The 72089-nt window shown below is 36.1% G+C and overlaps 1 pseudogene; it reads right to left on the bottom strand.

Annotated features, from left to right (window-relative positions):
- Window positions 1-38088: 38088 nt before the first annotated feature.
- Window positions 38089-67549, bottom strand: LOC139355574 (cytochrome c oxidase subunit 1-like; annotated as a pseudogene).
- Window positions 67550-72089: the final 4540 nt, after the last annotated feature.

The following is a 72089-nucleotide window of genomic DNA, read 5'->3' as shown; positions in this document are numbered from 1 at the left end:
TCTACCTCTGTTTCTATGTAAACATATTAAGTATTATTTCTCTGTATAATCGGGATGGCCATACACACTGGTTTTTCCGCATCACTATCAATCTATGAATGTTATACTGCATTATTATTAATAGCAGCATGTCTCTCAAATATTACCATATTTGGCTGATAAACTACACAGAAGTTATTTACAATGAGCATCATTTTGTTTCAGTTATTTTTATATAGGTCATGTATGTTTTACTTTTATGTTTCATTGTTTCAAAATTACTAATAGATGTCTTAATACATATATAATATAATAGATTTCAACCCATTAATCTATAAGAACATAATTGACATAGTCAGCTTCACATCTGTCAAACCACTCTTTTATTCTGTCTGTACCGTTTTGATTCCTGTCAAATCCACCAGCACTGCCTTACATGCTATCTTTATGCTCCAGATTGGAAACTGTTACTCCATCTCTCAGAATTTTCTGCATAGATGGTGATTGATTCCTCCCCTATTATTATAAAGTCTTTTTCACTTAGCTAACAGGTTACTAAAGAAAGCATGGAGAATCTCTACCCATACCAGTTAAAGACAAATGATGAAAGAAGAACAAAGAATTTTCAGGCAAAGTAACTATGTACAAAGGCCTTGAAGCAGAAATAAATCCAGTGTTTGAGAAAAGTCACATAATTAGGGCATGATTTCTCAGAAAGTCAATTTGACCAAATATATGGCCTCTTTTTCTGAAAGTGATAACTACATTATAAAAAAACTAGGGAAAAATGCCACTTTATACCTTTTTTAGCATATGCATTAACACACATTTATATATATGTTTGTATTTTCAATTTTTTATTTGCAGTCCTTGTTTTATCTGTTGGATGATAATTTTCTCCTTCAATTTCTTACATGTTAAAATAGCTATGTGTTATTGTAAGACATTTTGGACAAGGCGGGCCACTACTAAAATTGTATTGTTATGCATCAGTTCTTGTTTTATGCACATAAAAATAAATTTAGAGAAAGTGGGTAAAATTACTGTTAATTTAACTTAACATTCTAGAAAAAAAAAAGAAAAGCTATCCTAGTCAGGAAAGGTATTTATAATGCTCAAAGATAACAGGTTGTTGCTATATGCTGTGCCTCCCAATAAATCAGAGGATGAAAAGATATATATCAACTGGTGTAATGTTAATTACTTTTCAACATAACTGTCAGTGTAAGAGAACAATCAGCTTTTATTTAGTTAGTTAAATTTGCAGAAGAGAAAAGCATCATTTGGTTCCAGGACATTGGTTATATTGTATGAATGAAAGCTACTCATAATGTGCATTTTATACTAAAACATTTGTGAATACAGATTTCCCAGAAACTGAATATCATAATTTAAAATATAACCTAGGGAAAATATCAACATCATTTTCAAATCTATATGGACTGTTTAACAAAATGAAAACTATGGCTGTGCAATACTATTGGCATTACATTATCAGGCTCCTGATCCTCAAGCCTTAAAAATCTTAACATTTAATACATGATCTACCTGTAGAGTCTAGCATCTTAGACATAGCTTAAATACATCAACTGTCTTCTCTTGCTTGATTACTCTGGCTAGGATTTCCAGTACTATGTAAAATACGAGTGGTGAAAGTGGTATAATTTCCTTGTTCCAGTTCTCAGATGGAATGATTTCAACTCTTTCCCATTCAGTATGATGTTGGCTATGGATTTGTAATATATAGCCTTTATTATTTTGAGGTATATTCATTCTATGCCTAGTTTGTTGAGAATTTTTATTATGAAGGGATGCTGAATTTAACAAATGCTTTTTCTGTGTCTATTGAGATGGTCATATGAGTTTCTCCTTAAATCTCTTTATGCGATTGGAAAAGAGGAAGTCAAATGATCCCTGTTTCCTGATGATATGATACCTAGAAAACCCTAAACACTCCACCAAAAAACTCTTAGTTTAATAAATGGATTCAGTAAATTTTCAAAATATCATTTTATATACCTATATTGACCCAGCTAAGAACCCAATCAAGAAGGCAACTCCGCTTACTCTAGCTACAAAAAAATAAAATACCTAGGAACATATTTAACCAAGGAGGTAGAAGATCTCTACAAGGAAAACTACACAACACCGATGGAAGAAATTATAAATGATGCAGACAAATGAAACATTGTCTTACGCTTATGGATCAGAGAATTAATAGCATTAACATGATCATTCTGGCTAGGCATGGTAGCTCACACCTCTAATCCCAGCAGTTTGGGATGCTGAGGAGGGCAGATCACTTGAGCCCAAGAGTTCAAGACTAGCCTGGTCAACATGGCAAAACTGCATCTCTATTTTTTAAATTATAAATTAAAAAAACTCAAAGGAACATTTACCCAAAGCAATCTACAGTTTCAGTGCAATTCCTATCAAACTACCAACATCATTTTTCACAGAATTAGAAAAAAAAAATCCTAAATCTTATGAGGAACCAAAACAGACCACAAATAGCCAGAGAAATTCTAAGCAGAAAGAAAAAAGCTGAAGGCATCACATTATCTTAGTTAAAATTATACTACAAGGTTATAATGACCAAAATACCATGGTACTATTATAAAAATAGACACATGCATGGGTCAGTGGAACAGAATAGTGAACCCAGAAATAAAGCCATCTATCCACTGCCAAAAAATCTCTGACAAAGTTGACAAGAACATGTACTGGGGAAAGGATGCTGTGGACACTGTTTTCTTTTTTTCTTTCTCTTTCTCTCTCTCTTTTTTTTTTTGTTAAAGACCGAATCTCGCTCTGTCATCCAGGCTGGAGTGCAGTGGCGCTCACTGCAAACTCCACTTCCCGGGTTCATGCCGTTCTCCTGCCTCAGCCTCCTGAGTAGCTTGGACTACAGGTGCCCACCACTACTCCCGGTTAATTTTTTTTTTTTTTTTTTTTTTGCATTTTTAGTAGAGACGGGGTTTCACTGTGTTAGCCAGGATGGTCTCGATCTCCTGACCTTGTGATCCGCCAGCCTCAGCCTCCCAAAGTGCTGGGATTACAGCCGTGAGCCAACGCGCCCAGCAGTATACTGTTTTCAATAAATGGTTCTGGAAAAATTGGATTGCTATATGCAGGAAAATGAAACTAGATCAACTCAAAAATCAACTCAAGATGTATTAAAGACTTAAATGTAAGACCTGAACCTATTAAAATACTAGAAGCAAACTTAGGGAAAACTCTTCTGTACATTAGTCTAGGCAAAGAATTAATTATTTAAGAACCTCAAGGCATAAGCAACAAAAACGATAGTAGACAAATGGCACTTAAGTCAACTGAGGAGGTTCTGCACAGAAAAATAAACAATCAACAGAGTGAACAGACAACCTAAAGAATGAACGGCAATGTTTGCAAAATGTGTATTTGATAGGGGATACATCCAAAATTTACAAGGAATTCAACTCAACAACACCAAAGCAAGTAACCCCATTAAAAAGTGAGCACAAAATATGAATAGTCAGTTTTCAAAAGAAGACATACAAATGGCCAGCAAACATATGAAGAAAGCTCAACATTACTAATTTTCAGAGAAATGCACATTAAAAACCACAATGAGATCTCATCTTACACGAGTTACAATGACTTTTATTAAAAAGACAAAAATTAACAGATGTTGGCAAGGACATGGAGAAAAGAAAACACTTACACACTATTAGTAGAAATATAAATTAGCACAACATCTATGGAAAACAGTATAAAGATATCTCAAAGAATTAAAATGGCAGCTATGTTTGTATTACTCCATGTTCATGCTGCTGATGAAGACATACCCGAGACTGGGCAATATACAAAAGAAAGAGATTTAATGGACTTACTGTTTCACGAGGCTGGGGTGGCCTTACAATCATGGCAGAAGGCAAAGAGAGAGAACTCGTGCACGAAAACTCCTCTTTATAAAATGATCAGATGTCCTGAGAATTAGTCATTATCATGAGAAAAGCACCAGAAAAACTTCCACCCATGATTCAGTTATCTCCCACCCAAGGTCCCTCTTATAATGCTTGGGAATTTAAGATGAGAGTTGGTTGGGAACACAGCCAAACCATATCAATATTCAGTCCAGCAATCCCACTACTGAATATCTACCCAAAGGAAAAGAAACAATTACATTTTAAAAATCTGCACTTATACGTTCATTGCAGCACAATTCATAACAAAGATATGGAACTAACCAGTGTCCATCGGTGGATGATTGGATGAAGAATGTGTGGTATGTATACACAATGGACCATTATTCAGCCATAACAAAGAATGAAATCATATTTTTTACAACAACATGGATAGAAATGAGGGCCACTACATAAGTGAAACAATTCAGAAAAATACCACATGCTCTCAATTTTAAGTGAGAGCTAAATAATATATACACAGGGACATAGACTGTGGAATGATAGATACTGGAGACACAGAGGGTGGGGGCATGGGAGTGGAGTAGATGATGAAAAATTACTTAACGGATACAATGTACATTATGTCAGTGATGGAGTCACTAAAAGTGGAGACTTCACTATTATGTGATATATCCATGTAACAAAATTACACTTGTACCCCTGAAGTCTATACCAAAAATTGCGAACTATAAAAGGATAAAGCAAATAATTTTGTTGCTTAAATGTTTGTCTGACTGTACCTGAGAAGGGTACCTGCTGTCCAGGAATCCTATTTGTTAAGAGTTCATTACCAAGGTTATCTGAGCAGACACTACAGGAATCCTAGTCATCTTAAACCAGTCATATTAAAGTATGAGTTCGTTACCTCTTTCCTTTAATTTTAAGTTTATACAAGTATGCTTCCATTTATTCTCTTTGGTTTTGTGGTTGGTATACCCATTTATTATTCAATGAACAAATATTTTAAAGGACCAAAATCAGATTGACATATGTTTATATGTCTTAGTTTGGATTTCATCATAAGGAGACCCTGAGACAAGACTGTGAGTACAAGTACTTTACTGGGGAGGTGAATTCAAGGAATACTGAGTGGTAGTGAAGAAGTAGTGGAGAGAAAGGAAGAGAGCTAATAAAAAGCATGGATTCATAAACATTAAAAATTAAAAAATACAACATTAAAAATAGATATGTTTAGTGACAGATTTGTGTCCATGGGTAATTGGGCTCAATACTTAACTGAGATAATTTGAAAAACTTTGTGAAACCTATGTCAGATTTGTGCCCCTGAGGGGTGACAAAAATAGGGAAATTATTTACCAACACTTTTCTCTCATTGATGAATTCTCAAAATATTAATTTGTTTGCACTCTCAGCCTGCACCCCACTGTGGGCAGAATAGCTTCCATAGCCAGAGGACCCACAGGTGGAGAGATGCAGAAGCCATTTTTTAATATAAGGAAAATGTCTGAAGATGCCTTTCCGAGGGAATGTGGGCAGTCAGTTAACACAATGGATGATAGTATAGAAATTACCTGTCAGTTATCATGGGGGCTTAAAAATTAAAAACCTGGGCACAAATGTTTTAACTTATTATTTTTTAATAACATTTTAAACACTATTCTATTGTAGTAGTTTTGAAAACCTAGAATACCAGTATATGGCTTATAAGAACACCAAAAGCACATAAACACCACCACCCAGGAACATCTAATAATAAAATATATCTACACACACACAAACACACATAAACACACAAACACATACACACATAAAATTCTATTTTACAATAATTTTTACCATTTTACTTTTTTCTAGTCTCCTATTCTGCAAATTCATATGCAACCACTTACAATTATCCTGTTTTGTATTTAAGATAATATTTTAATTAACCTATACCTAATATTTCTAAATATTTGATAACAATATCAGAATATTTACATAAGTTCTATCTACTCTAGTTATCATACATAATGAGAGTTGGTGTATGGTAGATATACCATTTGGCAAAAGAACTTAAAATTATTTAAACAGAAGGTATCTAACTTTTTGGAAAGTTTTACGTGTAATGCATATTCATTGTAGCAACTTAGAAAATATGAAATATATCAAAATCACATAAAACTAAACCACCCAGAAATAATGAATTATACCATAAACATTCAATTCTATAAAGGGTGCAATAATCATTTTTGCCATTTTATTTTACTCTGCTATTACACAAATATTCACATATACGTTCTTATTTTAATTTGTAAGGTGATGTTTTTAAAAACCTCACATGCAATGTTTCAGTTTTTTAGTAATCATTTTTCTCAGAAAAATTGTGTAAGTCCTGTTTATATTAATCACAAGCTTTAGAGTTCATAAATTATATATACTCACACACAGAAATCTACAAACACCATTGTCACCACCAGGAAAAAACACATGGGTTTGTCTTTTTGCTTCCAAGCTCATTTAGAACTTATTTTTGGCACTTTTATACATTTCATTTAATATATTTCCTGTCAAAATGTTGTTATTTTCAGAATATATGACACACACTTGTATATGCTTATATTGTGAATAAATAATTTATTTGCAATAGAAATCTGCTTTCATGGCAATTGATACATATATGTATTTACACACATGTAAAATTTACCTAAAATCAATAGTTAGGTTTTCTTGACACATTAATAAATCACTAATTCAGGGTAGGGAAAGGATCTCTATTCAGCAATGTTGCTTCAAATACAGTAGAATAAACAAAGAATTAGCTGAAAAGATGTCAAATCAAAAACCTATATTCAATCCACACTGAACATCAAATTAACCTAATCTAAGACTTACAATATCATAAACTGCATAGTGAGCATAAACACACACACAGACACATACGCACACACATACAGTCACTGATGTCCAACTTTCCCATTCTACCCCAACTCACTAACCATAGAATTACTCAATTTATTGTTCAAGTGTTGGATTTCGATTAAAAAAAATAGTTCTTGTTTGGGGAGCTAAATTAATTTGAAGAATCGTAGCTTTTAAAAGACTTTCTATGTATTATTACCTCTTTTTAGTTTACAAATGCATAATTTGTGAACTCCATTATTTCATATATGAAGCTCTAACAGAAAATTTCAAAGCCAAAGCAAATATTTTCAAAGTATTTTAAAGAGAACCAAAAATTTTTTAAAAGGATGATTAAAATCACAAAGTATACTTTTTTGTTAATAAAATGGATATATTTTTAGGCCACTGCCAGCTATATTGCTGGCTAAGGGCTATATACCATATTTTCTCACAGTGCAAAGATTTAAGTTAGTGGAGGAGAATGTAAAACCTTCAGGCATAATCACTGTTTACATAATTCTAATAGGTTTATGAATACTATCAGTAATTTCCTACTTTCAATAATCTCTACAGAGAGAAATGGCTTCCAGAATATATACATACCAAGTGCAAATCTGAAAAAAAAAATTCTGTGAAACTTATAAACTTATAGTATACCAAGAATGAAATAAAACTTCAAATGTTATTGAAAATAAACAGAACAAAAACAAACCAACATCACTCCAGATGTAAAAATAAAATAAGTTCCCTAAAAAAACACATGGTTTTGTTCAGAACCCTAGTTTTTGAAAAAAAGTTATTAAAATTATATCAATTATAAATGAAATCCTGTTTCCACAAAAAAACCTGAAATGTCTATACATTTTCTAAATCAGTCAATATTATGAAGCTTTTGAAAATGGAATTTACAGTAAAACTTTAAATAATCAAAACAAGAAAGAACTATGTCCCAAGACTCTTTATTTTTGTTATTTTAGTGCAAAATAAAAAGTAAGAAAATTATAGTACAATAAAAAAATCTGAGCATTTTCCTTGGAGGTAAATTGTTTTAATCAGTGTGGACTGATATAACAAAGATATCACAGACTTGGCCTCTGTAACAAGCATATCTCACATTTCTGGAGGCTGCCGACTATAAGACCGGCACATTGGCAGTTCTGATGTTTGATGAGGGCTCCATTTCCTGGTTCATAGGTGACAATTTCTATCAGTATTTTCACTTAGCCAAACTGGCCAGGGAGCTTTCTGAGATCTCTTTTATAAGGGCACTAATTACCTCCTAAAAGTGACACTTCCAAATACCATCATATTGGGTATTAGGTTTCAAAATATGAATTTTGCAGGAACATAAACATTCAGTTTCTGGCAATATTGAAACTTTTAATGACAAAGGAAAGAGCTCAAGGAGGCCTGAGATTTAGTTCTGCTTAGCCTGACCTATGTTTAATTTAGTCTAGGGGTAAACAGTTAGGAATATATACAAGTTTATCATATCAATGATTTCTGATATATGGTCACAATGATTGATAATTGTTTCCAGAAGAGTTAGGAAGTACCAGAACGGTAAAAAGAACTATTGAGAAAAGAGGACCAAAGCTTCCCCAAAGTCCTGATAATCCTTTATAACCTCTGGCCATATTTTCAGCACTATGGAACAATGTGGAAATTTTAGGGCTAGTAAAGCTGTGTCTCTGCCTAAAAACCACCTTGATTTAATCTCTATTCTTTGAAGCCGCCTTGGAGCAGATAAGCTTCTATGCCCTTTAAATTAAAGAAACTCAAATTATGCCTTATTTGTGTCAACTATCTTTCAACTCATCATCATTATCCTATCACAGTCATGCAGATTCTACAGTAGATATGTAATTTTATCACCCTGCTACTGCATCTTTATTGTTATATATCATCTCATCAAATTCTATTTCATGCTTTTTGAATTTTTGTCTTTTAATACTCTTTTGACTAGCATAAACTAAAATGTTTTGAATATTAGAGCCCTGAACTTAATTTTGTTTTACCATTTCCTTAAAGCTTATAAAATACTTCTTGCTGATTCAGATTTCTCAAACTCTGTAACAGAAAACGAGTTTAATTTTTGTGTTGGATATTTCAATATTTGGCACTTCAAATTACAATCCCTGCTTCATTTATCTATTTTGTTTGTCAACCACTTGTTTTTTCTCTTTCTTTCATTGTTTTGTTTTTCTTTTTTTATACTAATTAGATGTTTTAAAAAGACAAGGATAATGAAATCAATTTTATAATTATCTGCACTGACCATTTTACATTTAATTATGAGGAAAGATCATGTCTTGAATTTGCATCTAAAAGTAAGGTTGTTATGTATGGTTGGAACGAGTTGGTAAGAAGGAAAATATTTAATAGTAATAATTAGTAATAATGTGATTATTACATTGATCAGTGAAATTTTATATAGTATGTTTTATTTGCATTACAAAATAATAAGTTAAAATATATTAGTGTCTTATTTTAAAAAAGAAGAGATACAAAGTCAAAATATGTAAGTATTTTTTCCAAAATCGAAATGGATAGACAATTATGTGGCTAATTCTGGAACCTAAATATAAGTCTTCTGACTTCATGCTAAGACTGTTTCACCCGCATTGTACTCCTTTTCCTAAAGTACAGGCTCTCAGAGGGGTGTAAAAATTGTTTCAATTGGCCGGGTGCTGTGGCTTATGCCCGCAATCCCAACACTTTTGGAGGCCGAGGCGAGCGGATCACGAAGTCAAGAGATCGAGACCGTTCTGGCCAACATGGTGAAACCCCGTCTCTACTACAAATATAAAAATTAGTTGAGCATGGTGGAGCGTGCCTGTAGTCCCAGCTACTCAGGAGGCTGAGGGAAGAGAACAGCTTGAACCCAGGGAGGCAGAAATTGCAGTGAGCCAAGATCACACCATTGCACTCCAACCTGGAGACAGAGCGAGACTTCATCTGAAGAGAAAAAAAAAAAAAAAGGTACCACTTTTTTAAAAATGTGAAACAAAATAAACTTGATTTGAGAGTGATTATATATTTAGTTTAGAGCTTTGATCTTTGTAGGCAATGAGTTAAAGTAGTATTATCTCTTTCTTTGTGTAATTTGGGCATTCAATTAGATCTTGGAACATTTTTCTCAGTTATCTCTAAGATAAGTGAATAAAAAATAGTGGGAAGTGGTATAAGAATATAAAAAGAAATACAAAATACACAAATCTTCATTTTAATGCTTTTGTGGCTAAATATAAACCTTCGTGAAGTTTTTATTGTTTATTCAGTTAGTTAATTACAAATATTTTAAAACTTTAAAAAATATTATTAATTTCTACATGAATAAAGTACATGCATGTAGGTATGTTATCATCACTACTAGATTCGTGTTATAAATAAGAAAGAAATTTAAAATTTTTCAGTGAGCCATTCCTTCTCCATGTTTTTCAGTGGGAATTCAAATCTTGGCCTCAAGTAGATTTACTTTTATATATTTTCCAATAGGGTAAAATTTAATCCATGGACACAACAGGTTCTATTTTAAAACATACCATCTGTGACAATTCTGTTTCGAACATCAGCATTACGCTGACACTGCATTTCTAAAGTGAGTGATTCCTGACACAAGGAGACATCCTAGGCAACTGACCTAGAAAAAGCTGGCTCTTCTTCAGCCAGTTTTGTTTCTCTCAGTTACTGAGAAAAAAACCCCACAAATTCAGATGCTATTAATAGCCAAATTCTAAAATCTACTCTGTCATTGTAATATCTATTTAAGCCTCTCAAGTCTCCCAGATTAATGGAAGCCACTGAGCAGAGATCTACTACTGGGTCCTGTATTGGAAAAGTGTTGGATTTCTTTCTCACACACCAATGGCATGAAAAATCTTGATAATAAAAAGTCACGAATTAGCTTATTAATTTAATTTATATAAATTGTGATGATTGTAATTGCAAGTAGGATAGCATAATTCAGTTATGAATTGTTTGAGAAGCTATATTTATAAATGTAGTTTCTCAAGTTATGAACAGGAAGAAAAGTATGACTTACAGGTAACTTACAATGGTTTAGCACCATGAACTGTACCTTTAAATCATTTGACCCCTTTATAATAAAATTAAAACACTTCTTGATACACAATATTTTTAAAAATCAAGAAACTGAAATTCACTCTGATACTAATTTATGTTTTAATTTTTTGTAATGATATTTTACAATTTAAAATTGTCTTATGGAGAAATTTTATATTTATTCAATTTTGTTTCATTCTGTTCAAGGTTTTATAATAATTAGTATATTTCTCATCTGGAACAAGATGAAATAATTCAATAAACCATATTTGTTATAAAAATAAACTCAGAATTAATCTTAAATGTTCTTTTTAATAATTCAAACTATGAAAAGTTTTACTAGTACTTTGATGTACTTAGTAACATAAAATATTTTGTGTATTAAAACAAATAAATAGAATAAAATAATAGTCACAGAGAAGATTAAAATTATCAAGGGTAGATATTTCAAATAAGGAACTTATAGAAAAGGAAAATACCCACATCTCTTTTGCAACTAGTGGTCCCAAACATAAGACAATGAATTTAAAACATATCTACCTCTGCACATTTAAAACAATGAAATAAACATGCCTTTTCAAATTCTGTTTGTAAATATTGCAAGCATTACATTATTCTAAAGTTTAGGTTGTATGGATTAATATTTAAGTATCATATGCATTTAATCAAGTCAGTATATACCTGTATTTATTAAGAGTCTGTTTTACTTGCAAACACTGGCTAAATAATATAGAGAAACTGAAGCAGTAAAACTAAATCAACTAACAGACGTGTATGTATATAGGTGTGCGTGCACACGTGTGTGTGTTTTACATCTTCAGGAGCCACATAATATTACTGGAAAACAAAATTGAACACATAAAAAGAGAAATTATATGTGAAGTTATAAAACACTTCTGTAGAAGCAACATAAATATTTCAAAATATTGCAGATATGCTAGAATATGTCTTAAGAATTGTCTTGATCAGAAAGAGTTAAAGTCACATTCATATTTAAAATGTTGAGATTACTTCCATTGAATTTAATTTATTATGCTGTGCCCATGACTTCCATTTGATATTGACATTTCCTTCTTTCTTTCCCAATTTGAGCTTTCAGCTGAACCACAAAGAATGAACACACTAGAAGTCCTTGTCAGGAACTAAGTTCAATGATACAGCAGAGAATTCAATTTCCTGTTGTGGCTTAGAGGCCAAGGGCATAATCAGTTTATTTCCAAAGGGTCAACTTTGTATGGGTGTCCTTTGAGTGACATGGCCTGAAAGCAGGAACTTCTTATCTGATTTCTCTGTCTCCCTATACACTTAAAAGAAAATGGAAGCGAAAGTATCTCTCATGCTTACAACCTAGGTTGACTGTTTTCAGAATACTCTGATCTTCTCACATTCAATGTATCTATATTGAATTCTTTAAGAGGCAGCTATAATATTTTAATCATGATCAAATGCCAATTCTTCAGCACTGTTTCTATTTTATTATGCTAACTTCTAAAATCAAGCCCTACTTAGAAAGATTAGTTGTAAACCAAGATAAGTTAGCTGGGTGAGGAGTAGATACACTAGTGCTTCACTGAAGACACCAGTACATATTCACAGAAGGAGAAAAAAATGGTGTCTAAAGCATCAAAAGTTTGGAGAAGGCCAAGTAAACTGGATTATTTTCTTTCTGTCTTTTTTACTTGGAAACTAATATGTTAATAAGAAAACTTTCAATATACATCTTGTAATGAAAGCCAGATTGCACAGAACTGAATAGTGAGTATGATTTGAGAAGCGGTGGCAGTGCATAAATCCACTCTTAAAAATTTTAAATTTGAAGGTGATGATACATAGTAAGCAATTGTTAGATAGAAATTCAGCGTCAAAGGTAGTTATTTTATTTTACTTTTTAAGCTAGCATAGGCTTGAATCTATGTTTATAGTGTTCAATGAGCCCATGGAGAGAAAAACAATGAAGAGGAAAGAATATTATTTATGAAAATAGGTTTCTGAATATATGGAGGTGGTTAAAGTTTGCATTGAGAGAGTGACTTTGAAAAGGCAGAGAAAAATAATGTTTATTAACGATTAAAGTGAGGTAATTTGATCTCTATTGTTAAAAAGTGGGAGAGTAGAAAGAGTTTAGGTAATTAATAGCTAATGCTAATGCACTCTATTTAACAATGAAGATAGCAAGATAATAGCAAGTGTAGTAGTAAGAGTTTGTGGAGATTGATTCATGGCTAAAATGATGCTAAGAAGAAAAGGAAAGTTAGAAAATGCAGAAATTCTAAAGAGTTTTCTGCGGAATTTTTGTATCTTTCTCTACAAATAATTTTTCAGGGCTCAGTATACCTGAGAAAAGAAAGATTTTTGGACTGATCCCAGAGTGGCTATTTGAGGGCAGAAAATGCAATATAACAAGAGTGTAATGGTCCTTAGATAGCTGGAAAGAGGAAGATTATGTGGTTGATCATAAAATACAAATTAAGTAAAAGAGAAAATTCGACCAGTAAGCATCAGATAAAGTGATTCTTACTGGAGAATAAATGTACAAAACTCTTTGATAAGAAAGCAAAGTGATACATAAAAGACAGATACGAATATGGAGCTCTGACTGAAGATACAGATATTAAGATTTATTATTTCTGAGGGTGATTACAAGGCTCCCTTCTGGCAAAGGAATTGAGAAGTTGAATTTGAGAGCAGGTGAGGTCATTTAATTTGAAGAGACAAAAATTTATTTTATGGTGTTTATTATTCTATTTATGTGGATACTGAGACCTCACATGATGCTAGGGAATGAAAGGTAGAGAAGAATATGAGCCTAGTGCCAAAGTCTTCAATAAATGTGGAAGGGGACCAAGAATTACATATATACTTGGACAAGGAGTAGAGATTTTCCAACCTACACTTCCCAGTGGAGCCAATATATTATAATTATTTTGCTTTAAGCATGTATTTCATTATGCAACTAATAACTTTTTGAAAACAAGAGACTTATGTGACTTCTGCTTCTGTCATTTAACTGAAAGTGTTTTAACCCATTCCCATTATTTATAACTATATGAGTCCTGATTGAAAAACACCTATGGGGTAAGATGCAACTGGGATACAATGAGAAGACTGGCACTCCTAACTGTCACAGGTAATTATTTTAAACTGTTCTGAGCATTAGGAGAATAGAGTTAACATAGAGCTGTTGCTAGGATATAGAATTTTCTCAGAAATTTTCCATATACAAACTTCATCAAGATCAATAGCTTTGGTTACTAGCCTCTCAAATAGTAATTAATTGAGAAGGGCTTAGAGCAAATTAATTAAACTTCTTTTTGCTTGAGCTTCCTCATTAAAAATAACTTTTACATAGATCATAATAAACAGAGTCTACCAAAAAGTAAGTGCTTAATAAGCGTTGTTTAACAAGATTCTAGCAATGAATACAATGCTTTATAATATTATTATATTAAATGTACAGTGAGGAGGGAGCTGGATGTAAGGACAGTTTTAACTCACACTAGAGGAAAATAAACCCTTATTTCTTACTCTGTCTGAGAAGAGATAGGGAAGTTGGGTGGGGGTGGAGGAGAGCGAGCGAGAGCGAGAAGGAGACTAATTTTTATGGTCAAAACAAAGGGATTTCCATGGAACCTTTTGTTAAAACCTCTGAAAAAGTAAAGAAAATGCCTAACATATTCTAGCCAGAAAAAAAAAAAAAGGTTTCTGGAAAAATTAACTGAGTATTTATTAGTGCCTGTGGTTTGTTTAATTAAATCTAAAAAGGTATGTCTGAAAAAAGAAATTTGAGTGTGAATTTTGATACATAGACCAGACTGGAACCATAGGAAGAAAAACACAAGCTTTTTGAGAGTCATGTTGGCAAAAATGATGACAGTCTGGATTGAAAGGGAATAAGACAGTTTAATATGAAAAAAACTTCTGTTCCTCTACTTTTAAAATTCAGAAAGCAAGTTGATAAAGTAACTGAGCTACAAAGAAAGGCATATTCTACAATTACTTTTGCAGAAGTGGCGAAGGAGGAAGGAAGGAAAGGACAAACCTTTTAAAGAAATCAGCCAAGAGCTTTGAAAAACAATGCACTGGGGAGCAAATTTTAGGGAACAAAGCTGAGGCATAATCAGAGGATAATCTAAGTCTATAGGAAAGACGGATAATATTTTCCAAGTAGGATTTCTAATAACTATGAAGCAGTAACTTCTTTCTTCTTTGGAACTCTCATTCTCCCCTTTTGCAAAGGGAGTATTTATTGCAGTTGTTCTGTCCTGGTTCCATCATTGGGTATGTCTGGCAATTAACATATATTTTCATAAATCTTCAGATCATGAAGAACTGTATCCAACCTTAAGGTAGAAAATGGCATATTGAACTTCAAGGCTAATAACATGCATAGATAGGATTTGTGAGAACTGGATATGAAAGTAAATACATTTCCATATGAGAGAAATACGTGTAATTGTAAGCAAGAGAGTGAACACGATACAGTTTTTCACATCCCATTATGTATTTTTGTCTCACTAAAGGAATAGAGCAATTCTTTTTTTTTTTTTTTTTTTTTTTTTTTTTTTTTTTTTTTTTTTAAGTGAAAGCAGGTGCACAAAGAAAGTAAAGGAATAAAGAATGGCTACTCCCTAGGCAGAGATCTGAGAAATTCCTCTCCGGGCTTGAACTTGATCTCCACTGTAACACTATTTTTGGCTAAAAAGAATGTAGTAAAAGTGACATGTGTCATTTTAAACCCTAGGTCTTAAGGAGAATTGCATGTTTCTTCTTGCTCATTTGTTCTGCCCATGCCATCAGAAAACTTTTCACTGGATATCTGCTGTCCTGTCAGCTGGGCTTTGAAACAATATTAATGGTGTGTGTGTGTGTGTGTGTGTGTGTGTGTAACTTTAAATACATAAATGATAAAACCCCATGTGTGATGAGGAGCTAAGACCTGGACGTGGGGTGAAACAGCTCAGCTAAGCCCAACATGTATTACATGATCTACAGTAGATCTGGATACCCATCAGGATGAGATCATATCCTTATTTCTCTAAGCCATTAAGTTTTTGGAAAATGTATTGTCCTAGAGATATTTTCTTATCATTTGCCTTCTTAAAGCCCTAAATATGTCTCTGTGTATGATAATTATGTCACTTATTTAAAATTACTCACACACAAACACACACACAGATTTGTATGTGTTTTTATCATGATGTAGTTTCAGGACCTTGCATGTAGGGAGATAATAGAAACTAAAAGAATGAACTTCATAAAGTTTCCCTAAAAGAGTATGAGAAAACATTTTAAATTTTCTGTTTTCAAGGCGTGATAAATCTAAGTAATGGCTACCAGCCTGTGGATGTGACAAACCGCATGGCTCATGCTCCTAGAAAGTCACAGTAAGTGAACAGAATGTAGAGGAGGGGTCAGCCCATAAAAGAGAAGAAAGAATCATTATTAGGAAATTGAAACTTAAGAGGGAAGGGAGACAAGGTATAACCTTATAAGGGGGGATGACGAAACTTATGCAACACTGCAAAGATTGTAACCCCATCGTACTGGACCAATGAGGAACCAGGGTAGGGACTTGTGTGCTTAGGAGATAAATTTCCTGCTGTAACTGCTCCCCCTGTGCCTGCCTACCAGGCACCCGATCTTGCAAGACCGCCTTTAAAACTCTCGCTTCTGCTGTTCTTCATGTCTCCGAGTCCATTCTTTGGGTTTAGATGGGTGAATGTGTGTTTCTCACAGGAGAAATTTACTTTCCTTAAAATATTAGTATTGTAATAAAGAACAAGTTCTAGAAAACTAAGTTTTTCCTTTCCTTTTAGATTTAGATATATTTTGGTTACTTGAACAGGCAAAAGAAATAAGGAGATATAACTTATCTTTTTGAGTGTTTGCTCCTTTTTGCACCTCAGGTAAAGAGATTTGAGTTGGTTTTATTTGTTAGCTCCAGGTATGTAATTACCATTGGTCCATGCAAAGACCATCTCTTATTTTATTCATTTAATTCCCTTCTTATATCCCTACCCCCAATTCAATTTCTCTTTCAATACATGACATTAGATGGCTAGGGGTCATCTAATATGTTTATTACTGCTGTGGTTCTATATGCTTTTAGAAAATTTAGATAGCCATACTAGATACATATAATACATTTATATACATTATACCAATTTATTAGTATTTCACTAAGCCCTATGTGCTTAAGACTCATTCATATTGGTATTAACATTTAGAACTTTGATTTCTTCTGTTACATTTACCACAGACTATACATGCATTCCTCCATTAAATGACAACTAAATTGTCTCCAATTTCTTAGCATCAAAGATAATGCTACAATCTCTCCTCTTTTTTTAAAAAAATTTATTTATTATTATTATACTTTAAGTTGTAGGGTACATGTGCATAACGTGCAGGTTTGTTACATATGTATACTTGTGCCATGTTGGTGTGCTGCACCCATCAACTCGTCATTTACATCAGGTATAACTCCCAATGCAATCCCTCCCCCCTCCCCCCTCCCCATGATAGGCCCCGGTGTGTGATGTTCCCCTTCCTGAGTCCAAGTGATCTTATTGTTCAGTTCCCACCTATGAGTGAGAACATGCGGTGTTTGGTTTTCTGTTCTTGTGATAGTTTGCTAAGAATGATGGTTTCCAGCTGCATCCATGTCCCTACAAAGGACACAAACTCATCCTTTTTGATGGCTGCATAGTATTCCATGGTGTATATGTGCCACATTTTCTTAATCCAATCTGTCACTGATGGACATTTGGGTTGATTCCAAGTCTTTGCTATTGTGAATAGTGCTGCAATAAACATACGTGTGCATGTGTCTTTATAGCAGCATAATTTATAATCCTTTGGGTATATACCCAGTAATGGGATGGCTGGGTCATATGGTACATCTAGTTCTAGATACTTGAGGAATCACCATACTGTTTTCCATAATGGTTGAACTAGTTTACAATCCCACCAACAGTGTAAAAGTGTTCCTGTTTCTCCACATCCTCTCCAGCACCTGTTGTTTCCTGACTTTTTAATGATCGCCATTCTAACTGGTGTGAGATGGTATCTCATTGTGGTTTTGATTTGCATTTCTCTGATGGCCAGTGATGATGAGCATTTTTTCCTGTGTCTGTTGGCTGTATGAATGTCTTCTTTTGAGAAATGTCTGTTCATATCCTTTGCTCACTTTTTGATGGGGTTGTTTGTTTTTTTCTTGTAAATTTGTTTGAGTTCTTTGTAGGTTCTGGATATTAGCCCTTTGTCAAATGAATAGATTGCAAAAATTTTCTCCCATTCTGTAGGTTGCCTGTTCACTCTGATGGTAGTTTCTTTTGCTGTGCAGAAGCTCTTTAGTTTAATGAGATCCCATTTGTCAATTTTGGCTTTTGCTGCCGTTGCTTTTGGTGTTTTAGACATGAAGTCTTTGCCCATGCCTATGTCCTGAATGGTACTACCTAGGTTTTCCTCTAGGATTTTTATGGTATTAGGTCTAACATTTAAGTCTCTAATCCATCTTGAATTAATTTTCGTATAAGGAGTAAGGAAAGGATCCAGTTTCAGCTTTCTACTTATGGCTAGCCAATTTTCCCAGCACCATTTATTAAATAGGGAATCCTTTCCCCATTTCTTGTTTCTCTCAGGTTTGTCAAAGATCAGATGCCTGTAGATGTGTGGTATTATTTCTGAGGACACTGTTCTGTTCCATTGGTCTATATCTCTGTTTTGGTACCAGTACCATGCTGTTTTGGTTACTGTAGCCTTGTAGTATAGTTTGAAGTCAGGTAGCGTGATACCTCCAGCTTTGTTCTTTTGACTTAGGATTGTCTTGGAGATGCGGGCTCTTTTTTGGTTCCATATGAACTTTAAAGCAGTTTTTTCCAATTCTGTGAAGAAACTCATTGGTAGCTTGATGGGGATGGCATTGAATCTATAAATTACCTTGGGCAGTATGGCCATTTTCACAATATTGATTCTTCCTATCCATGAGCATGGTGTGTTCTTCCATTTGTTTGTGTCCTCTTTTATTTCACTGAGCAGTGGTTTGTAGTTGTCCTTGAAGAGGTCCTTTACATCCCTTGTAAATTGGATTCCTAGGTATTTTATTCTCTTTGAAGCAATTGTGAATGGAAGTTCATTCCTGATTTGGCTCTCTGTTTGTCTGTTACTGGTGTATAAGAATGCTTGTGATTTTTGCACATTAATTTTGTATCCTGAGACTTTGCTGAAGTTGCTTATCAGCTTAAGGAGATTTGGGGCTGAGACAATGGGGTTTTCTAAATATACAATCATGTCATCTGCAAACAGGGACAATTTGACTTCTTCTTTTCCTAACTGAATACCCTTGATTTCTTTCTCTTGCCTAATTGCCCTAGCCAGAACTTCCAACACTATGTTGAATAGGAGTGGTGACAGAGGGCATCCCTGTCTTGTGCCGGTTTTCAAAGGGAATTTTTCCAGTTTTTGCCCATTCAGTATGATATTGGCTGTGGGTTTGTCATAAATAGCTCTTATTATTTTGAGGTATGTTCCATCAATGCCGAATTTATTGAGCGTTTTTAGCATGAAGGGCTGTTGAATTTTGTCAAAAGCCTTTTCTGCATCTATTGAGATAATCATGTGGTTCTTGTCTTTGGTTCTGTTTATATGCTGGATTATGTTTATTGATTTGCGAATGTTGAACCAGCCTTGCATCCCAGGGATGAAGCCCACTTGATCATGGTGGATAAGCTTTTTGATGTGTTGCTGAATCCGGTTTGCCAGTATTTTATTGAGGATTTTTGCATCGATGTTCATCAGGGATATTGGTCTAAAATTCTCTTTTTTTGTTGTGTCTCTGCCAGGCTTTGGTATCAGGATGATGTTGGCCTCATAAAATGAGTTAGGGAGGATTCCCTCTTTTTCTATTGATTGGAATAGTTTCAGAAGGAATGGTACCAACTCCTCCTTGTACCTCTGGTAGAATTCAGCTGTGAATCCGTCTGGTCCTGGACTTTTTTTGGTTGGTAGGCTATTAATTATTGCCTCAATTTCAGAGCCTGCTATTGGTCTATTCAGGGATTCAACTTCTTCCTGGTTTAGTCTTGGAAGAGTGTAAGTGTCCAGGAAATTATCCATTTCTTCTAGATTTTCCAGTTTATTTGCGTAGAGGTGTTTATAGTATTCTCTGATGGTAGTTTGTATTTCTCTGGGGTCGGTGGTGATATCCCCTTTATCATTTTCAATTGCGTCAATTTGATTCTTCTCTCTTTTCTTCTTTATTAGTCTTGCTAGTGGTCTGTCAATTTTGTTGATCTTTTCAAAAAACCAACTCCTGGATTCATTGATTTTTTGGAGAGTTTTTTGTGTCTCTATCTCCTTCAGTTCTGCTCTGATCTTAGTTATTTCTTGCCTTCTGCTAGCTTTCGAATGTGTTTGCTCTTGCTTCTCTAGTTCTTTTAATTGTGATGTTAGAGTGTCAATTTTAGATCTTTCCTGCTTTCTCTTGTGGGCATTTAGTGCTATAAATTTCCCTCTACACACTGCTTTAAATGTGTCCCAGAGATTCTGGTATGTTGTATCTTTGTTCTCATTGGTTTCAAAGAACATCTTTATTTCTGCCTTCATTTCGTTATGTACCCAGTAGTCATTCAGGAGCAGGTTGTTCAGTTTCCATGTAGTTGAGCGGTTTTGATTGAGTTTCTTAGTCCTGAGTTCTAGTTTGATTGCACTGTGGTCTGAGAGACAGTTTGTTATAATTTCTGTTCTTGTACATTTGCTGAGGAGTGCTTTACTTCCAATTACGTGGTGGATTTTGGAGTAAGTACGATGTGGTGCTGAGAAGAATGTATATTCTGTTGATTTGGGGTGGAGAGTTCTATAGATGTCTATTAGGTCTGCTTGCTGCAGAGATGAGTTCAATTCCTGGATATCCTTGTTAACTTTCTGTGTCGTTAATCTGTCTAATGTTGACAGAAGAGTGTTGAAGTCTCTCATTATTATTGTATGGGAGTCTAAGTCTGTTTGTAAGTCTCTAAGGACTTGCTTTATGAATCTGGGTGCTCCTGTATTGGGTGCATATATATTTAGGATAGTTAGCTCTTCCTTTTGAATTGATCCCTTTACCATTATGTAATGGCCTTCTTTGTCTCTTTTGATCTTTGATGGTTTAAAGTCTGTTTTATCAGAGACTAGTATTGCAACCCCCACTTTTTTTTGTTCTCCATTTGCTTGGTAAATCTTCCTCCATCCCTTTATTTTGAGCCTATGTATGTCTCTGCGTGTGAGATGGGTCTCCTGAATACAGCAGACTGATGGGTCTTGACTCTTTATCCAGTTTGCCAGTCTGTGTCTTTTAATTGGAGCATTTAGTCCATTTACATTTAAGGTTAATATTGTTATGTGTGAACTTGATCCTGCCATTATGATATTAACTGGTTATTTTGCTCGTTAGTTGATGCAGTTTCTTCCTAGCCTCGATGGTCTTTACATTTTGGCATGTTTTTGCAATGGCTGGTACCAGTTGTTCCTTTCCATGTTTAGTGCTTCCTTCAGGGTCTCTTGTAAGGCAGGCCTAGTGGTGACAAAATCTCTAAGCATTTGCTTATCTGTAAAGGATTTTATTTCTCCTTCACTTATGAAACTTAGTTTGGCTGGATATGAAATTCTGGGTTTAAAATTCTTTTCTTTAAGAATGTTGAATATTGGCCCCCACTCTCTTCTGGCTTGGAGAGTTTCTGCTGAGAGATCTGCTGTTAGTCTGATGGGCTTCCCTTTGTGGGTAACCCGACCTTTCTCTCTGGCTGCCCTTAAGATTTTTTCCTTCATTTCAACTTTGGTGAATCTGGCAATTATGTTTCTTGGAGTTGCTCTTCTCGAGGAGTATCTTTGTGGCGTTCTCTGTATTTCCTGGATTTGAATGTTGGCCTGCCCTACTAGGTTGGGTAAGTTCTCCTGGATGATATCCTGAAGAGTGTTTTCCAACTTGGTTCCATTTTCCCCCTCACTTTCAGGCACCCCAATCAGGCGTAGATTTGGTCTTTTTACATAATCCCATACTTCTTGCAGGCTTTGTTCATTTCTTTTTCTTCTTTTTTCTTTTGGTTTCTCTTCTCACTTCATTTCATTCATTTGATCCTCAATCACAGATACTCTTTCTTCCAGTTGATCGAGTCAGTTACTGAAGCTTGTGCATTTGTCACGTATTTCTCGTGTCATGGTTTTCATCTCTTTCATTTCGTTTAGGACCTTCTCTGCATTAATTACTCTAGCCATCAATTCTTCCACTTTTTTTTCAAGATTTTTAGTTTCTTTGCTCTGGGTACGTAATTCCTCCTTTAGCTCTGAGAAATTTGATGGACTGAAGCATTCTTCTCTCATCTCGTCAAAGTCATTCTCCATCCAGCTTTGATCCGTTGCTGGCGATGAGGTGCGCTCCTTTGCTGGGGGAGATGTGCTCTTATTTTTTGAATTTCCAGCTTTTCTGCCCTGCTTTTTCCCCATCTTTGTGGTTTTATCTGCCTCTGGTCTTTGATGATGGTGATGTACTGATGGGGTTTTGGTGTAGGTGTCCTTCCTGTTTGATAGTTTTCCTTCTACCACTCAGGACCCTCAGCTGTAGGTCTGTTGGAGATTGCTTGAGGTCCACTCCAGACCCTGTTTGCCTGGGTATCAGCAGCAGAGGCTGCAGAAGATAGAATATTTCTGAACAGCGAGTGTACCTGTCTGATTCTTGCTTTGGAAGCTTCCTCTCAGGGGTGTACTCCACTCTGTGAGGTGTGGGGTGTCAGACTGCCCCTAGTGGGGGATGTCTCCCAGTTAGGCTACTCAGGGGTCAGGGACCCACTTGAGCAGGGAGTCTGTCCCTTCTCAGATCTCAACCTCCGTGTTGGGAGATCCACTGCTCTCTTCAAAGCTGTCAGACAGAGTCATTTGCGTCTGCAGAGGTTTCGGCTGCGTTTGTTATTGCCCTGTCCCCAGAGGTGGAGTCTACAGAGACAGGCAGGTTTCCTTGAGCTGCTGTGAGCTCCACCCAGTTCGAGCTTCCCAGCAGCTTTGTTTACCTACTTAAGCCTCAGCAATGGCGGGCGCCCCTCCCCCAGCCTTGCTGCTGCCTTGCCGGTAGATCACAGACTGCTGTGTTAGCAATGAGGGAGGCTCCGTGGGTGTGGGACCCTCCCGGCCAGGTGTGGGATATGATCTCCTGGTGTGCCTGTTTGCTTAAAGTGCAGTATTGGGGTGGGAGTTACCCGATTTTCCAGGTGTTGTGTGTCTCAGTTCCCCTGGCTAGGAAAAGGGATTCCCTTCCCCCTTGCACTTCCCAGGTGAGGCAATGCCTCGCCCTGCTTCAGCTCTCGCTGGTCGGGCTGCAGCAGCTGACCAGCACCGATCGTCCGGCACTCCCCAGTGAGATGAACCCAGTATCTCAGTTGAAAATGCAGAAATCACCGGTCTTCTGTGTCGCTCGCGCTGGGAGTTGGAGCCTGGAGCTGTTCCTATTTGGCCATCTTGCTCCGCCCCCCCCCCCCCCCAATATACAATCTCTCCTCTTAAAAGGCATTTGAATTAAGGAGAGGAACTGAGCTTTCTGAATGCTGTAAAGAGTCAGCAACTTATAAATTTTGCTTCATATCATGAGATATTTGAGGTCCTGTAACATATGTAGAAAGATAAATAAATTAGAGTCAGCAAGATATTGATAATATTCTACTCTACAATTTATTTTTCTCCCCATTATGACTTATTTTTTGAAAACAACAACAGTCACAAAATGTATAATATGGTTGGACAATTTGAGGTGGAATCAGAAGGTCTTGAGATGGCAGTACTATAAAAAAATAATAGAAATAGGATATGCAATGTAAGTTTTCATAAATATTAATGGAGCAGGGGGTTTAAATGGCATGCATATTACTATGTTATCAACACAGGCTATTTCTAATGATATGAGTTATCAGTTTGAGAGATACTTTTCAGGGAGAGAATGGTACCTCCTCCTTTTAAAAAATGAAAACATTAGATTTAAAAACAAGCTTCAAATAAAATACATAGGGCTATTCTAAATAAAGATATAAAACAAAAGAGCAGAAATCTGGAAGTAAAAACAATCTGAAAGTTCATACTAATTCAACATCAAGAGACTTGAGAATGTAAAAAGAAATAAATAAAAATAAACAAGCTAACAAATCACACTCCAGAAAAACAAAATAATATTATGCAATGGGAAATGAAAGGAATATATTAAGCCATTTCTTCTTAACTTGTTCATTACAGAGGCTTCAGAATGAGAGATTATCTGTATGTTGACCATATTCAATGCTGATCCCTTCATGGCAGATCATAGAAGTGCTACACAAAATTTCTATAAGCTGTCTTTTTTTTGTTTTTGGCTACTTCAATTTTCTAAAGGTATGCAGCAATAAATGTGTTATGGGAATCAAAGAGCATGACAGAAGAGAGTGAGGGAAAGAGGAAGACAGAATACAGACAATGAAATTTCCTTTCAGGTAGCACAGTGAATTAAGAAGATAATTGAAGTAATAGAAAAGAGAAAGAATGATAAAGCAAAGAAAGAAAGAGATAGAAAGAAGGAGGGAGGGAAGGAGGAAGGGAGGAAGAAAGGAAGACAAGAGAGAAAGAGAGAGAAAGGAAAGAATGGAAAGAGAAGAAAAAAGAAAGAAAAAAAGGAAAAGAAAAGAAAGCAAAAGAAAGAAAAAGAGTGACAGAGAAGAGACAAAAAAGAGAGAGAAAAAGAAGGAACAAAAAGAGAAATAAAAGAAGAAAGGTAACAAAGAAAGGAATGGAGAGAGAAAGTAAGCAAGAAAGAGAAAGGAAGGAAGGAAGACAGAAAAAGAAAAAAGAGAAGGAAGTAAGAAAGAAAGGAAGAGAGAGAAAGGAAGATAGAGAAAAAAGAAGGAAGGAAGGAAGGAAAAGAAAGGAAGGAATAAAGTAAAGAAAGGAAAGTCAGTAGAGAGAGAACGGGAAGGAAGGAAATAATAGAGGAAGGAAAGAAGGAAGAAAAAGAAACAGAAGGTAGAAAGGGAAAGAAGGAATAGAGAAAGAAAGGAAGGAAGAAAACCAGAAGGAAGGAAATACATTTGTATATATAGGTAACTCAAATGTGGCATGAATTGCAATTGTATCAGTGAATTTGTTAGAAAGATTTTTCATGCATCTCTGCTTAGTATGTAACCCAGCAGCAGTGCTCAGTTGAGCTGGCATTGTGATGCTGCAGCCCTTGGAGTGGATGTGGGGAGATGTCAACAGGGATCTTGGAATGTGGAGATCGGGGCTGTCAGAGCTGTCAGGCCCCAGGGCAGGATGCAGTCTAGTGGAGTCTGGGATCTCAAAATGGCAGCAGGCTGCAGCTGCTTGGATCTTGGGAGTTGTGTGGGGCTCAGCATAACCTCTCTCTCTCTGGAACAATACCATCAGGTGGATTCCAGGCAACTCCCTATACCAGGCTCAGTGCTTGCAAGGGCTGAGGGCCTCTCCCATGGCTAGAAATACAGAGGATCATAGTGAGAATGTGGACCACTGGGAATCTCTCACTCACCTTTTCTCCTGCACAGGGGAGATTCTCCTGGCTCCAAGTTGATCTTGGCTAGGTTGTTTGTTTCATTTTCGTCTTCTTTCATGCTCCACAGCTTTTCTGTCACTTAACTGCTAAATTTCTGTGTTGTCTCTTAGATGCTTTAGTCAACTTGTGTAGAGGACTACGTGCTCACAAACAGGGTGTTCCCGATAAGTCCTGCTCTCGCAAACGAAGCAGGGCATTCCCCATAAGTCCTGCTCTTGCAAACGATGCAGGGTGTTCCCAGTAAGTCCTGCTCTTGCAAACGAAGCAGGGCGTTCCCGACAAGTCCTGCTCTTGCAAACGATGCAGGGCGTTCCCTGTAAGTCCTGCTCTGGCAAACGAAGCAGGGCGTTCCCGACAAGTCCTGCTCTTGCAAACGATGCAGGGCGTTCCCAGTAAGTCCTGCTCTTGCAAACGAAGCAGGGCGTTGGGGGCCTGTTTATATGTAAACATCTTGAAAATCCAGAAAGTCAGGGAAAAGTGAGAAAAACAACAATGTGTCTTGTGACTTGGCAACATTCCACAAACGACAGTATAAAATAAAGCGGAGTGCACCATTCGAGGTGGCCGCCATGTTTGTCTTGTCTTGTGTGTTCATTCCTTTGTTTAGGAAACACGTGGACCCCAACATCTGGCACAGCAAGCAGGGTCCGTGGCTCCATGAGAGCAAGGAACCGGAGGGGGAACACCCCGGGCAGGTAAAGAAAGGGGGACCCACGGGAAAATTATGGGGAATTCCACCTCTCTGGCCTCTGAATATTTGTGGTTACTCCAGGGACTGTTGATGTCTATAGGAGTAGAAGTTAGTTAAGGAACATAAGACTTTGAAGCGATTGTTTGCCTATGTTGAACAACATTGTTATTGGTTTCAATATCAAAACAAAGTGCAGTTAAATCTAAAGGAATGGTTACAAGTGGTTAAAGCCCTGCGTCGAGCTCATCAGCGGGGGCAAATGATGCCTCTGACTTTGTGGACTTTGTGTAGTTCCATTACTCAGGCATTAGAGTTACTTGAAACTGACTTCAGAGTGTGGCGATACTGCCACAGGAGGTGAGGCATCTGAAGCTTTAGAGAGGAATGATCCTAGAGAGGGACATATTTACGCCCCGGTTGTTGAGGACAAGGAATTGGAAAAAGAGCTAATGCCTCCTTCATCTGAAGTAAATTCTGATTTGCAGCGCATTTTAGAGATGTTACAACAGTTGTTAAAATTGCAAGGTACCGCTGCTCCTGTTTCTCCTATCTCTCCGCCATCTCCTTTGAAAAAGGATTTCCCTTTGCCTCCACCTCCAACCTCTTTGCCTATGTCAGGTCAGGTTTTCTCTGTGCCTCTTCCTCCTGTAGGAGAAAAGAAGGAATCGAAGGAAAAGGATGATTTCAAGGAATTAGATTTATTGCCAATAACATGGGCTGCTTTAGGCCCCAATGCTCAGTTCCCAAATGGTGGCCAGAATGTGACTTTTACAGCCCTACAATTTAAATTTTTGAAAGAAATGCTAATTATGGACCTCAGTCACAGTTTGTTCTTGGCCTTCTCGATTCCTTCTCTTTAGAACATATGATGATTTCTATTGACTGGGAAACGTTGGGACAGGCTGTCCTTGATCGTTCACAATGGCTTCAATTAAAAAGTTGGTGGTGGGAGGAAGCAAGAGTACAAGCTAGAAAAAAGGCTACCCAAAATCCCCCAGGACCTACTGAAGAGCAGCTTACGGGTTCAGGACAATAGGCCACTCTTAATGCTCAGGCAGGCCTAGATGATATTGCTCTCACTTAGATTAAAGCCTTGTTTATAAAAGCGTGGACTAAGGTTGAAATAGCGGGTAAAACTTCTTTACCTTTTGTAAAGATCCTACAAGGAGCCACTGAGCTGTATCCAGATTTTGTAGCACATCTTCAAGATGCTGTATTAAAGACTGTAGGTTCAGGCCCTGCTGCTAAAACTCTTTTGGATACTCTGGCTTTTGAGAGTGTTGATCCCGAGTGCCAAAAATTGCTGTGTCCTCTAAAAGCTAGTGGAGCTGATTTAGCTGAATACATTCGGGCTTGTGCAGGTGTTGGAGGAGCTATTTACAATGCTCAGTTGTTTACTGGGGCACTTTCTAAGGCTTTAAAAGGCAATTCTAAACAAGGTATATGTTATCAATGTGGGAAACCCGGTCATTTTAAGAAGGAATGCCAAAAAAATTAGGCTCTTCTGCTCTAAAAGAAAAAAGGTTACTGTTTTAATTTAATTTAATTTAACTTAATTTAGGAGAGCTAAGTAATTAAACATGAGGCCAAAATACGTAAGAAAGTGGCAGTCTTTTATTGCAAATATTCACACACTCTCCGGCGAAGTTCTCTGGTCCTCAGGTGTGGGGGGCCAGGGAAGTCGCGCCCGGCGCTCTCGGGTGATGTTCTCCAGTCCACAAATGCGGGGGCCGAAGAAGTCACACCGGCTCCTGCCGGCAGCGGACTTTTATGCCTGGGAGCTGGAAGGGGAAGAGTTTGGGGCGTTTGTGTAGGAGTGGCTTATTGAATTTTGGTGTCCCTGGCTTGACGTCATTCTGCACATGCTCAGTTGATTTGGTTCTTTTCCCGGCCGCGGGAAAATCTGTGATGAAGAACCCGGAAACAACAGGGACCGCTCCATCTTGTTCACCTTCCTCCATCTTGTCCCTTTTCCTTCACCCAAACAGTTACCATCTGATATGTGTAAACAATGTGGCAAGGGTCGACATTGGACCAATGAATGCCGTTCAAAAACTGATAAAGTGGGAATGTATTGTCACCCCTCTCGGGAAACGGGAACCGGGGCCTGCAGGCTTGGGGCCCCAACAACTACAATGCAGGCCTACGCCAGTACCCAGTGAGCAGTGGCTTACAACATCAAGGAATGACCTCGAGTCCTCCTTAAAGACATCTTACCCTACCCCAGTTTCTCAGCTTTATGCTGCCACTAAGCAGAGTGCCGCTGCTAACCTAGCTATTGTCCAACCTTATACTTTATCTCCTAATGGAGGAATATATAAGTTGGCTACTGGAGTGTGTGGTCCTTTGCCAAAGGGACATGTAGGACTTTTACTAGGTCAAAGCAGCAGCGCTATGCGGGGGTTAATGGTGGTCCCAGGAATTATTGATCCTGATTTTACTGATGAAATCCTTATTATGGTACAAGTCTCACAATTTATGCACCTAGAGGCAAGGGAACGTATTGCACAATTGCTTTTATTGCCTTTTTTTCCTTTCTTATCTAGAGATGTGTCTCGTCAAGGAGGTCTCGGTAGTACTGGGAAAACTGTTTTCTGGGAAACTTTAGTTTCTGATCAAAAACCTTTATGTTCATTGCAAACTAATGGGATACTTTTTGAGGGATTAGTCGACACAGGAGAGGATGTATATAATAATGTTTGGCTCAATGGCCTATCATTGGAAAAAGAAACAAGTATCGGTTCCTCTATCTGGCCTAGGTACTGCTTCTATAGTCTACCAAAGTGTCGAGCCCCTGAGCTGTGTAGGACCTGAAGGACAACAAGGAAAAGTGTTCTTTTATATTGTTCCCATTAATATTAACCTTTGGGGCTGCGATCATTTACAACAATTTGGTGCCTTTTTAAGCATTCCTCATTTCTTCTGCTGCCAAAAATATGATTTTCAAAATGGGCTACAATCCTTTAAACTCTTAGCCACTGTCCACAAGCCTCAAGCTTTACAATTAAAGTGGAAAACTACAACTCCTGTTTGGGTGGAACAGTAGCCATTATCTAAAGAAAAACTTAAGGCTTTAAAGAATTTAGTTAAGGAACAATTGGCCGAGGGGCATATTGAACCAAGTACTTCTGCATGGAATTCCCCTGTGTTTGTCTTGTCAAAAAAAAAAAAAAAAAAAAGGGAAACTGGCACTTATTAACTGATCTTAGAGCTGTAAATACTTGTATTCAACCTATGGGGACTTTATCCCCTGTAGCAGAAGAAGAATTGTCATTTGTAGAAAATAGAATTAGTGAAGCTCACCTTAATTATATTGCACCCGATCTTCCACTTTCATTGTGCCTTTTGCATACTCCCCATCCACCAATGGCCGTTTTACATCAATATAATAATATTCTGGAGTGGCTGTTTTTGGCTAATAAAGCCATTAAGAAAATTCAACCATATATTGATAAATTGGCTGAATTAATTATTAAAGGATGACATCGAGCTCGTCAGTTGCTTGGTGCTGACCCTATAAAAATTATTCTCATTCAGCTTTGCCAGGACCTTATCTTTTGGCAATAGTCAGATTGATTCTTTACTTATTGGCAGTGTCCAGCGGGCTCAGGATGAGCACCACCTACATCATACTAATAGTTTAGGATTACAACGGCAATTTTCTATAACACGCCGTCAAGCCCGAGCTATTGTCAGAGCCTGCTAATCTTGTGCTCCTATTATTGCACCTTTTTAAAGTCCAGGTATTAATCCTTGAGGCATTCAACAAAATCACATTTGGCAAATGGATGTAACTTATGTTCCTTCCTTTGGTCGTTTAAAATATGTTCATCACACTATTGATACGCGGTCACATTTACAGTGGGCTACGTCATTACCCTCTGAAAAGGCTGACTCTGTTATTACTCATTTACTTACTTGCTTTGCAGTTATGGGAGTCCCTGCTGAATTAAAAACTGATAATGCCCCTGCTTATTGCTCTTGCAAATTGGCTGCCTTTCTCTCTTTATACCATATTCATCATTCCACTGGTATTCCATTTAACAGTCAAGGTCAAGCAAGTATTGAAAGAGCCAATGTTACCTTAAAATTACAACTTTTAAAACTAAAAGGGGGAGATGGGCGAGATTCCCCAAAACATCAAATTCTGAAAGCCCTTTTTACTTTAAATTTTCTCAACCATTGGTGCCAATTACAGCAGTCTGCAGCGGTGAAACATTTTCAACAGCCTTTAGAAAAACCACAAAACAGTAATCAGTGGGTGTATTATCCTTCATTACAAGGACAATATTTAAAAGGAAAAGTTTTACAATGGGGCCGAGGCTATGCTCTTGTCCGTACAGGTGCCGGAGACGAGTGGTTTCCATCTCGACGATTGAAACAGTGCCATGGCGAAGAGGAGCCGATCCAAAGAGTTACTGAAGGAATTCCAGCAGCTAAATCTGAGCGCTCAGAGAACATTCACCTTCGGAACTCATGCGGAGACCCCGACATGGGGACAACTGAAACAGTTAAGAAGCTGAAGGGGTTGTTCAACAAGCTGGGCAGCCCAAAACCTCACTGACTTTAATGCTGGACGTAGTAAATTATCAGGTAACAGCTGGAGAATTTACATACTGTGCTTATATTCCTTTTCCACCCTTATATCAATGTGTGGCCTGGGGAGACAGAGAAGTCCCAGTATTTACTAATGATACTGCTTGGATGCCATCGCCTTTTTAAAACCAGGATCCTGAATTAAACACTGGCACAGTAAATAGTTCATATCAATTTGGGGTTGAAGGGTTACCTATATGTCTTGGGGGGGTAGTCCACATTGTCTGCATCTTTCTCATAAGGCTTGGCTGTTCGCTATAACCATAGTCATATCTCTGCCTTTACTATGATTATTGTTGCTCAAAGTTTTAAGTATAATCATACTGCAGTACTTAATGAAACTCTGCCAAGTACATTATCTTTATGCCCTATCCCTGATGTGTCCGGAGGTGTTTCCCAACTAGAGTGGACTAGATGTAGAAGTAGTGGGCCACGATTGTTGTTAGAAGTAAAAGGGAAGAGTCGTAAATACCTTGTTACAGATTGGAGTGTACATGGAGATTTTCAGACTAAATTCAGCCATGTCAACCTGCGTTGGCATAAGGTAATCACAGGATTTCTGCAGATGGCAATGAAACTATTATTTGGCATGATGGTGGTCTATCACCCCCTTGCCACATTTGGTTAATACCTCACAAATACAAGGTCATATTTGGAAGTTGCTAGCTGCTGGTAAACCAATGTTCACTTTCACGGGAAACATGTCCTTAAATTTTACTAATATTGCTAACCCTTTCCATATATCTTTGCATCAAAATAGTTCTAGATATGTTATTGCATGTGTAAGAAAGCCTTACTTGTTGTTGACAGGAATTTTTTAATGGGATAATAATACAGGGGTAGTTAACTGTACAAACAATTGTACATTCTTAAGTTGTATAAATACTACTTGGTGGAATAATAATTGGAATGAGTCTCATTCTGATTTATATATACTAAGAGCCAGAAAAGAAACCTGGCTACCTGTAAACTTAACACGTACTTGGAGTGAATCTGCTAGGATTACTCAAATTTACAAGGTTATGCAAGATCTTGTCCACCGCAGTCAGAGGATGGTTGGAATCGTCATGACCGCGGTGATAGGACTTGTAGCAATTGCTTCCACCACCGCTGTTGCTGGATTAGCTCTACACCGGAGTATACAAAATGCAGAATTTGCGCAACAATGGCATGAACAATCACATTTGTTGTGGCAGCAGCAACGAGACATAGATGCACATTTGACTGAACGAGTGAATAATCTGGAGCAAGTGGTTTCTTGGTTGGGAGATCAGCTAACAGTGTTGAATACCTGAGCTTTGTTGAAATGTGATTGAAACACTACCCAATTTTGTATTACTCCTGTTCCTTTAAACAGCACTGTACATAACTGGACTGAGATAAAGAGACTTTTAATTGGTCATAATAATCTTTCCCTAGAAATACAAGAATTAACACAGAACATTTCTGAAACATTTCGCAATCAGTTACCGTTGCTGACTGGTGTAGATTTGATGACTGGTATTGCACAAAGTTTGACGTCTTTGAACCCTATGAGTCCTGTAAAAACTTTGCTGACCTCTGTTTCTAGTAATGTATTGATTGTTGTTCTTGCCTTTGTCATTTTTCACAGTCTGCTGGAGACGGTGCTGAAGGGCAAACACCGAATCCCAGTGAGCCCAACATGTAATGATGGTTTTAAAAGAAATTCAAACCTGTAAATAAGGAAAGGGGAAATGTAGAGGTCTACGTGCTCACAAACAGGGCGTTCCTCATAAGTCCTGCTCTCGAAGCAGGGTGTTCCCGACAAGTCCTACTCTTGCAAACGATGCAGGGCGTTCCCAATAAGTCCTGCTCTTGGGGCCTGTTTATATGTAAACATCTTGAAAATCCAGAAAGTCAGGGAAAGGTCAGAAAAACAACAATGTGTCTTGTGACTTGGCAACATTCCACAAACGACTGTATAAAATAAAGCAGAGTGCGCGATTCGAGGCGGCCGCCATGTTTGTCTTGTCTTGTGTTGTCTTGTGTGTTCATTCCTTTGTTTAGGAAACATGTGGACCCCAACAAACTTGTGATTCTTTAGTCAACTTGTGATTCTCTACTCACTAATATGGTCCTTCCTTGCAGAGATGGCAAGTGTTAGATACTTGTAGTCAAGTCTTCTTGAAGCCCCTCACATAAATAGTTTTTATGCCTGGAAATGACACAGCTTTCCTTTTGCTAGGCCTTTAGTTCAAGTGTTTGAGTAAATCAATTTAGAACTTGAAATTCAAATTCAAAATAAAGGAGAAAACTAAAGCAATTGTAATTATCAGTATTTTAGATACTTTAAAACATTTTTCCTTAATGGTAGAAAAAATAAATAGTGTTTATTCTGAATATATATATATATATATGTAATATATAGTAATAAATATATTGGTAGAAGAAGTAGAATTTCTACAAATGAACTTGTTGAGAATCAGGATGATCTTACATAGATTGTTTTAACATGAGACTGTCTCTTAAATCTTCTTGGAATTATATACATTCTCAGGGCTTGCATATAGAATCAACTCTTTCTCCATTCTGTTCAAAATGAGGTCTAGACATTTTTCTTCTTTTAAATATTTCTCCATGATTTTAGTCTCTGAATTTCACATAAACTCTAAAGAGATTTATAGTTAATTTTATTGGAACTGGAAAAAAATCTAAAATCAATTTATGAAGAGAAAATCTTTTAGAAACTGGCTTCTGAAAATATGATGTAAGGCCTACCAGCCTTGACATCATTTGGAAAATCATTAGAAATGTAGAATGTCAGAATTTATCCCAGGCCTGGTGAGTGAGAATATGCATCTTAACAAGTTTTATAGATAAGTGGGCACATGAAAATTTGAGAAACATTGCTTTACAGGATGAATCAAAGGTTGGCCTGATGCTAATCATTTTCAGTGTCCAATTTCTTCAGGATGTTCAGGTACTTATTTGCTGAAGAAACATCCATTCGATGAAAATAAATTGATCAAATATCCAGTAAAAGCCCTTTATCATTCATTTAATGCTATTTACCATTTGATCATCATGAGTTTATGTAGGAGATCGGTCAGGGGGGTAGGAAAAATTGGAGAAAGACGCAAAGAAAGCTTCTTGGAAGGCCGGAAGGTTTTACAAAAGCTTCAGAAAAGGTTTTGGCTGAAGACAGCTGAATTCTGTCAGAGTAGATAACAAGAAAGTGTAAGGAAATTGATCTAGATAAGTTAGTTTCTTAAGCCTGGAAACCTGGCCTTTAATCACCTGCATGCAGAACTACTCTGGGGACTGGGAGGTGGGGGGCGTGACCATGTGAATTGCCCACAAGTGTGTTGACTCAAGGCTTTTGTTATTAAATCTATGCTGAATAAATGCCCACAACGCCAGCTTGTCAGTGCTGTGGCTGTTGACTCTGTACAGCACACTCCTTGGTGTCTGTGGGTGGCCTGGTCCCCTAGTCCACTCTTTCATTGGATATCTGTGTTGGAGTGCATTTGTTCATCCGTCGTTCAGCCAGGCTCTGCGGGTTGGACAGGTCAGTACTATTTTACCTTTCTATACTCACAATTCAAAAAGAGTTTCAAGGCTGAGCACGGTGGCTTATGCCTGTAATCCCAGCATTTTGGGAGGCCTAGGTGGGCAGATCACCTGAAGTCAGGAGTTTGAGACCAGCCTGGGCAACATGGTGAAACCCCGTCTCTACTAAAGATACACAAAAAATTAGCCGGCTATGGTGGTATGTGCCTGTAGTCCCAGCTACTTGGGAGGCTGAGGCTGGAGAATCAATTGCTTGAAACCGGGAGGCAGAGGTGGCAGTGAACTAAGATGGGGCCACTATACTCCAGCCTGGCGAGCAGAGTGAGACTCTGTCTCAAAAAAAAAAAAAAAAAAAAAGTTTCATGGACCCAAAATAATTCTGTTGCATTTAAGCTATTAGGACAGAGAGAGATACAGAGCTGTGTGTAACTCTGTTATTTAAAAATGGACCTAGTTCATTATTACACAGTACATGGAAAAGAACCTGAAAGCTATTTGTCATTATTAGAGGTCAAATCAAAAAAATAATCTCACTACTGTGCATTGGATTGCTGAGACCCTAAAGCTTCTTTGGAAATGCATTCTCACTTATTTTGAATAAAATATAAAGGACTCTTTATGTTCACAACTGAAGGTTAAAGTCATACTTTATATTTACTCTAAGCATAGAGTAATACTACACATATTTTTCCTAAGCATATTTATACAATTAATATATAATATTAATGTAACAATATCTAAATAAAGTGATAGCACTTAACTTTATAGTCTGAAATATTACCTAAAATTCCAGAAGTCATTTATATTATCATCAATATTAATAAGTTTTATTTGATTTTATTTAAGACCACTGAAATAACATATTTAAATCTACAAGGTTTAAGGGCATGAGCCTCTATTATAGCTAAACAGTACAGAAAGGGAGAATAATTATGCTTGCATCTCATTTGTTGACATTTCTAAAATACGTTTTGCTACAGAGTAAAAGTGTTAGACTTATGACCAATTATTATATGATTTTAAATTCTGTTATAGAAAGCCTAGAGGGATTCCTCTTTTCTTATGTTTACTTGCCAGATTTTAGCTTGTCCAAGGATTGGCAAAATTTATCATTTTTCTGTTTCAGTCATTCAGTGCTTGTGAACTATTATGTTATTCAGTTTGGATAGATTTACAATTCTTACATTTTGCTTGAGACTCTGGTTGGACTCAATCCCCAGACACAAAATAAAAGTCAACAAAGCCTTTCAAGTTTTCTCTTAGATTTGGATTGAAATAGGTAAAGTCAGAAATGTTCCAAACCAAATTGAAAAAGTGAAAAATAGCCCAAGGGCAATAAAGCTCTTAACTATAAAAGTAGTTAGCGGCATCATCACACAATTTAGGACAACACCAACCTGTACACTGAGTATAGATAACATCAAGTTTCCTAATTGAAGAATTCAGTGTCTGCAATTTTATGCTGTTCTTTTTCAATTATACCATTCAACAAATCTTTGCTTGTCACAAACAAGAGTCAAAATTAACTCTGTGTGGTACAGGATACACCTATGTACTTGCACTAATAACTATGTATGTGTTAACTAATATATTCTTTTAATAAAGTTTTCCATTATTCATTTTTTAAATGATATGAGACTTAGTCAAATATTCTCAAAAGTCATGAGTGGGCAGAAAGTCATATTCAAAAATAGTTATTAAAAAGCTTATTATATGCCTTTGATTTTAAATTAACACCAGTATGATACTTTTCTAAAACTCATAATAAACATAAAACCTGAAATTTTGAAAATCCAGCTCCAAAACAACTCACTCCTATATTTGATTTGACCCTTATATGTTAAAACTAAATACTAACCCCAAATTGTATTATTTAATAATGCAAAAATTATAAGTAATATATTACAAAGATAATTAAATGCTTCTTTATATCTGAGAATTTCAGTTATCAAGTTAAAACAGGATTTTATTGCACCATCTAAGCATTGCATCGTATATTATTTGTTTTCTAATTCTATAAGTTGATAGTTTGGTAGAAAGGAAAGAACATCACTGGAGTCAGATGGCATATTCTATCATTGTAGCATTTTAAATATAATTGTTCCTTTTTGTATAGTCCTTTATCAGATTTTTACATATAATAAAATGGGTTTGTGCCTGTGTGTGTGTATCTGTTTGTCTGTGTGTGTCTGTGTGTAGAATACCTCCAGGTTCAGGTTCAGGTACAGGCACACGTCTGAGTTACTGATAGTTCAGTCCCAGACCACTCTAAATAAATAAATAAATAAGCAAATATTGCCATAAAGCATGTCACATAAATTGTGTCGTTTCCCAGTGCATTTAGATATAGGTACAGTCACACTTCTAGATATTGCAGGTTCAATTTTGGACCACTGCAACAAAGTAAATATTGCCATAAAGCAAGTGACATAAATTGTGTGGTTTTCCAGTGCATTTAAAAGTTATGTTTATACAATTCCTCATCCATTCAAGTTTTGTCATGAGATTACACCACTTCATTCACATCTTTAGGCTCCACTTCTAATTCTACTTCTCTCACTATTTCCACCAAAGCTTCAGTTATGTCCATGATTGAAGTTTTGAAACCCTCAAAGTCATCCATGAGGGTTGAAATCAACTGCTTCCAAGCTCTTGTTTTGACCTCCTTCCATGAATCACGAAGTGTGAAAAATGATGGTGGTATTTTGATGAGAATTTCATTAAACTTGCAGATTGTTTTTGGCACTGTGGCCATTTTCACAATATTGATTTGATCCATCTATGAGCATAGGATGTGTTTCCATTTGTTTGTGTCATCTATTATTTATTTTACTAGTGTTTTTTAGTTTTCCTTGTACAGGACTTTCATGTCCTTGGTTAGGTGTATTGCTAGGGTTTTTTTTTTTTTTTTTTTTTTTTTTTTTTTTTTTTTTTGCAGCTACTGCGAAAGGAGTTGAGTTCTTGATTTGATTCTTAGCTTTGTCGCTATTGGTATATAGCAGAACTATGGATTTGTGTACATTAATTTTGTATCCTGAAACTCTGCTGAATTCCCTTATCAGTTCAGGAACTTTTTAGAGGAGTCTTTAGAGTTTTCTGGTATATAATCATATCAGCAGCAAATAGCAACTGTTTGACTTCCTCTTTACCGATTTGAATACCATTTATTTATTTCTCTTTTCTGATAGCTCTGTCTAGGACTTCCAGTATTATGTTGAACAGAAGTGGTAAGAGTGGGCCTCCTTATCTGGTTCCATTTCTCAGTGGGAATGCTTTCAACTTTTCCCCGTTCTGGAAATGCTGTGGGAAAAAAGTCAAATTAACACCTGTAAACATGATGGTAAAGTGAATTTTAGCGTAGGTCTGACTAAGTATGTAACCTGAGAATAGGGGAAATCAGTGGACAAAGCCTCCTGTAATAGCAAATACGCCTCCTATTGATAAGATGTAATTGAAATGGGCTACAACATAATATGTGTCATGAAAGACAATGTCTAGTGATGAGTTAGCTAGTACAATACTGGTCAGACCTCTTAATGTAAAAAGGGATATAAATCCCAGGGATCAAAGAATTGTGGGGATTTGATGTTGCTGCCATGTAGTGAAGCTAACCAGCTAAAGACTTTGACGCCAGTGGGGAGGGCAATAATTGCAATAATCATAGTGGCAGAGGTGAAGTATGCTCGTGTATGTACATCTATTCCTACTGTAAGTATGTGATGAGACCATATGATAAATCCTAAGAAACCAATTGATACTATGGCTCATTCTATGCCCGTGTACACAAATGGTTCCTTTTTTCCAGAATACTGTGTTACGATGTGGGAGATTATCCGGAAGCCTTGTAGGATAAGGATATAGACTTCGGGGTGGCCAAAAAATCAGAATAAGTGTTGATACAGGACAGGGTCACCTCTACCAGCTGGGTCAAACAAAGTAGTGTTGAGATTATGGTCAGTTAATAGTATAGTAATGCCGGCCGCTAGGACTGGAAGAGAAAGTAGAACTACTGTAATTAGGACTGATCAGACGAAGAGGGGTGTGTGATGCTGGGATATGACTGGGGGATTCATGATTGTGGTAGTAAAATTAACAGCTCCTAGAATAGAAGAGATGTCTGCTAAATTAAGTGAGAAGATGATCAGGTCTACAGAGGATCCTGCGTGTTACCTTTCCTGTTAAGGGAGGATAAACTGTCCAGCGGGTCCCACCGGCAGCCTCTACCATTGAGGACGCAAATAATAGTAGGAAACGGGGTAGGCAGGGGTCGGGGGGAGAAGTCAGAAAATCATGTTATTTATTCGGGGGAAATGCCACAACGGGAGCGCCAATTATGAGAGAAACTGATCAGTTGCCGAAACCTCCGATTATGATTGGTATAACTATAAAGAAAATTATGATAAATGTGTGGACGGTAACAAAAACGTTGTAAATTTGATAATCTTCTAACAGAGTACCTGGTTGTCCCGGTTCTGCTCGAATAAGGAGGCTTAAGGCTGTGCCCGCCATCCCTGTTCATGCTCAGAATAGTAAGTATAATGTTGCAATGTCTTTGTGGTTAGCTGAAAACAATCAACGGTTGATGAACGTAAGTGGAGTGAAAAAGGTAAAATGGCTGAGTAAGCATTAGACTGTAAATCTGAAGACAGAAGTTAAGGCCTCTTTTCACCAGTCCCGAGGTGATTTTCATGTTGAATTCAACATGAAAATGCAGACGAAGTTCAAAGGAGCAGCTTCAATCCTGCTGGGGCTTCTCCCGCCTTTTTTCCCAGCGTTGGGAGAAGCAGATTGAAGCCAGTTGATTAGGGTGTTTAGCTGTTAACTAAATTTTCGTGCGTTTAATTTCACCAAGCTAGCGAGGGCTTCGCTTAATTAAAGTGGTTGATTTGCGTTCAATTGATGCAGAGTGGAGTTTTGCAGTCCTTAGGTTTGTTGCAGAAATTAAGTATAATTTACTTGCTAAAGGCTTTGAAGGCCATTGGTCTCATTTAACCTGAATTTCTAGATCACAGCTAGTGTTAATGGAGAAATAGGTAAGAGGAGGGTAGAGGAGATTATAAGTGGGGGGAGGGTTAATATGGACTTTCTGTTTTTGAACTGTCATTTTATTTTTATGTTATTAGATGTGGCGAATATTGTCACTGAGGTGGAGTAAATTACACATATGTAAAAGTATAGGTTGAGTAGGGTTATACTATTTATAATGGCTGGGGCAATAAGACTCATTTTTTGTAAGTTCTTGGATGGTAACTCATTTAGGGAGAAATCCTAACAGGGGTAAACCTCCTAGGGATAATAAAATTAATGGATTATAGGTGTTAGTCATGTTGGTTTATTTCAGGTGTGGAATAATGATAGGGTTGTACTGCTTGTGCTCAGATTGAGTGCTGGAAATGCGGTAATTGTTAGAATAAAGTAAATAATTGGGTTGAAAATAATGCCTGGGTTCTATATTAGTACTGCTAACAGTCAATCCATATGGGTAACTGAAGAGTAGGCTAGGATTTTGAGCATTTGTGTTTGATTGAGTCCTCCTCAGCTGCCTACTATAATGAATAAGATTGAGATAAGAGAATGCTTGTGTTTATTGATGAAAATATTTAAAATATAATTGTAATAGGAGCTAGTTTTTGTCATGCAAAGAGAAGTAAACCAGACATTAGGGAAGTTCCTTGGGTTACTTCTGGGCTATTCCTAGTTTTATTACTAGGGCTGTTAGCATTATTAAAGATGAAAATTGGTTAATTTTCATCAAATTACAGCCTTACACTGGCTGTGGGTTTGTCACAGATGGCTTTAGTTACATTACAATGTTTCTTCTATGTCAATTTTCTCGAGTTTTAATCATAATGGAATGCTGGATTATGTCAAATGCTTTTGCTGCATCTATTGAGATGATCATGTATTTTTTGTATTTAATTCTGTTTATGTGTGGTATCACATTTATTGATGTGTGTGTTAAACCATCCCTGCATCACTGGTATGAAACTAACTTAATCATGGTGGATTATCTTTTTAATATGCTGATGGATTTGATTAGTATTTTGTTAAGGATTTTTTGCATCTGTATTCTGTCAGGGATATTGGTCTGTAGGTTTTTGTTTTGTTTGGTTTTGTTTTTTCTGTTATGTCCTTTCCTTATTTTGGTATTAGGGTGACACTGGCTTCATAGAATTATTTACAGAGAGTTCGCTCCTTCTCTATCTTGTGGAATTGTCAATATGATTAGTACCAATTTTTCTTTTAATTTCTCATAGAATTTAGCTGTGAATTTGGTCTGGAACTTTATTTTGTTGACATTTTTTCTAATTACTATTTCAATCTCACTGCTTGCTATATATCTGTTTGGAGTTTTTATTTCTTCCTGTTTTAATCTAAGAAGGTTGTATATTTCCAGGAATTTATCTATCTCCTCTAGGTTTTCTAGTTTGTGTGCATAAAGGTGTTCACAGTAGCCTTGTATGGTCTGTGGTATTTCTGTGGTGTTGGTTTTAGTAATTCCCGTTTGATTTCTAATGGAGCTTATTTGGATCTACTCTCTTCTTGGTTAATCTCTCTACTGGTCTATCAATTTTATTTATCATTTAAATAAAAAGGTTTTAGTTTCATTTATCTTTTGTATTTGTTTGTTTCATTTAGTTCTGCTCTGATCTTTAACTCTTTTCCTCTGCTGGGTTTGGGTTTGGTTTGTTCATGTTTCTCCAGTTCCTTGAGGGGTGACAGTAGATTGTCTATTTCTGCTCTTTCAGACTTTTTGATGTAAGCATTAAGGCAATTAACTTTCCCCTTAACACCCCCATTGCTATATTTCAGAAGTTTTGATAGGTTGTGTCACTATTATCATTCAGTTCGAATAATTTTTTAATTATAATCTTGATTTCATTGTTGACCCAATGATCATTCAGGAGCAGGTTATTTAATTTCCACGAATATGCATGGTCTTGAGAGTTCTTTTTGGAGTTGTTTTTCAGTTTTATTCCACTGTAGTCTGAGGGAGTATTTGACACAATTTTAATTTTCTTAAATTTACCGAGACTTGTTTTGTGGTGGTCAAGTCAAATAGTCTATCTTGCAGAATCTTCCATGTGTTGATGAATAAAATGTATATTCTGCTGCTGTTGGGTAAAATGTTCACAAATATCTGTTAAGTCCATTTGTTCTAGTGCATAGTTAAAATCCATTGTTTCTTTGTTGACTTCCTATCTTGATGACCTCTCTGGTGCTGTCAGTGGAGTATTGAAGTCCCTAAGTATCATTGTGTTGCTGTCTATGTCATTTCTTAGGTTTAGTAGTAATTGTTTTATAAATTTGGGATCTCCAGTGTTAGGTGCATGTATATTTAAGATTGTAAGATTGTAATATTTTCCTGTTGGCCAAGTCCTTTTATCACATATAATGGCCCTCTTTGTCTTTTCTCAATGTTATTGCTTTAAAGTTTGTTTTGTCTGGTGTAATAATAGGTACTCTTGCTCACTTTTGGTGTTTATTTTCTTGAAATATCTTCTTCTACCCCTTTATCTTAAGTTTACATGAGTACTTCTGTGTTAGATGAGTCTCTTGAAGACAGCAGATACTTGGTTGGTGAATTCTTACCCATTCTGTCATTATGTATCTTTTAAGTGGAGCATGTAGGTCACTGGCATTCAATGTCACAATTAAGATGTGAGGTATTAGGTAGGTGCAAAAGTAATTGCAGTTTTTCCATTACTTTTCAATGGCAAAAACCACAATTACTTTGCACCAACTGAATACTGTTGCATTCATTGTGCTATTTGTTGCCTGAATTTTTCTTTTTTTTTTTTTTTTTGCATTGTGTTGTTTTATAGGTCTTGTGAAATTTATGCCTTAAGAAGATTCTATGTTGGTGTATTTCAAGGATTCATTTTAAAATTCAGATTTCCTTTAAGCATTTCTTGTAGTGCTGTCATGGTAGTGGCAAATTCTCTCAGCATGTATTTGTCTGAAAAAGACTGTATCTTTCCTTTGTTTATGTAGCTTAGTTTCACTAGAAACAAAATTCTTGGCTGATAATTGTTTTGTTTAAGGAGAGTGAAGATAGTGCCCCAATTTCTTCTAGCTTGTAGGGTTTCTGTTGAGGAATTTGCTGTTAATCTGATAGGTTTTCCTTTATAGGTTACCTAGTGCTTTTTTCTCCCAAAATATTATTTCCTTTGTCTTGACTTTGGATAACCTATGAGGACTATGTGCCTAGGTGAAGATCTTTTTTTAATTAATTTCTCAGGTTTTCTTTGAACTTTTTGTATTTGGATGTTTAGATCTCAAGCAAGGATTGGGAAGTTTTCCTCAATTATTTCCTTAAATATACTTTCCAAACTTTTAGATTTCTCTTCTTCCTCAGGAGTGCCAATTAATCTTAGGTTTGGTCAATTAACATAACCCCAAACTTCTTGGAGGTTTTGTTCATTTTCTTTAAAGTCCTTTTTTCTTTGTCTTCATTGTATTGGGTTAATTAAAAAACATTGTCTTTAAGCTCTGAAGTTTTTTCTTTGCTTGTTCAATTATATTGCTACACTTTCCAGTGCATTTTGCATTTCTTTAAGTGTGTCCTTCATTTCCAGAGGTTGTGATTTTTTATTATTTATGCTATCTATTTCACTGAATATTTTTTCCTTCGCATCTTATATTATTTCTTTGATTTCATTCAGTTGGACTTCACCTGTGGTACCTCTTCGATTAGCTTAATTAATAATCAACCTCCTGAACTTTTTTGGAATTGTATTCATCAGCTTCTGCTGTATAACAAACTACCACACAATCTAGTTTCTAAAACAATGTTCCTTATAAATTCTGTGTTTGCAGGGAAAATTCTGCTGATTCTAAGTAGTCTCTGGGTTATCAACCATGCATGTGTGGTCAGCTTCAGGTTGGCCTGTAGGTGTTGATAATTTTTGGCTGGACTTTGACACTTTTAGGTTATCAGCTATGAAAACTTTTGTTGTTTATCTCTGTTCCATATGTCTAGTCTTCTGTCAGGATAACTCAGATATGATTTTATGGTAATGGCAGGGGAGTAGGTGAACACTAAAAATATTCAAGGTCTTTTATGGCCTAGATAGCTCCTGTCATGTCATTTCCACCTTATTTTATTGACTAATGCATATCATAATGATGCAACTCAAAAGACCATCTCAGAATTAAGAGGTGTCAAACTAGACTCTCCATCTTGATGGTAGGAGACTAAAAATCATGATCCAAAAGCTTAGAATTCAGGAAGGTTTTATGACTTGAGCCATTTTTTATAGTTAATATACCAAAGCAGTCTAGCAACAAAATTGCAGTGAGATAATTTAAAATAGAATTTCAATTATTATGATATAGGAGATCAGGGAGGTTTAATATAGAAAAAAATCTCTGCATTTCAATAGTAATTGAAAATGTCTTGAGTTGGAACCAGGTAAAATAACCACAGTTTTATAAAGTCATACTCATACATATTTAATGGTAATATCCCATATTTTGGTGATAGTTATTATTTTATAATGTTTAATAAAATATTATATATAATAAATGCACATGTAGAAAACTATATATAATGTTACCACTCACTATATGCAATTTTACTGCTCACTAATTTTCACAACTGAACACCATTGTAAAAACTATCATTTTTCTACTCTTGTCTTCCAAACTCAAGATCCTTATTTAATATTTGAATGTTCCTCTAGCATATGTTATTTTTCCTTTGTTATTTTCTAAATTTTTCATGTCATGGAAATGTAGGCAGCTGAAATGGTGAGCCATTTGAGTTGTATGAAGACTATTTAGAAGTAAATAGTAGTCACTTGATACTTATTCAGTTATTCAGTAGCTTGGAAAATTGTTATTTCCTTAATTTTGAGGGAGAATAAGAGAGAACAGAGTTAAAACATACTCAGCATCACTGACATCTAGTAATTTTGCAGAAGAGATTTAAAAAATAGAATAATTTAAAAAGAAAGCACTGTGTAAATAGCACAGGTGGACATCAGCAACCTCACTTGGCCCAGACTGGACCTCATTGGTCAGGAGATTTCAGCAAGTTCATAAATTCACTTACACTCAGTATCCCAAGGAAACATGAATTTCAGCTAAATGTAACTGCAAGCACTGTGAGATGGTCTTTTATAGAGTGAGAATGAGTGTGAATTTGTAAACATGCAAAAAACAGCCTATGTTTGTGCACAAAGGCATTTGAGCTTAGATGCTAGTAGTTTATAGAAATTAGTGGGAATGGCAACTGCTTAATATTGTAATCTGGAGAAAGTTGAGTACATATTCTCTCTGTCGAATGGAAGAGGGTACCATATTCCAGCAGGCTAGTTGCCAGGCAACCTGAGAAAAGCTCTTAAAGTAGCAAACATATATATATATAGAGAGAGAGAGAAATTAAACAGACAAATTTTCCCTTATGGCAACATCTGCCTAACCCTCTAAAGTGACAAGAGAAACATTACTTTTGTGGGTAATAATAGACATATCACAAGAATAACACAAGAATAAGCTTTTATTTTCAGAAATCTTGTGCTTTGTCAAGCTTGATATATGTGTTATTTTTAATTTTCAAAGAAAATCTTCTAGGTATATATTATCTCTCCTATTTTAAAACTGGGGAAATTCAGAGCAGGCTATTTCCAAAGACTTTACAATCAGCAAATGGAGTTGATATCCTTACCCACATCTTTATAAACCCCAAATAAAAATGATTGCCACTTTAAGATTTCAGGGGCACAGAGGATGCCATATCCAAATTTATAACAGAGATACATATATTTCTTGTAAGAAATTGTTAATGAGAATGGATTTTAGCAAAGAAAATGATAGTATTTTCTCTACTGAGCTGATAGGTGAAAGGGTAAAGAAACGCAATTGGAATTGGCACTTGAATAAAGACAAAGATATCCAACTGAAAAGAATAAATGATAACAATTAGTAATGTTCAATTGCCCTATTAATATCTTCCAGTTCAGTAAAGTAGTTATCCTCAAAACATTAGTGATATAGTTCAGCCATCTAGCTATTTATTACACGTTCCACCTTACAGCAATCCTACTTCCTAAACCATGAGTATTATTAGTATTACTGCCTATATAGAAAGGGCATTGATAGTATTTCAGCACAGGCTATGGTAATGAGATGACCTTATTGAAAGACAGCTTCCAAGTGACTTTTTGTGAGGTAATAAAAAAGACTGCAATATAATTATTCAAACTCACAAGTAAATTATTTCTGTTGCTTATCAAGATGGAATAATAAGTAATTAAACCTTCCTGTCCACGATAATATCTAAAAATGGACAAACTGTGAAACATCAGTTTTTGACACTGGACATCGAGCAGTGCAGGGTAATAATCCATGGGATAGGGTAAGCAAATTATTTAAGGCAAATCTTTGTTCCAGCTCATTGCCTGGAAAGAGTTCCAGGCCACAGGGAAAGGAGGGTAATCAGGGGGGAGCCTGACTGTCTCTGTGGGTTAAAGAGACCAATCTGAGTGTTTATGAGACTAAAGTAGGTTAATTTTGTAGGGCATAATTCCAGGGAAGAGAGAGTTGTACTGAGAGCGCTAAGAAGATATGCAAAGGGAACCTCTCAATTCTTCACTTAAATATTGATCTGCTAATGCATGTGATGAAACTACCTTAGGCAGAGACAATATTTTCCCCCCAAAACAGAGGGAACAATGCCTAGTGCCATCCTTGGTTCTGGAATGGTTCCTATTTCACTATCCAGAGTAAATCACCTCATAATCCCAGGGACAAATGAATATACTGTAGTTCTCAGAAGGATATTCCCTCAGTAGTATGTCAACATTAGCTGTAAGTTAGAAACTATACTGGTCCTACATAAAATCCTTAAAAGCATGGCTCAAAAGGATCAAACTGCTATCAAGTAACTGTACCTCAGAACAAAGTTCAAGAACATGTATAGGTATATAAAAATCATCCAGCACCCAGCAAGTTAAAAATACCAATGCCAAGATTACAATTTTTAAAAATCCAAGCACTCAAATAAGAAGGAAAACATAACCCATAATAAGGAGAAAATTTAAATGATAGAATCAGGCCGGAAATCATAGAGATGACATTACAGCAGAAAATAGGTATTTAATTTTTTTTTTTTAATACCTGACCAACTAAACAATTAGTCATTTGAAGGATTTGGAATATATTTATCTGTGTGAGTTTTGTATTGCTGCTGTAACAAATAACTTTAAGCTGAATGGCTTAAAGCAACCTAGGTTTGTTTTATTATAGTACAGTTCTGGAGGTCAGAAGTCTGCAATGAGTCTTACAGGGCTAAAGTCAAAGTGTTTATAGGGCTATTTTCCTTCTGGAGGCCCTAGGGGAGAATTCTTTCCTCTGACATTTTCAGCTTCTAGAGACTGTTCATGACCCATTCCTCCATCTTCATATCCAACTTTGTAGCATATTTTTTCTTTCTCTGACCTCCTGCCTCTTTCTTATCATGATAGAACTATGTGATTATCCTTATAAGAAGGAGGCAGGACATCAGAGAGAGAGAAAAAAAAATGTGCTTATGTTTTGATTATGTTGTGCTCTCCCAGAAAATCCAGAATGATGCTTCTATCTCAAGATCTTTAATTCAATCACATCTGAAAAGGCCCTTACGCACTATAAGGTAACCTATTTGCAGGTTCTTAAGATTAGAATGGGGCCACCTTTCAGAAGAGGCATTGTTCTATCACTCTTTCCCTCCTGTGAGGCAAAGTGGTCATTCAAATATATTTTCCAAAGCTCTTCCCACTTGGAGGATTTCACTTTTCTGTCTGTCGGTGCCACCCCAGAAGGTAGTTGAACTATGCCAGCAGTCCGGTTCCAACAGTTGAGAGCATACTGTGTAAAACAAGCTCATTTTTTTTCCTCTTTTAATCTGGGGTTAGGAAACTCCTTATTAGGCCACATGCATGTGTGGACAGTGGAATGGTGATGCAGCAAGCAGATGTGTCCTGAGAATCGGAGCCCCCTGCTCACACAACTTACTCATTTGTCACAACCTATTGAAGCCTAATTTCATACACACTTACACATGTACATATATCTTTCATTTCATAATGGATTCCTGCTGCACGTGATTAGCACTATGGTTTGATGGATCCTCATTGCCACAGAGGTTGTAGAGTAACTTGGTGCCCCATTATTAAACAATTAGTCTTTACCAGGGTTCTGTACCAAGCAATGAGCTGGTTCCCAAAAGAATACTATGCAGCCATAAAAAAGAATGAAATCATTTCCTTTCAAGCAACATGGATACAACTGGAGGGCATTATCCTAAGAAAATTAACACAGGAGTAGAAAATCAAATGTCACCTGTTCTCATTTATAAGCAGGAGCTAAATATTGGGTACACGTGGTCATAAAGATGGCAACATTAGACACTGGGGACTATTGCTAGAGGGGGGAAGGTGGGAAGGAGTATTCATTGAAAAATTACCTATTGGGTACTATGCTCCCTACCTGGGTGATGGGATCATTTATACACCAAACCTCAGGAACACACGGTATACCCATGTAACAAACCTGTACATGGGCCTCCTGAAGCTAAAACGAAAGTAAAAGAAACAAAAGGAAAATATTAACCATAGAGAAGAACATAAACACTTGTCTCAAAACCCAAGAGTTTTATGCTGTGATTCTTTTGAGTCTCTACACAGCATCCTTACCTTGGACACATTCAGACAAACTGAGTCTGATGTGTCATAAGGCCTGTGTGGCAGGGGGACTGGCACAGCCTTATGAACATGCTGCAGAGGTCTCTTTTGCTCTAAGCCCTACTCATTTTTCGCAGCTTTACATGTTACACAGGGAATGGGTCAGAGTAGCACATTCAGTTATGACATATGTTGACTCCAAAATTCAAAGAGCTCCAGGACTGACACAGAGAGTTACTTTCATGGTTAATGCTAAGATCAATTATATTTTTTTAAAAATCTAAATCTATGGAAATAAATTCATATTCTCTCTTTTTTTCCTCCTCTTAAATTTTCCTTTAGAAATTACATCTAAGAAAATCTTCATTATTTTTTATGGATATATAGATGGTACATATTCTGAAGTAATAAAAGCAGGTGATTAGCACTTTCTGAGAATGTTCTCAATTTGTGATGCTTAGTATTCTTAAACTCAGTTCCATGGTGACTTGATTTAAAAGGGCAGCAATGGGTGGCGATGCAATTATTGGCTGAGCTGAAAAGTCCCAGTGGTGTTAGAATCCACTCTAAAACAAGTGTTTAAGGACCCATTGTCAGGCACTATAACATTCAGATGCCTGAGAAACTTAGTACAGTTGATTGTAATAGGGCAATTAAATAGAAAAGCACCTGCTTGTGTATTTATTAGCTTTGGTATTCCACGGGTACAAGCAACCCTTAGATCCTCAGATAATCTTTTTGATAATATATTATTTGGATACTAGGGGTATTGAACAAAGCATACTTGAAAAAAAAAAGTAGGACAAAATGAGTTTTACTGCAGTTTTAAAAAAGAAAGAAAATAACATATAGCTTTCCCTACCTATAAAATATTAACAGGTATGATTAGTATTAGGCTTTAGTAGATGGCAGGCTATGGTCAGGCTTATCATACGCCTGAGGATGCAGAGGAGTAGCAGATTGAGAAAGAAAGTGTTAATAGCTAATTAGCAACCAGTTTTTTTCTTTTTTCTTTTCTTTTTTTTTTTTTTTGAGACGGGGTCTCGCTCTGTCACCCAGGCTGGAGTGCAGTGGCGCGATCTCGGCTCACTGCAAGCTCCACCTCCCGGGTTTACGCCATTCTCCTGCCTCAGCCTCCCGAGTAGCTGGGACTACAGGCGCCCGCCACCTAGCCCAGCTAGGTTTTTGTATTTTTTAGTAGAGACGGGGTTTCACCGTGTTAGCCAGGATGGTCTCGATCTCCTGACCTCGTGATCCGCCCATCTCGGCCTCCCAAAGTGCTGGGATTACAGGCTTGAGCCACCGCGCCCGGCCACAACCAGTTTTTTTCTATCCTGAGGATGTGGGGGAGAGAGAAGAAAAACAGGGAAGATCTATCCCCATTTGTAAATATACTAATCTAGAGAACAATTACTACAGAAATACAGAATTCTTACCAACTGAATGTGATAGCACGATGCACCATAAGATGTCTGTATACAATTGTTTATGATAAACAGATGTGGGATTTATGGAATTTGGGGACATAGCCTGCTGCAAAATTTCATTGTCAATTATATAGTTTATAAGAAATAATAATGGAGATGTTTTAAATGGGCTGAAATAGTGCATTTGGTGTAAGTGATAACATGATCTGAGGCCTTTAGAGATGTCTTTCGGAAAGGTAACTTTTCTATCCTAACTGAATAAAGACAATAAAACCATGTTCCAGCCCCTTTTACCTAGGGTTCCTTGCTCCATGCCGGCTGCATTACATGTACAGGAGTTACATGTACTGCCTTACATTATGGAGGCACGGGGGCTTTAGGTTTACCTATTTACTTGCATCCTCTTCTTGTGAACTCATAATATTTTATTTTATTCTACTGATGTAGGAGTATACTAAAGTGAAAAGAAGGTTAAGTAATATCTAAGAGATTATTTTTAGCAATCTTTGAACCCAGTTCAGATTTAACCTGGTATAGATTTAGTGCAGATCTGGTTTGCTTATTTAATTTCAAGATGACTTTGTTTAAGTGGGAAGGATAGAGAAAAGTGAACAGAACCTCCTTCCCTATATACATATAAACACCTTAAGAATACACAAGCCCTGATTAGAGGCCTGCCACGTTTGAAATACTGAGCTGCTGCATCATTTGCCCGAATTTGTGAAAATTTTCCATATATGCTTTTTAAACTTTAATGTGCACGTGAATCATATTGGGTATCTAACTAAAACTGAAATAGTGGTTCAGTTGGTCTGTGGCAGAGCCAGACACTAAAAAACAATACTAATGCTTCATGAACCACACTTTGAGTACCAGGGCTCTAGGGGGTTGTGAGAGTGTACTCTTGCAATGGGAGATATGGTAGCGCTATATGGAATGCAATGGCAAATAAAATGTAAGTAAATTGAGAAGGGTTTTTTTCTTAGAGGAGGAAGATATGGGATGTAGGATACCAAGACCCAAGCAGACAAGATTGAGCTGTGGAACAGGAGGTCAGTGGTAGCCTCTTCCCTGGATATTAGACCAGTTCTTCTGGTGAATCTCTGCTAAAGTACTTGCTGCAACATATGCCACATGCTGTAAGCTCTGAAAATAATCTTCAAGAACATATTCCATTTTTTGCCTCTTTTTCTGCCCTATGAACAGTTTCTCAGATATTGTGCTTCAGTGACAGCTCATACCCTTATATACCTAACAAGGGTGTCTGGTGCCAAGAGGCCTTTGCTAAATTAGTATCCATGTTGCTGAAGAAAATCTGAGAGTGTATAAATAATATCATAAGGACATGTTACAGTGAGTCCTTGCATTGTGATGATGCTTCCAGAACCTTCTGCTGCTACTTGTTTATTCTATTCAATATACAATTGGTGATTTTGTTAATTATTAACAGGGTACCGGATTTGGAGGCGTTGAAATGAGCCCATTACCTGAAGGCTTTAGCCTAGGGGAAAAAAAAATGTGCATTGCTAGTAGAGTGCAAAATAATACTCTCATTTTGAAGAATGGAATGCCAAATTTTCATAAACATACACATATCCCATGTCCTAGTCATTCCACGGGTAATTTCAAAGAGAACAACTTAAGTGTCTATCAACTGGATAAATGGATTTGAAAATTGTAGTATAAAAATTTAATGGTATACTTCTAAGAAATGAAAAGAAATAGCCTCTTAATGTGTGCAACAATGTAGATGAACCAGAAATACAATAGATTGAGCTAAGAAATTAGGAAACAAAAGAGTTCATACTGTATTATTCCTTTTAAATGAAGTTTAAAGACACTCAAAACTAACCTGCAGTAGAAGTCAGAAAACTATAGCACAGGGCCACATCAATTCTGTTCCCTAATTTTGAATATGTATAGCACTGAATAGAGCATTAAAAATATTGTTAAAGGATTATACAAAACAAGAATGTATGAGACAGAAATATGGAGCCCACAAAACTTGCAATATTTATTGACTGATATATTTTAAAAAGTGCACTGATGATGCTGGCTGCATAGTGATAAAATTTAGAAAGTGATCACCTCTTGCGGACTGGAAATTGACTAGAAATCGAGCACGAGGAAATTTTCTAGAATGACAGAAATGTTTTACACATCATTTTAGTTGTGATTATGAATGTCTTCAGTTGTCAAAACTCATTAAATAGAACATTTGAATTGTGTAATTTTATTATAATTTATACTTCAAATATATAATGGCATAACTTTAAAAACATCAAAATGTAATAGTATTAAGAATAATGAGAAGGTCCTAAATTAGCATCTGCCAGCTAATCCCTTGACAATCCTGGGAAATCAAAATAAAAAAAGCAAAGAGCCTCTAACAGATCCAGTTCTGTCTCCTGGAGGTGGGCTCTCGAAAAGCTAGCTGCTGATTGGTCACTCCATGAGGGAACAATCTCTATACTCTTACTGGTGCTGAGTAGACTTGTGTTATAGATCAAGATAAATATCAGAATCCTGCTGTAATGCTTGTCACTGACAGCTGGGACATGTGTGAACACCAGGAAGGATTGTATCACAGCTGAGGCATGCGTATCATAGCTCCATGCACTTCACTACAAGGACAATTCAAATGTATCCAGTACCTAGTCAGTGACCATGCTTATGTCTCAAAAAATGACACCTCCACCACATCAAATGTTCTTGAAACCCCACCTAGAAAATACTAGACTTCTCCAGGGGAGTCAGCTGAATAGCATTTCTGATTTTCTAGGCTTTGCAAATCTCCAGACTAAATACTAAAGGAGAGCCAGTAGTATTATTACTAACCCATAGGTAGTCTAGATCATTATTGTTAGAGGTCCAATTTGAGCAGAATCCTGGTGGTTTACTTTAAGTATGTTAAATACTGGCTCACAAAAGTTGTTGGATAAAATTAGTAAAGGTAGCCAGAAACAAAAGTACTGACATAGACTGAATATGAACATTATTCATGATCTTTTTTTTTCACATCCTGATCACTGTCACTATGAGCTTGGCATGGTTCTGGGATGAAGATGAATGGAGCCCAGGCACGGTGCTCATGCCTGTGATCTCAGCACTTTAGGGGGCCAAGGTAGGTGGATTGCTTGAACTTAGGAGTTCGAGACCAGCCTGGGCCATATTGCAAAACCCCTTATCTCTACAAAATACAAAAAAGGTAACAAGGCATGGTGGCATGTGCCTATAGTCCCAGTTGCTTGGGAGGCTGAGATGGGAGGATAGCTTGAGTGCGAGGACATCGAGGCTGCAGTGAGCCATGATCAGTGCCACTGCACTCCAGACTGGGTGACAGAGAAAGACCCTGTTTCAAAACAAACAAGCAAAAAAGATAGAGTGTAAAGCCAAAGAAGTGCTAATACAGAGAAATAAGGAATAATTAGCAGAGGAAACATGTGGTGCCAGCCTGACACCCAATCAGCCAGGCAGATATAGATGATTGTAGATAATCTGGGAAAATGTATGACTGGTAGACAGAAGGTAAGAGAAAGTGATTTAGGTTATCATGATTAAATGGCTACAAGTAGATACAATCCCTTTATAACTTCCAACAGTTATTGCCACAGAGAGGATCCTAGGCCCTGTTTGTATATAGATACTACAGCAATAAGCCTATGGAAGTCAGATATGATAGATTTTAATGTCACCTCATCATCAAACCACAGCTTTTGTGTCACCTTTCTTGACAGCAATTTTGAAGCCAGAGGCGTGATCCTCAATAAGCTGAGGTAATAGCAGGAATAACCTATTTTGTTAAGTCCATTAAGGGTATGCAAGTAGTATGTTTAATTCACACATATTAGAAAGTAACAAATGCTGGAGAATGTGCTGAAAAGGAGGGATACCCGTACACTGTTGGTAGGAATATAAATTGCATAACCACTATAAAAAAGCAGTATGGAGTTTTTTCAAAAAACTAAAACCAGAACTACTATTTGATCTAGTGACCCCATTCATGGGTATATATCATAAAGACAGTAAATCAGTATATCAAAGAGATTCTACACTCCATCCAGATAATTTGAACTCCATGTTTATTGCAGCACTACTTATAATTGCCAAGATAAGGAATCAATCTAAGTGCCCATCAATGGATGAAAGAAAATATGGCATACACATTGAAATATTAATTGGCCGAAAGAAAATGAAATCTAATCGTTGGCAACAATAGGGATGGACCTGGGGGACATTATGTGAAGTGAAGTAAACCAAACACAGAAACACAAATGTCTTATGTTCTCACTCATATATGAAAATTGAAAGAATTGATCTAATGGAGTGGAGGTGGAGAGTAGAATAATGCTTACTGGAGGCTCAGAAGGGTAGTGGGTGAGGAGAAAGGGATAAAGAGATTGGTTTTAATGGGTACAAAATGCAATTAGAAGAATTAAGATCTAGTGTTCAGTAGCACAATAGGGCAACTACAGCTAATAATAATTTATTGTGTATTTCATAATAGCCAGAAAAGTACATTTGGAATGTTCCCAACACAAATAAAGGATAAATGTTTGAAGTGATACATATCCCAATTGACCAGATTTGCTTATTACACATTGTATGCCTGTATCAAAATATTACATGTACCCCATAAATATGTACAACAATTGTGTATTCATATATTAAAAAAAATTGGCATTGGTAGAAAAAGTAAAATTGTTCATCTAGAACCAGGAAAGTTATAAAAATGGCCACACTGAACTAATGAACATCATTATATCAAAATTTGGACATAAAAGCCAAAGAATTATCTTTAACTGACATGAAGAAGCTATTGAATGTGTAGAAAAGTAATATACAACTCTCCATAAATAATATTAAAATTATTAAGAAAATTGCCAGGTGTAAACCCTGTCTCAGGGACTTGTAATATGTAATATGACTTAATTCAGTAATGTACTCTGAGAATAATATTGTATAATTGAAGTTATGGAAATAATTTTGAAAAATTAAGACATGCTATGAGAACAAGCAAATATGGCATATACTCTTCTGAATGTTATGAAACGTTGCTCATAAATCAAAAGGCATGAACATAGTTTTTCACATTTATCAAGAACAACGATATAAAGGGAAATGAATTTTATATTTCTTTAGAAAGTCCACAGTCTCAAGGGGACAGATGTGGCAATTTCCAAAGGGAAACATGAAGGATATCTGATTACATCTTGCTAGGTACAAGGTGAATAACAACTGATATATGAGATTACAAACGTCAGTCTATCAAGTATTTGCTTGTTTCTCAATTTTAGGAAATGTTTAGATAGTGTTACAAGGCAAGGAATGTACATCTGGTGATAGTGTATCCCTACCCTTGATTATGCCACAAGAAATATACTAGATTTGGGTACTTATTACTAACTTCACAAGTAAGTACCATATGTACTTGCTTTTGAAATGTACTTACTTTTAATATGGAAGAAATAGGTACTACAGTGATGTGCTAGCTTTAGTGTAGGAGTTGGTAGGGAGCAGATTAATGGTGTGGAATAAAAATGTGAATATGAGAAAAACAATGATCAACAGCACAAGATTGCCAGTTGCCTTAAATACCAAATTGGTCGTGAACAAATGTCCTTTATAAAAGCTCTTTGAAAGATCAAGGAGTGTGAAAATCTCAAGCATGAATTTTAAAAAGAATGACAAAATACTTGTGAATAAAACATTATTTCTGAGGTAGGCTAAAATATAGTTCCTTACATGGTAAATATTTTATAAGAGGGGCACTCAAGTGTTTATGTAATCAGAAATATAATACATATGAATTATGTATAATATTTTTAAATGTGTTTTTTTGTGGTTTAATGATTTTTCTTTATTTCATTATAGATCCAGGGAGTACATTTGCAGAATTGTTGCATGGGTATATTGCATGATGCTAAGGTTTGGCCTTCTAATGATTCTGTCACCCAAGTAGTGAACGTAATCCCCATTAGGGGCTGGGCGCGGTGGCTCACGCCTGTAATCCCAACACTTTGGGAGGCTGAGGCGGGCGGATCACAAGGTCAGGCAATCGAGACCATCCTGGCTAACACAGTGAAACCCTGTCTCTACTAAAAATACCAAAACTTAGCCGGGTGTGGTGGTGGGTGCCTGTAGTCCAAGCTACTCGGGAGGCTGAGGCAGGAGAATGGCATGAACCCGGGTGGCAGAGTTTGCAGTTAGCTGAGATCGCGCAACTGCACTCCAGCCTGGGTGGCAGAGCGAGACTCTGTCTCTAAAAACAAACAAACAAAAAAAACCCAATAGGTAGTTTTCTAACCCTTGCCTTGCCTCCCATGTGTATTCAGTGTGTATTTCTCATCTATAGGTGAGAACATGTGGCATTTGGTTTTCTGCTTCTGCATTAATTCACTTAGGATAATGGTCTCCAGCTGCATCCATGTTGCTGAAAAGGAAATGATTTTGTTATTTTGTATGGCTGTGTAGTATTCCATGGTGTATCTATACATTTTCTTTCTCCAATCCACTGTTGATGGACACCTGGGTTGATTCCATGTCTTTTGCTATTGTGAATAATGCTGTGCTAAAATATGAATGCAGGTGTCTCTTTGGGAGAATGATTTATTTTCTTTTGAGTAATAAATTCCCAGTAATGAGATTGCAGGCTGAAATGGTAATTTGATTTTTAGTTCTTTGAGAAATCTTCCAACTGCTTTCCACAGTGGCCAAACACATTTACATTCCCAGGAACAATGCTTAGGTGTTCCCTTTTCTCTGTGACTTCATCAACATCTGTTCTTTTTCAAATTTTTTATAGCCAATCTGACTTATATGAGATGGTTTTTCATTGTGGTTTTGACTTGCACCTCTCTGAAGATTAGTGATGTTTGTTAGCTGCTTATGGGTCTTTTAACAAGTGTCTGTTGATATGCTTTGTACACTTTTAAAGTTTAAAAAAAATTTTTTTTAATGGTTGATTCGCTTAAGTTCCTTAAAGATTCTGGATATTAACCCTTTGTCAGATACTTGGTTTGCAAATATTTTCTCCCATTCTTTAGGTTGTCTGTTTACTCTGTTGAGAATTTCTTTTGCTGTACGTAAGTGCTTTAGTTTAATTAGGTCATATTTGTCAATTTTGTTTTTGTTGCATTTGCTTTTGAGGACGTAATCATAAATTATTTGACTAGGCAAATGTCTAGAAGATCATTTGCTAGGTTTTCTTCCAGGATTTTTATAGTATGAGGTATTACATTTAATCTTTTAAGCCATTTTGAGTTAATTTTTATATATAGTGAATTTTGCAAAGATAGGAACAAGGACTGAGTAGAGGGTATCTCCTTGTGCTGAAACATCCTGTTTATAGGAGAAAAACTAACCTGGATATGTTCTAGGATCTATGTGTTTCCTTAAAGTCTTAGTTTAATTAGTCACATTTAGCATGAGTGACTCCATTTTGGTTTAATTTTGTCTGTTGGGGCATAGGGAAAAAGCTCAGTCCAAAACAATGGCCTCCTATAATTCTGTTAAAAAAAAAATCCCCCTTTTTGGTTGGGTTCTCACTTAGGTGACAGTGTGACCAAAACTTAGGGCCTTAAAGCCATTCCCAGTTACCATCACTTTGGGTTTCTGACCTCAGCATGTCATTCATAAGTTACAGTGTCTTCATGGTCATACATTTCTTTCAGCTCTTGTTATTCCAGTGGAAGAGAGAACATTTGAAATTCTAGAGATAGCTATATGCAAACATTTAAAACCTTTGAAAGAATATAGCGCACCAGGAAGACTATTTTTACGACTATCAAGTGGATAATACAAAGAGTTTGGAGTATGCTTCTTACCCAGGGTCCCCATAAACTGAGCAATCTAAAATCAAATAGATCAAAGAATGGGTTAGATAGAGTCCATTCACTTTAATACGCAGTCTCTTTGTTAATCCCCTACAACTGAATGTCTATAATACCTAATGTTTTCTCCATAGGCCATAAGTGCTAGCAGCTTTTCTGTTCAGCCACAGATACTTTTCTGTTCAGCCAGTTCCATTATTTAACATAACTTTCACAAGATAATTTAAAGTCTGTTGTGTAACCATAGCCTTTACAGTAGAATCTTCTATAGAGCTTATCATGACAGATACATTTCTAATCATTGCCCCTTTTATTACAAACCATGGAAAAAGGACCTAACAAATGAGGCTCTTCTAGAAGAGTGAAGGCCTCCTGGCAATGTTCTCTTTAACCTATGATGTGCGTTAAAAGGAGTGAATCCATGTTCTGTTTTTGACTGATTATGAGGCAACATATGTACCATTAAAGTTTCTCACTTACATTGGGCTTTCATTTTTTATCTATTAAAGTATAAGTTTATCCATGTATAAGGCTGGGTGCAAAATCATTCACACATAAAATTATACCCCATAAGTGCACATAACAGACCCCTTTTTCATTTCTATTGTTCATAGAGTCATAAACAAGGAAATATCCTAGGATAAGAGTCTCATCATAGTGGAGAACTCTTGATTCATGATCTTGGGAAAAGCTGTTCACATCAAGGATGCCATCTTCTTCTGGGGAGAAACCTCCCTGGTTAGCTTTACCTTAAGGTTTCCAATGGGTGTACTGTTCCAAAATTGTAGAGGGATCCGTCTTGGTTGTGAGATTGTGAACCCAAAGTTCAAGGTCCCAAAGTTTTGCTGCAGTGTGGATGGCAAGGACAGTCTTTCTCTGATGTTCTCAGAAGACCCAATCTTCAGGTTCTAAATTATGAAAGCATTGATTTTCCCAGTCAGTGAGCCATAAAAAGCTTTCTTGATGTGGTGAAAATACACTGTAGCATAATAATCTACTGTTATAACATTAGCCCTCTTGCATGGGAAAGCTTTTATACAACCAGAAAACAAGCAATGAAAATGATAATTGAATGAAATTCCTTTATAAATGTTTAAATGGCCCATCAAGTAGCCAAATGTACCTGAAGCTTTGATTGTTTTCCTAGGAATATGGGTTTGACAAACCAAACATGGGTTATAAACTATTCTAGTAATTTATAAGACACCAAACCGATACATTTAATTCAGATCATTTTATCTTTTCCATGATGAATCATGGAATGCAGAACTTTTAATAACAAAAGCTTTAAGGATTCTGGAAGGACAAGGTGGTCATTCTAGTTTTCCAAGAGTCCATGCTTAATTAACATTAGAGATATCCTCTTAAATTCCAGTTTAATTCTCCAAATTAAGTGCATCGCTTCAATAACTGATGGGTTTGCATAGGTAATTTGACTTAGACCATGGAGTTCATTCAATCTGTATATATAAACAATTTTGGTACTGGCTGATTTAGCATGCAAATCTGGCAAAGTATTTCCTTTATATTCAATTAGCTTTTTTTCTACTTGGGTTAGCAGTTTTATAACTCCATCAGTTTTTTTTTTTTTTTTTTTTTTCCATTAAAATTCCAGGAATTCTTATCCAGTCCAATTCTTGGGGAATTGGGAAATTCATGGGGAATTCTTACCCATGATATGATTTTTAACGTTATTAGAAGCCTGTATTCAAGAGTGCTTTTCAGGATCCTTTCCATACTTTCATGAACTTCCTCAAAAACTCCATATTCTAGGATTTTGTGTACTTGTGAAGTTTCCCAAGACTGCATCAACATGAAGCAATTAACTGTGGAAATGACTTTAAATAGTTACAGTTAAAAACATAATTGACAAGGAGATTTGGTTATTTCTGTGGTCTACAATAACTTAATAACCATAATTATGATTGATAGCATATACTCAGGCATATTAAAATTTTAGAAATTCCATACAATTTTGGAACATATTGATGACATATACTAAAATATAACCTGAGGAAGCTTAAATATCAGTCTTTTTTCTTTTTTCTTTGTCTTTTTTTTTTTAACAATGCTTTCCATGGGCCGGGCGCGGTGGCTCAAGCCTGTAATCCCAGCACTTTGGGAGGCCGAGGCGGGCGGATCACAAGGTCAGGAGATCGAGACCACAGTGAAACCCCGTCTCTACTAAAAATACAAAAAAATCAGCCGGGCGCGGTGGCGGGCGCCTGTAGTCCCAGCTACTCAGGAGGCTGAGGCAGGAGAATGGCGGGAACCCGGGAGGCGGAGCTTGCAGTGAGCCGAGATCGCGCCACTGCACTCCAGCCTGGGCAACAGCGTGAGACTCCGTCTCAAAAAAAAAACAAACAAACAAACAAAAAAAAACCCAATGCTTTCCATGTAACTAAACATATCAAATAATCCTGTTTAGCTCTCTGTTAGATGCTTTGGGGCCCTCTATGGCATTGCAAAATTAGAGGTCAGAAAAGACAGTTTTAAAGCTGAAATTTGATTTTGGGAAGACTGTCAAATGTGTTAAAGGTTTAAACATTTGATATCATGAAATAGAACTCCAGGTTACCATAAGTCATTCATTTAGCTAAAATAATGACTCAAAAGTTTTAAAAAGGCAAAACCTTTTACTGATTAACAGAGGGAACACTTAGATTTCCGAACAGAGGGAACACTTAGATTTCTGAACAATCTGTCTTTTGGCATTTCCTTCTTTTATTGGTAGTTTATTCAAAAAGCAAACAAAATATTTCATTATCTTTTAATATTACATGAAAATCTTGTTCAACAGAGAAAGACAAATTTCATCCTTGCATTAGTGTGCTATTAATGTCAATCACAATTTTTATTAAAACATTGCAGACAAATCTATCCAATTTTAATCAGTTTGATCATGAGGTGAGATTTTCATAAACATTTTATAATGCTTTACTATTTTTGTGAAAGAGAATATTAGTGCTCTAAAAAAAACCTCCTGTGATTTTATTCCAATGCTCAGTTTACAGAAAAACTTAATATCCTTTTAACCTTAGCCAATGTCCACATAGAACTTCTTTATATAAGATTAATTTTTTTACAAAGCTTCCACAACTTGTTTAAACCTTTAGCTTTATATTATTCAATTTAAAACAATCCTATCAACCTTTTTAAACAATCACTCTAGACTAGGCAAAATTTACATTTGCATGCCTTCTTATAATCATTTACTAACACATTTTACTTTTCTTACACACCTTGCATGTAAAACAGCTTTTTATTTCAGTAATCTTCATTACGTGTGATAATGGTAACTCTTAGCAATTTTTAATTTTGATGAAAAAATCTGATAAGTTATTTTAATTACATACCAAGTGGAGTTAAGGTTTGGCTCTTTCCAGCATAGCTAGGGGCATACCTAACTTCACATGTCCCCAGGCCTTACCAAGCTGTAAAGTAGGCAAGTTGAAAAATTTTCAAAAGCCAAAGAAGCAGTCTATGACCTTAAAGCATTTAGCAAGCCTAATATCTGACCTGCCTAATTTAGACCGAATGTCTTTATTTTACCAATAATCTTAAAGCTGTTTATATTTCCCAAAGATTACTAAGGTTACATAAACTAAAAAAAGTTATAGTTTTTATTTTTCTTTTAAAATGTTTTATTTGAGCACTTATTTTCTGCTTAAGCCAATTAGAGTTCTTTTTTATATAAACATCACACACACAACACATATATAACTACTTAGACAGACAGAAGATCCAGCAGTGGTAGCATGCTTCCTTTGCAGTTTCTGAATTGGATTACTGGTCTCAACGGAGAGCCCTTCAAGAAACAGGTCTAGAAAAACATGCAGTTTCTAGGGCCTAATAAGTAGGCACAGCTGGAAGACCAAAAACAGTTCCCCAAAATTAAGGGTCCCATTTTTATACCAGATCTTAGATCCCAAAAAGGTGGAAAATGCTATGGCAGAAGACAGTGCAATGTTTTTACTATGCATTTTACTGCATGGCAACCCTAAGTAAATTAGCCCATTTTACAATTAGCCCATCCTTCATGGGAGCCTTATTTCTTAGTGGGGGATAGGGATGTTGACGTTGTCATACCTTCCAGTTGGCCAAGACCATGCTTCTCTTATTCAAAGGTGCCATGAGTCTCCTATCACCCCATAACTGCCATTAACCATTGCTAAAATTATATTTGGTCTTACATTTTCAGAATGTTCTATCTACCTCCCATTCCTGGGATTTCATGAGGAAAACAGAGATTTTTCCCAAAACAAGTTCTGTTCTGCCTCCTCTGTTTTTCCCAAGGAGTCCCATGCTGTTAGAACTTGAATATCTGTTTTTAATTAAGCTGATTTTTTTTTTTTTTTTTTTTTTTTTGAGAAGGAGTCTCACTCTGTTGCCTAAGCTGGAGTGCAGTGGTGTGATCTAGCCTCACTGCAACCTCCATCCCCCAGGTTCAAGAGATTCTCTTGCCTCTGCCTCCTGAGTAACTGGGATTACAGGTGACTGCCTCCGTGCCTGGCTAATTTTTTTATTTTTAGTAGAGATAGTGTTTCACCATCTTGGCCAGGCTGGTCTTGAACTTCTGACCTCGTGATCCACCTGCCTTGGCCTCCCAAAGTGCTGGGATTACAGGCGTGAGCACTGTGCCCAGCCCCAATTACGTTGACTTTTAGCCATGGTATTCTTTTTAAAATTCTTTTCAAATTTCTTAGTACCTGACTTTAGCCATGCCAAACTGCCAATATTTCTGGCTTTTGAACTTTACCAAAGATAACCTCCCAAGTGCTCAGAGAAAGGAAAATTCAAGATGGTTTGTGGAAGGGTAGAGAATCAACAAATGGTAAAAGTCAACAGAATCAATACATGATAAAGGTCATGTACATAGTAAACCAGAAAGGACTCCTTACCTAAGCTAGAAATTGAACCCAGGCCACCACTGTGAAAGAATAGAGCCTTAGTTACTGAGCTTCAGCCCTGGGTAGTCTCAATTGTCCTTTCCAGGAGTTTAGAGTAGTTAATTTGAGCTTGCAAAGGCTTTTAACTACTTAATATAATTTTTAGAGCTAATCATGACATGAGCCCCCAAATTTTTCTTCCCTATAAGGCAGAGACCAAGCGAAAGTACCACCACATGGTTACAAGGTCAAGCTTTCAAGGACATAAAACAAGATGGAGACCTCATCAAGTTTTTGTTTGTTCGTTCAGCAAACTATAGCTAAGTTTGTTACTGACCAGCTTGCTGGGCCATCTTGAGCAGTGATTTTATGGGGTTCTAAGCCTGTGTTCCATCCTAAGGTACCCCTCTTCATGACAAAATGACATAGACAGATTCATAGCTCAAAATAAATCAGATTTGTTATAGTTTAAGATTAGCCTCAGAATTCCTTTTCACATTAATCAAAACTTTACAAAGGAGATAAACAGTAATTTTTACCATTCATTCAACTGGTTTGTGCAGTGAGGGGCCAGAAGTCTGACTGGGAAGAAATTCTTACCCTTTTGCTGGCATGTCAGGTTTCTGGGTTCCCCTTCCCTGAGTGGCCCTAGCAACGCTGCTCCCCACATTATATCTCCAGGGACCAAACTGCATCACAAAGGAAAATCATGGAACCACAGGCAAAATCCTTTCATTTTTGCAAGATTCTGCCCAAGGGGTTGCATGGAGTAACAAAATTAACTTTTTCCATTCTGGCCAGAGCAAAATAGCTGTGACAAACATTATCTACTCTGCTCAGCACTCAATATCAAACTGGCAAGTCTCAAACATGTCCCAGGTGGACCCTATCGTCATTCATGCATTTTTAACCAAGAGGGACTTCACTGAGGAGAAGATCCATAATCCAATCCCACCCTTTACTCAGGTAAAATGTCCCCCTTTACTTACCAAAGTCAGACAATTGGTGCCGCAGTGTGTTTCCTTTGGATGAGGATGGTAACTAAGCTGAAAGGTTAGCAGATTTAATTTTTAATCAATTAGTCACTTAAGTTTATTATTTGGCTTTCATAAAATATTTAAGTAAAAACATTAAAATCTTTTTGGAAGCTTCTGCACATCAATAGGCATCTCTAGATTAATTTGGGAGCCCTCATTTTTTGTTTTTTTTTAATGCACTTCAGTCCCTTGTTGTTCATTTGAAACGTTCCACTGTAAGTTGTCTTTAGTATGACTTCACCATTTCTGTAAGACTTTGCTGACTTCTGGGCCTAATGGGTAAACCAGAAGGAACTCAGTTTTTCAGAAATTAAGGATCCCATTTTTACCTAAAATATTGGCTTTACTCTGAGGTTCCCTTGATTAACTTAGTCATTGACTTTGTTCTACCTAAGTATGCAAGAAAAACGAAATAGAGGAATAGAACACAAAAATCCTTGAAAATTCCCAAAAGCCAAATTTTACAACCCTTGCCACATTACCATTTATGACCAGTTTCTTTCTTACCCAGTGAGATGTAGGAGGCCTCTAACTGGATCCAAGCCAGTTAATGATTGGATCCAATCCAGTCTTGGGCCCAGTCCAGTTTCTGTTGTGACTTCCAAGCCCAGTTTGGATCAAAAATTTGCTCAAAGAAACTCAGAGCTCAAAACATAAATCCATGGAGCTCTGAAATGGGAGAGAGAATTTACCCAGAATTCCCAGGCACTCTGAGAGATCAAGGGACACAAATGGGTCCTTGCAGGTACCTCGCTTGTTCTCTCAGTGCTCCTGGAGGTCGTTAGAAGCTCTACTTCAGACCCTGCTTCTGACACCATCTGTTTAAAGAAAAACTTCAGATGAATTAAGTTTTAAGGAGTTTAATTGAGCAATGAATGTTTCACGAATTGAGCAGCCCCCAGAATCAGAGCAGATTCAGAGAAACTCCCTACATATATACTTTTTGTTAATGATATTTGATATTTTCTCTATTTCAAGAGGTAGTTGTATAATTAGTAAAATTGAATATGAGCTAATATGTATTTCATTTCAACAATGATACAGAATTGAGACAAGCTTGTTATTATGTGTTACCATGAAAAGTTGTGACCATCAGTGTATGGTGCAGAAAGATTTAGATCCTCCTTTTTCCTCTTCTTTTCTTTTTCTTTTTTCTTTTCTTTTCTTTTTTTTTTTTGCAGTAAAATTTAGAAAGCACTCATCCAATAATTATTGTTGCCAAAACTGCTCTAAAATTTAAATGTTGGTCCATCAAATATTTATGTAACTGTGTCTTTTTTCTCTGTTTTTCCCTGCCAACATTGTCATTCTAGCTTTTTTTTTTTATATGTTGCAAATAAAGTAGGTCCATCACAGGTGGATGGAGCATCCAATTGGGGCTGGAAGCACCACGTGACCTGTACTCTTATCTTTCAATGTGACTTCTGCTGTTTGTTTGTGGATTTCTTTACCCACTTTGTAATTTTGAGGTTATATAAACTGGAAGTGAGCACCTATTATGCACTGTGACTCTTTTAATCAATGTTCAATCTATATCCAAATGATATTGAGTATCATACAGCTTATAGTATATGTACACTACACAATACAATCCCTAAGTTTCTCTAGCTGTCATTCTGTGTACAGTGTGTGTGTGTGTGTGTGTGTGTGTGTGTGTGTGTGTGTGTATGCTTGCTGTTTGTCTCTTCTGCAAGAATGTACAATCCATTGGGCAGGAAATTTGTCGGCTTTTATTCCTTGTTATGAGTGTGGTACATAGAACACTGACACTGAGTAGATGACCAACAAATAATTGTTGAGTAAATTGTGTTGTTTCAATGTTTCAAATACTTTGAAAAAAAGTATAATAAGCACCACAGCTAAGGTTGGGCAATTCAACGTGATATGCTGAAGGCAAAATGTTAGTGAGAACCATTTTATTTATAACAGAATTGACCTTAAAATTGCTTGATGTTTGAAATTCAAATTTTAAGTATAGTACAACAATAATAACTCTAAGATATTAAATGACAGCACACTTTTGGCCAGAAATTATTTTTACTAGATCATTTAAGTAAAGTTTATGAAATTTGTAGGCATGAAATATGTTCACTGTGCTATCTTCTTCGCTTAAAGTCCTGAAGCATGAGACAATGCTATCTACTACTTAACGTGTGGAAGAAAATGACTGGGAAAAAAGTAGATAATATGATATTCTGCCCTTCTTAACCTTCCTTTCACCTCAACTCTGTGGTTGTTGTCTATTCTTATGAATTACCTAGGGCACAATATGTTGATTTCCCTTAGCTTCATTCAAACTTTAGGCTTAACAAAATTAAAATAACACTTGCTGTGGTTGTGTTGGCCTCTCTCTCTCTCTCGTTTAGTAAAAAACTTATTCTTTGCCAGGAATAAGGGAGTTGAGGCAGAATTAATTGTCAACATAATCGAAATTAAAGCCACAGGTCTGTGCTTTCTAAGACCCAATGTGCAAATGTGATTTTCTAATAATATGTATTCACTATGAAGGAATTAAGTTGGTTTTATTTTTTTTAATTTTTTGATAATGATTTTATTTTAAGAACTGTTTAGGTAAGTTCTTAATGGCTTTATTCCATGTCACATATACCAGAACCAAGCATAAGAAAACAATACCACTTTTAACACACTGATAAAATTAAAATATTTTCACACCCATATACAGAATATTACAAAAGTAAACTAAACAAATGTGAGGTAATATCTTCTTGCTCATGAGAAGTTTTGATATTAAGACTTATTGACATTACCTAAACAATGATAAACAACTTATCCTGCTTCTGAGCCCATCAAAATGACCACAGATGACAGTCAGAATACAAAGGTGAGGACACTACTTAAGAAAACCAGTCAATAGTATGAAAGCATACAGAACAGTTTCTTACAAATAGATACTATGTTGGAAAATTTAGTTTTTAACATATGTTTTTAATCTTTAAAAATGAGATAGTAAGGAATCTTAGCAAGTACCAGGAGGAATGCAGCCACTGTGTTGACATCTTCCTTGGAGAAAAGCCTGGGAGACTGATTTTTACTCACCTGCTTTCTGCAGAGAAGCCATATGTGGAGGCTCACACCTCTCGGTGAGTTTATTTAGCCTAACAAATTAATTCAGGGACAATCACTTCAAGTAATAAGATATAGCTGAAAAACATAGGAGACAAGCGCTGATTTCTTCCATTCTGAGCTATGAAGTTAATTCTAGGCGGGTTCAAAATCAGAAGACCTTTCACCATAAGGAAATTTCAGTGATCTATAGTTCCCCCCCAATTAAATAAAGCACCAGGTAGGCCACGTCCAGGCTTACTGTACTGAGACTTCCTGTATCCCTGATGATTCAATAAGAAAGACAATATCGAATCAAGTATCTGTGGTGCAGCAAGGATTTTCTTATAGGGTAAGAGATTGAGATGTTTACCTTCATTTTCAATTATTAAAAGTTAAATTGTAAATAGTACTGAGCAAGTCAAGGTCACAGCTATATGAGAAAAACACAGCAGCATAAAGAGATAGTTGGTGTAGGTGGGGGATTAATATTAAAAAAGAAATCTCTAGTTAGAAGACACATATTCAAACAGACAATGTAGCCATGAATCCAAAAAAGGAAACAGAAAAAGAACTTTCAGAGAAAGAGTAAAGGCTATTAAAGTTAAGAAACGAGGCCGGGCGCGGTGGCTCAAGCCTGTAATCCCAGCACTTTGGGAGGCCGAGGCGGGCGGACCACAAGGTCAGGAGATCGAGACCACAGTGAAACCCCGTCTCTACTAAAAATACAAAAAAAATTAGCCGGGCGCGGTGGCGGGCGCCTGTAGTCCCAGCTACTCAGGAGGCTGAGGCAGGAGAATGGCGGGAACCCGGGAGGCGGAGCTTGCAGTGAGCCGAGATCGCGCCACTGCACTCCAGCCTGGGCAACAGCGTGAGACTCCGTCTCAAAAAAAAAAAAAAAAAAAAAAAAAAAAAAAAAAAAAAGAAACGTATGTGGTTGTCAAAATAAAATTTAATACAAATTTTTGAAGACAAAGTTAATATGATTATGCATATTTAAAAAGATCAAGAGTCAAAGAACATGGGAAAAATAACTTATAGAAATAAATCCAAATGCCCATGGCTCTATTTATAATGATATACAAAATGTGAAATTCTACCATTTCTTTCTCAACTACCTTTTCCCTATTGGTGCCATTTCTTGTCTGCTCTTTCATATTTGTTTTCTTAGTGGATTGCTTATTTTAGGCTGGTGTTTACACAATTCTATTATACAAAACTGGGGATGATCTTTCGGACTCATATTATTTTCACATTGCTCCTAGTTGACCCAGTGCAACACATCCCTATTGTGCATATAATAGTCTGTCAAATCTTTCTATCTTAATTATTGTAATTCATGCTCAGTTCATTTTCCCCTGATTTACTTTCAGTTCTTCAAACACCAAGTCATTTTCTACCTTGTTGCCTTGGTATAAGATGTACATTATGTATGTGTCTCTTCATACGACTGATTCTTTTTCACCTTTCATTTCCTCCTCAGAAATAGCTTCCCCAAATTTCAGTATAAGTAGTTGCTATTTTGCTATTTCATTTCACAGTGTTCTTTCATTGTTACTGGAAATAAAAATGATGGCGTCAAACTGGAAAATTCTTTAATAGTTTCATATAACATTAAAATATGCTTAACTAATAAGTTGGTAATTTCACTCAAGAGATGAATATTTACCCAAGAGATGATAACATGCTTTCACATGAAAATATATGCATAGCACTATTAATTCTAGACAAAAATAATAAACAATGTAAATTCCCATTAACTGGAGAGTATATTAAAAATTTTGATATATTCACACAATGGTATACTAATCGACAGTAAAAAATTTGACCTATTAATTCATGCAATGACATGTACAAATCTCGAAAATACAATGCTTAGCTTGACACAATGAAAGAGTGTTTGTTCGATGAATCTCTTTATAAGAAATTCAAGACAAGGAAAATCTAAGTTATGGTGACAGACATCAGAATAGCAGTTTTTATGGGGGATGGTTTTGCTGTAATGGCATAGAAATAAACTTACTAGAGTAATGAAAATTTGTCCTATTTTTATACAAGTTTTGGTTACACCATTCATTATATAATACATGGTACAAATACATTAAATTATATACTTCAGACCTGTTCATTTCACTGTATTTGAATTTTATTTGAATAATAATAAAATAATAAAAACGATTTGCCTTGCTATTTTTCTATGTGTCATTTGTATGCTTCTATTTGTATTGGTAAAGTTACTTGGGCTTAGCAAGGTTTTTTAACCACGGCACCAACCACAGATGTACTGTCAACATTTTCCTGGCCATTTTTTTTCCTTTTTTTTTTTTTTTTCTCTCTTTTATTCTATATAGTTTCTGTTTGATATCTATGAAATATAAAATATATTTCTAATTAATATATGATAGGACTGGATGTTGGCACTTCAGATTTATAACTATCAATTTTGTGATTTTTCCAAACTTTGCTCTACTTATTTTATAGTAGAATTTATATTAGTTCTCCTTATCAATATATTGTTTGGATTGTGCATGTTTTTGAAATATCTATATATGGTATAATACTGTGTTTTCACTGATGTATTTAACTTGGAATGGTTTGTGATGCACTTACACGTCATGCAATGTTCCAGGTTCATGGTGTTGGATTTTCTTCTTTCAAAGGCCTGCTGGCTCCAGTGATTCCAGATTCTAGTTATATGTTTCCCCCTTCATGCGTCCACATGCATGTATGTGTTTGAACAAAACAGTTTCCTTCTGAAAGAGAAAACTGACGCTATTTCATATACACACTTGGATTATAGAGATTTAATAGGGATATCAGACTGGCATTTTTAGAATAATCATGCCTAGATTTTTCACACACTTTCTGATTGAAGATCATATATTTCTTGATTTAAGTCACTCTTCTTATGGTTCTATTTTAGTTTTGACTTCTTTTTGTATTATGAAGTGAAATAAATTTTCTTAAATGAGGCTCAAAAGCAAACGCTCTGCCTTCTCTGGAGTATATTCACTGACCTTAATTTACTAATCTTACTCAATCCTTATATATATCTCTGTATAATCACATTAAAAACCAACCCCCATATGAGTGTGTGTGTGCGTGCGTGTGTGTGTAATATGTGTATATTATATTTAAGATACAAATATTCCTTTTGGTGTATAATACTCAGTGAATTGACTTATTTTTATGGTATGTATTATATTTTAACATCCTTATATCTATAAGAAGATATTTAATTATGTACATCTGGTGTATGTGTATATATTTACTCATACTTAACATCCATGTTTCTCCATTTCCATAGTTTAAACTGGAGGCTATTTTTTCGTGACTTTAAGTTTCATTCTGGCAAACATTAATAATTTTATAATTTTATTTGGAAGCGTGTAAAAAAATTGCCATATGACACTTTAGTTGTTAAGGTAAAATACATATATCAGGTTTGTTTCATGAATTAAATAACTCTAAAGGAAGTCATTGAGATGGAGACATTAGGAAGGGCTCAAACAACTCTATTAGCCTCTATGATGAAAAGAAAAGAGGTAATAAGCAAGTCCCTAGTTTTAGGGAGATTACAAGCAGAGTTTGGTGTTCTGGTGTATGTTTTGGTTGTTATTGTTATTTGTTTTTTTCTTTTTCTTTTTGCTTTTCTTTTCAAATGTCGTTTCCCAAAGTAATAATTTGGAAATAAATATATAATTTTAAAAGAGGTTCTATTACATATACTTGGTTTATAACACATATTATTCTCTTTTCCATTGAAACACATTTGAAAAATTCAAGTCAGGTTTGCATATATATTTGACATTCCTGATTCAATTCTGTTTCATTTCTATCATTTCAAATCATTTATTCTAAATTCTCATGAGGTTCTTATAAAGAATAAAGAACTAAAATATTTTATGATTCTATTTAAAATATTATTAACATTCACAGACAATTTTTAGATTGATTTAATAACCTTAGATACAGGTAAAACCAAGGTTTAAAATATTTTATGTGAATATAAGGAATATGAGGAAAAAGGTGAATTAGTAAAGTGCTCATGCCATCTTAGTATAAAGCGTACTAATTAACATTGATCCTCATGGAAATGTTGCTAGAGGTCTAAGATAATAAAAATAAAATATGAAAATATAATTGATGTTTACAAACAGACTTCTAGAAAATCCTCAATGGCACATGCATGAGAAATTTCACAACAATCTAATTTGTAATGCAGTTTTACTACATTGCAACACACATCTGTTCTCTCCTTTACTACAATGAAAACAAACAAACATATTTGACTTCTATTCAAAACCTGATTATTTTTTTTACAGTGGCTTCCAGACAAACATTACATTCCTATCTAGCATAGAACTCAATATACATTTCCGAATTAAAATTTAGGAAGCTTCTATTCTCTCCTTCTCTTGTTACTTAGAAAATATATACTTCTGATCCTGGAAATTTAGTCCGACTGATTACCTTCAGTATATTTTTATCCTTTTCCCCATTATTTATTATATCATTCCTTATTAAATTTTCAGTATTGCTTGATATAGTTTGGATATGTGTCCCCACCTAAATCTCGTGTTGAACTGTAATGTCCAGTATTGGAGGTGGAGCCTCATGGGAGGTTATTGACTCATGGGGCAGGTTTCTCATAAATAATTTACTACCATCCCCTTAATGCTGACCTGGCGATATTGAGTGACTTCTCATGAAACCTGGCTGTCTAAAAGTGTGTGACAACTCACTCTCTCTCTTGCTTCTGTTCCCACCATATGAGATGGCTACTCCCCCTTCATGTTCCACTATGATTGTAAGCTTCCTGAGGTCTCCACAGAAACAGATGCTTGTCTTATACTTCCTGTACAGCCTGCAGAACCTGAGCCAATTAAACCTCCTTTTAAAATAAATTATCCAGTCTTGGATATTTCTTTATAGCAATGTAAGACCAACCTAATACAAACAACAAAAATGATTTTTATTTCAATTTGCATTTCCATAGCTCCTTTCATAACCACACTCCAGTCCCTGTCATAACTAACATATAACTAAGCTCACTCATATATAGACACATACACATATTTATATACACATACAGAAATACATATGATTTTATTTTTAATATACTTAGATTTTTATCTCTTTAATGGAAAAGGAAACTCCTAATACCCATATTCAGATAAGTTCCATAAATCTAGAATCTTTCTTTTTTTATGATGCATGCATTGTCTTTTTCAATAATGAACACTAATTAAGGCACTAATGTTCTAATAGGAAGACAATTTCTATACAAATTATTGTCAGAGCATTTTTCTGGGGGGTAGACTAAATTCTTATGATACCTCTTTTTTAAAAAGGACTCTAATTTGTTAGCTAATTATAAAATCCTGTTTTAGTTTTCTTTTTTAGAATATTGACAATATAATGAAAAATGATATTTACTGCATAGGTTATTGTGAAAAGTAAATTCAGCAATATATGTAAGGAGTCTAGAAGTGCCTGGATTATAGTAAGCAAATAATAAATGATCATTTCATTAATACCATGTGAGTGACAAGATTCCAAAAAATCATTTTTTCTCTGTTTCAGAATTTCCTGAAAATGTATTTTTTTAAGTATATAGGGGTATACAAGCAAATATCATCAGACAGATTTAACTCCAAAGCATGCATTTCCCCTTAAATGTGAATAGCCTGTGCTCCAAAGAACAAGAAGCAGATGCATTTCTGGCACTATTTAAATTTATTCAAAATATGAGGTTTTATTGTTCAGAGTAAAATCACTTTTTGTTGATTTAAGCAAAATTGGAAAACCAGTTTATTAAATAAATTAACTATGGACCTTATAGAGATAGTAACTCAATACAATATCATTAAAGTGTCTCTTAGAAATGATAGCTAAGATGAATGAGTATAGAAATGATCAAATAAAATTTAGATACCTGTACATGGGTGTGTGGACTACCAGTAG

The sequence above is a fragment of the Macaca nemestrina genome, chromosome 8 (assembly GCF_043159975.1).
Source record: "Macaca nemestrina isolate mMacNem1 chromosome 8, mMacNem.hap1, whole genome shotgun sequence".
NCBI classification, from domain to species: Eukaryota; Metazoa; Chordata; class Mammalia; order Primates; family Cercopithecidae; genus Macaca; species Macaca nemestrina.
Note: the sequence above shows the minus strand (reverse complement) of the source record. Positions and strands in the feature narration are given on the sequence as shown.